Below are 72,089 nucleotides of genomic sequence, written 5' to 3'. Positions count from 1 at the left end.
CTTTTCGTTAGGGTGCCATTTTTGGTTTCATCCTTTGTTATCATCAAAATCATGGAATCTGTTGTAGAACAATTTTTGTTCTTATAATCTCCCCCTTTTTGATGATGACAAAACAAACTTAAATAGCAGATGAAACATAACAAACATCAGATCAGATGCTCCCCCTGAGATGAGCTAGGGAGTTCAGAAGTTCTTACCAGAGCTTTCAAACAATGAAGTTTCTTGATACCTTCTGCAATTTCTTAAGTCCAGTGTTAGATGAATTTATTTTTAAGAAATAATATGTTGCAGAGGCTTAAGGTATTAGGCAATATATTTCATCAGAGCTATATTCGATTTCTCCCCCTTTTTGTCAGAATCAAAAAGACTTAACAAATTAATCAAAAAGATGTTATATTCAGATAAAAGAGCAACAGAGATAATGGCAAGAAAAGTAAATAAACATCAGAAACAAAGAAAGCAAAGCAGCAAGCAAAAAATCCTAAGTGCCTAAGGGTTTGGAGGAGGAGGCATCCTCTGAAGCAGTTGAGCCAGCATGTTCTGAATGTTGTCGTTGACGGAGTCCTGTTTGTCCATTCTGGCTCTAAGTTCCTTCTGGTCTCTCTTAAGTTCTTCAAGAGTCTGGAGAACCATGGGAACTACAGTGGAGGACTCCCCCTGAGTCAGAGCACTCTGTGCTTCAGCAGCGGCCTTCGCTTCAGCTTCAGCAGCAGCTTGTGCTTCAGCTTCAGCGGCAGCAGCAGCATCGGCCAGAGCTTTGGCTTCAGCTTCCTTTGCCCTTTGGATTTCTGCTTGTCGAACTCTTTCTTCTTCTTGTCTTCTTGCTTCTTCTTCAGCTTCTCTGGCAAGTTTTTCCTGTCGTCTTGCCTCAGCATCTCTGATGAAGTCGTTTCTGACTTGCTCAGAGATGTGCTTCAGCTTGAAAGCTTCAGAAGTCATCCAGCCAATGACTCTGTTCCAGTGTGTCCTTACAGAGTCAGGATCATCACTGATGCCAGAGTTAATGGTCAGAGACTTGACCTTTTGTACTGAAGCCCCTGCGAACAACATTATGGCTTCCTCAAGGGTAGGCATGGAATGTTCAGGTTCAGGTTCAGATGTTTGGGGTGGAGAGTTTGGAGGGTTTAAGTTTAATGTTAGAGGTTCAGGTTCAGCGGAAGTGTTTTGGGGGGTGATGTCAGAGGGTTGAGCTTTAGAAGGGTTGTTGGTTGTTTGTTCTGGGGGTGGTGAAGTGACTTCAGGTTCAGGTGGAGGTTGTTGTGGTTGTTGTGAGTTTTGATTTAGAGAATGAAGGTGAGCTAAAGTGGGAGAAGCGGGGTCAGAAGGCTCTGGGTCAGAGGAGAGGATAAGATAGGGAGGTGATTCTGGAGCTGAAGATGAAGAGGTGGTTTGATTGAGTTCTTCAGCTTCAGAGCGTGGTAAAGAGGTATGGGCAAGATTGAATTTTGGTAAAGGCTGTGAGGTTCTGGTTGTAGAAGGTGGGGTTTCAGAGGTGGTGTATATAGGTGCTGGGAGAGGATTAGAGGAAGCCATAGGAGGTTCAGAGGGAATAGAGGAAGCAGACTTACCAGTAGTTACTTGCAGAGGCGCTGGAGATCTTGTTTCAGAAGTTTCTCCTAGCCTTGCTTTCTTTGCCTTTGAAGACTTCTTTTCAGAGGGACCTCTTTTGTACTTGACGAAGTCTTCTTCTGAATCTAGACAATCGTCCAGTCTGAAGTCAGAGATATCAACTCCTTCATCCTTCAGACGCTGCAAGTAGTGAAGGATTGCATCTCTGGGTTCATTCTTGTAGAACCTTGCAAGACTATGTGGCAGCTTCCTCTGATCTTTCAAGGCGTCCCAGGAGGTGTCCAGCGTGGGTTTGACTTGAATCTTCTTCAGAATTCCCATGCTCTTCAGATTTCTGGAGTTAAGAGGCTTTCCAGTATCTATCGCCAGATCTTCCATAAGTTTGTTCTTCTCCAGATGATCTACAAGCCCATTTTCGATCAGAACATCAGACAGAAGTCTTCCCAGAGGGATGTAGGTTCTGGGTTTCATGTTGTTTCTGGTCTCCCGTACAGAGTCTCTGAGATACTTGAAGAGTAGTGCTGGGAGGCAGAGCTTCAAACCCTTGTGAATGCAATAAAAAATGCACTTCTGATCTGTATTGATGTAGTCAGAGGAGTTTGATGCTGGGCGGTGATGAATGGTTCCCAGAATGATCTTGAGCCATACTCTGAGGTTCTGATGAAGTTCTTTGTTCTTTGATGGATTGTCTTCAGTGTTAGGTTTGAAGATGGTGGGATTTATTACTTGAGCAATGTACCTTGATCTAGGGTTGATGTCGTAGATCCTTCTTCCTCCAGTTTTCTCCATGTTCAGTAGAGAAGCAATTGATTTTTCAGTAATCACTATCTTGACCCCCAACACGTAGGAGACGATGAAATGGTCATCAGCGTCAGCAAATCTCCAGAATTCTTTGATGAGGTATGGGTAAACAGGGCTATAAAGCCGTTGAAAGTAGTTTTCCCAACCTTGTTTACGAAGTTCTTCAGTAAGATCTACTCCATTCCTTTTCATGTTGTTGAAGTCTACCAGTGATTCACACAAAACTTCCAGTCCCTCAAAGGGAGGTGCCAAGTTGATATGAGGCTCACGATCAAGAACATGGGGTTCCTTGTATACTAGAGTAATGGATACGCCTGTAACTGTTGGAGTGGAAGTGTTTGTGCTTTGAGCTGTGGTGCTTGATTCCATTTGCTGAGAAAAGTTGAAAACTTGTTGTTGTTGAGCATCCATTGTTGATGAAGATGAGTTGAAGATGAATTGCTTGCAGAAATGCTTCAGAGAATAGGTTTGAGAGTGAGTGAGAGTGAAAAGTGTGTGAAGTGTGAGAGGAGTGTTTAAATACCCTAAACAAAAACACATGCAAAACGACACACAATTCAGCGTTAGCACAAAGACCAAGTTAGCACGCTTGGGGGAAAATGATTATTGCTCATTAATGAATGTCTAATCCCAATAGTATGCACACTGCTCGAGGAGATCTCAAACGTCTGGCCTTTGAATTTCTTCTGGACAGCTGTCTAGAAGTTCCAAGGTTAGACGCTAAGTGCTCCACGTGTTTTGATGTATCTGATCTTCAGGAATACCAAGGGATTGGTTCCTGGAGATTTCTAACTCAGATATCTTCTTAACTTGGTAGAAGTATCAGAGTCAGAGACAGAAGCTCATTTGTTTATGTCAGAGTCTCATTTTTACATCTTCAGAGGCACAATTTATTCAGGGCAATTTTGAATGTTCAGATTTTCTAAGATAAAAAGAAATCTATCTTCAGCCAAAGGCTTAGTAAATATATCTGCCCATTGATGATCTGTATCAATGAACTTCAATGTTACTATCCCTTTCTGAACATAGTCTCTGATAAAATGATGTTTTATTTCAATGTGCTTAGCTCTGGAGTGTAGAATGGGATTCTTACTTAGACAAATGGCAGCAGTATTATCACAGAAGATAGGAATGTTACTCTCAAAGATTTGCAGATCTTCTAACTGATTCTTCATCCAGAGCATCTGAGTTGTGCACAGTGATGCTGAGATGTATTCTGCTTCTGCAGTAGATAGAGCGATAGTTGACTGTCTCTTGCTGGCCCAGGATATCAGATTGTTTCCCAGGAGCTGGCAATTTCCAGATGTGCTTTTTCGTTCTAGTCTATCTCCTGCATAATCTGCATCACAGTAACCCGAAAGTCTATACTCTGATGTTTTCTCATACATCAGGCCCAGGTTAGGAGTTCCTTTCAAATATTTGAGAATTCTCTTAACTGCTGTTAAGTGAGTTTCTCTAGGATCTGATTGGAATCTGGCACAGAGACAGACACTAAAGAGAATATCAGGTCGAGTAGCAGTCAGATAGAGAAGAGAGCCTATCATACCTCGATAGAGCTTTTGACAAACCTTTTTGCTTACTTCTTCCTTTTCAAGAATGCATGTTGGATGCATGGGAGTTTTTGCAGAGTTGCAGTCAGCCATGTCAAATTTCTTCAGAACATCTTTAATGTATTTGCTTTGATGAACGTATGTAACTTCTGAAGTTTGATTAATTTGAATTCCCAGAAAGAACTTTAGTTCTTGCATTAAGCTCATTTCAAATTCTGCCTGCATTAACTCAGAGAATTCTTGACAAACAGAGGCGTTAGCTGAACCAAAAATAATATCATCAACGTATATCTGGCATATCATGAGATCATTGTTAAGGTTCTTACAGAAGAGTGTGGAGTCAACTTTCCCTCTGATAAAATTGTGTTCCAGAAGAAAATTGCTTAAACGTTCATACCAAGCTCTGGGAGCTTGTTTAAGTCCATATAAAGATTTTTTAAGTTTAAAAACATGTTCTGGAAAATTTGGATTTTCAAAACCTGGAGGTTGGTTGACATACACTTCTTCTGATATATAACCATTAAGGAATGCGCTCTTGACATCCATTTGATATAATTTGATAGAGTGGTTTATAGCAAAAGATACAAGAAGACGAATAGATTCTAACCTTGCGACTGGAGCAAAGGTTTCATTATAGTCAATACCTTCTTGTTGACTGTAACCTTGAGCTACCAGTCGAGCTTTGTTTCTGACGACTTCTCCTTTCTCATTCAGCTTGTTTCTGAATACCCATCTGGTTCCAATAACGTGAGTGTCTCTGGGCTTTGGAACAAGATCCCAGACATCATTCTTTGTGAATTGATCTAATTCTTCTTGCATGGCTGACACCCAGTCGTTATCCTGAAGTGCTTCGTCACAGGACGTAGGCTCGATCAGAGAAACTAGTCCCAGAGGAGTCTCTTCAGAGGTCCTGAAGGTAGATCTGGTTCTGACAGGTTCGTCTTTGTTGCCCAGAATCAAATCTTCAGATACGTTGATACGACTTTTAGCTTTCTTTGGGATTTCTGGGGATTTAATTTCCTCAGAGTTCTGAGTGGCAGTTGCTTCTGGAGCTTTATCAGATCCTGCAAGAGTGATTTCTAAATCTGCAAAATTTTCAACTAGCTTTGACTTTTCAGGGTCAAGCTTATCGTCAAATCTGACATGAATTGATTCTTCCACAATTTTGGTTTCTGTGTTGTATACTCTGTAGCCTTTAGAGCGTTCTGAGTATCCTAACATAATACCTTTCTGTGCTTTGGAATCAAACTTGTTCAGATGTTCTTTAGTGTTTAAGATAAAGCAAGAACATCCAAAAGGATGAAAATATGAAATGTTTGGTTTCCTTCCTTTACACAGTTCATAGGGAGTCTTTTCCAGAATAGGTCTTATTGAGATTCTATTCTGAATGTAACATGCTGTATTTACAGCTTCTGCCCAAAAGTGTTTTGCCACATTAGTTTCATTGATCATAGTTCTGGCCATCTCTTGGAGTGTCCTATTCTTCCTCTCGTTTTAGAATTGTCATCTCAAGTTTGCCACATTCTTCAAATTTTGCTTCAAGACAGCCTTTTATACTTTTAAACTTTTGTTTTAATTTCTGATATGAGCTAAGAGTTTCTGACAAGCATGATTCTAGATCAGATCGAGAGAGTTCAGAAAATACCTCTTCAGATTCTTCATCTGAGCTGCTCCTGGATGTGGTAGCCATAAATGCCACATTGGCCTGTTCATCAGAGTCAGATTCTGATGAGCCAGATTCATTATCATCCCAGGTAGCCATTAGTCCTTTCTTTGTCCTGAAGGTATTTTTCTTGGAACTTTCTTTTCTGGAATTGTCATTCTTTAGCTTGGGGCATTCATTCCTGTAGTGACCTGTTTCTTTACATTCATAACAAGTAATGTCTTTGTTAGTTTTACCTTTTGAGGTTGATTCTGATCGATCCCCTCTGGGTCTTGGTCTTCTGAAGTTGTTGTTCCTCTTTTTCCAGAGTTGTTTAACTCTTCTGGTCAGGAGGGACAATTCTTCTTCATCATCAGAATCTTCTGGTTCAGACTCATCAGCATCTTCAGTTTCTGCCTGGAAAGCTTTGGTTCTGTCAGATTTGCGTCTTTCAGATCTGGACTTTAATGCTACAGACTTGTTCTTTTTCTGAGGCTCATCTTCCTCTAGTTCTATCTCATGGCTTCTGAGGGAACTGACAAGCTCTTCAATACTGATATTGTTCAGATCTTTTGACAGCTTCAGAGCAGTGACCATGGGTCTCCACTTCTTTGGCAAACTTCTGACTATCTTTTTGACGTGGTCTGCAGTTGCGTATCCTTTGTCTAGAACCTTGAGACCTGCAATAAGAGTTTGGAATCTAGAGAACATTACTTCTATGGCTTCGTCATCTTCCATTTTGAAAGCTTCATATTTCTGGATAAGCGCTAGAGCCTTTGTCTCTTTGACTTGGGAGTTTCCTTCATGAGTCATCTTCAGAGAGTCAAGTATGTCTTTGGCTGTTTCTCTGTTGGTGATCTTTTCATACTCGTTGTAAGATATAGCATTGAGAAGTATGGTTCTGGCCTTGTGGTGATTTTTGAAGACACACTTCTGATCTTCTGACATCTTACTTCTGGGAACTTCAACTCCATTTTCTGAGACTGGAGGTGTGTATCCATCTGTGACAATGTCCCAGAGGTCAGCATCATAACCCAGAAAGAAACTTTTAATTCTATCTTTCCAGTAGTCGAATTTCTCTCCATCAAAAACAGGAGGCTTAGCATTGTAACTGTCTCTTTCATTTGTGTGGGCCATAGTTTTTCTCGTTCTGGATCTCTCTACACTGTTAAGTGTTTGATTAGAAAATCAATAACAGAGCCGAAGCTCTGATACCAATTGAAGGTGAGAAAAACAAGAAAGGGGGGTTTGAATTGTTTTGGAAAATAAGCGCTTTTTCAAAATAAAGACCACACAAGGAATTTATACTGGTTCGCTTATAACACAAAGCTACTCCAGTCCACCCGGCCAAGGTGATTTCGCCTTCAACAAGGACTTAATCCACTAATCTTGAAAGATTGTTTACAACCAACGTCTAAGAGAAAGATCTCTTAGTCCTCTCAAGTATACAGACTGCGCAGAGTCACTTGAGGAAATAAAACAATAGATAAAGGACTATGTAATCTAGAGTGCTTCTAAGATAAGCAAATATTACAACAATAAGAACAAGAGTGTTTCACGTTCTAAGCAAAAGCTTTGTGAAATATTGAGAGAGAGAGAGAATGTTTCAGTGTATACTTCTTCTTATTCTTCTATATTCTTAATGTTGATTGCTGTCCTTTATATAGGAGTAAAAGAGTCGTTGAATTTGATAGCAGATAATTTGTCTTGAATAAGAATTAATGCCATAACTTATGTTGTTTCTTGCCAAAACAACTTTTTCTCCTCGAAAAACTTCTTTCCAAAAATGGTTCCTTTCCATTTGAATTTGAAGTTAACGTTACTCTTTCTGTATTAGGAAATCCATTTCCACATTGAGTTTGAAGTTAACGTTACTCTTTCTGTATTAGGAGATCCATTACCATAGTCGCGTGACTCTGGGAATCTTGGAATCTTCCTGTGTTGATTCGGAGCTTCTGATGATGTCTTCAGATGACGCTGAGAGCTTCTTGGAATGATATACCGTTGTTCAGAGTCAGAACTTCTAGAGTGCACTTCTTCTTCAGATGCTTCTGATGTTCTGCTGTTTTGCTCAGAGTTAGAACTTCTTGAGCGTGTTTCTACTTCAGATGCTTCTGATGTTCTGCTGATTTGTGTCTGATATGATTCTGTATCTGATGACGTCATCAGATCTCTTCCTTCTTTCCTTAGAACCCTGCACACTTAGAAACTTTTCGTTAGGGTGCCATTTTTGGTTTCATCCTTTGTTATCATCAAAATCATGGAATCTGTTGTAGAACAATTTTTGTTCTTACAACAGGGACTCACAAGACAAACACCAAGTCAAGGAAGGATTGTAGTATTGGAATGCAAGGAGTAATGTATCACTTGCTGGGGAATCAATAATTCAAGATCAAATCAGGATAGTATCTTGGATCCGAGGGAAGGATAGACTCTCAATCAAAGAGCAAGGTAGGCATTTACCAATATGTGGACTAGCAGGTCGCCACTATAAGGTAAAGCCAAAAAGAAAGACTGAATTAAGTGTTTGGTGTTATAGCCCAAACAACTCTCGATTGAAGGGATGGATTGTCATCAGGACGTCCTAAAAGGATAGACAAGGAGTCCAAAGAGAAGTATGACTGATCTCAAAAAGATGATATAGATTGAATGAATGCAGAATGGTTGATTGATAAATAGGGTAGCTCACGAAGAAAATGGGTTCTCCTGCCTACGTACCCTCATAGTGCAATGAGGAAATCAGAGCTTTCGTAGTTCAGCCCACTAGGGCTGAAAACAAATTGATTGGAGGCGAGAAGAAATGGATGATTGCAATTGAAATGATTAGAAATGGAATGATTGAGAATTGAATAGAATGGATATACTTGATAGTTACTGGATGAGAATCACACTAAAGTCTATGGGTAAAGGTGGATACGATAAGCAACGAGTCAAATGTCTCGCACCCAAAGATATCCAGAATGAGTGTAGGAAAGCTCCAGTCTCAGTCCTTCTTTACCACTTAAGGCTCGTGGCGTGTAACTCTCATCTTAAACTTCAAGAGAAGAGAGAAGAGTCTTTGTAGTTGTTTCTCGCATGGAAGATGAAGACCTTATCAATCGTTTGATTCGAATTGCACTAAAGTCTATGAATATAGGCAAATACGATGAGCGTTGGGTCATACGTCTCATACCCAAAGATACTCAAAATGGGGGTAGGAATACTCCAGTCCCACTCCTTCTCCATTACTTAAGGCTCGGATCGTACAAGTTGATTCATGATTGATAAGTTGTTGATTGTTGTCCTTGCTTTTGTTGTATTTTGCTTTTGTAGGGAGAGACTTGTCAATTGTACGGTTATAATTGTGCTAAAGTCTATGAATAGAGGTGAATACGATGAGCGTTGGGTCATACGTCCCATACCCAAAGATATTCAGAATGGGGGTAGGAATACTCCAGTCCCACTCTTTCTCTATTGCTTAAGACTCGTGTCACACTCTTCTAACTTTGATTTAACAAGTGCTGAAGATTCCACCTTTGATGTGCTTGAATAATCCGCTGTTTGGTATGACTGAGGATGCCTTGATTGAAGATCTTGTCTTGAGGCCTTGAGCTCCACAACTTGGAAGAAAAGTCTTATTAAATGATCAAGGGTCTTTTGGTCACTCAATTTAGACTGTGGGATTATACAAGTTCTAAGGATTTAATTAATCAAAATTGTTTTTGATCAATTTAATCATGGATTTTATTTTGTTTTTAGGGAACTAGGTTTAGATCTAATCAAACTTAGTACTTGTTAGAAACTACCCTAAGGGATCATGCATTAGAAATTGATTGAAAATTCTAAGTTAGAAGTCCTAAGGGAGCATGTGCAAATTGGTCAAAATATTGATTAAAATTCTATGTTGAGTCCTAAAATTGCAAGAAAATGATTAAACTCTATGTCACATTTTAATCCTAAAGGGAGCATGCAATTCTAACACAAAAATACCAAAAATAAGCCCATAAGGGCAAAATGGTCATTTACCAAAAATATGTCTAATTGTATTCATGGACTAAAGTTGATTAAATCCTAATATTGATCTTAACCTAATATTTAGAAGCATCATGATTCTAAATTTAGTTAATCCTAATTAAATTCTAATGTCCCAATGACCAAGATTTAAAATCTAAATCTAACAATTATCCTAATTAAACTAATTATACTAATTAACCTAATCAAAATGTAAAACAAAAGAAAATAAAGAAAGCAAATAAATTTGGAAAAGGATGTGTAAATGTCAAATGGGGTGTGTGAGTTGAATTATGGTTAATAGGCTGTAAAGTGAGCCCAGTGTTGTTTTTGTACAGTCAGCGAAATCCAAAAATCGGGGGTGCGTGCAGCGAAATTGGACATGGGCCACTTGAGCCCAACGCTAAATCTAAATGTTCCAAACAAGGGGGTGTATTGGCAGGAACATGGTGAACTAGCGAAATCGCCAATGGGCCTGCCGAAGCCCAATTCCACCTTCTTTTGTAAACTTTGGGGGGTGCACTAGTGAAAACGGGGTATAGTGAGTAAAGTACCATGGGCCTTCTTGATTGAGCCCAAAGCTCACCTTTGTTGACTTGTCCAAGTCAATAGAGTTCAAACTCAAATCAAAAATACGCGTTCAACTATCACTGTCCTCCGTCTTGGTCCATTGCACCGGCGACCGTCGCCGGCGTCAGCTTATAATCCCAACTTCTTCCTCAATCGAAACACCAAGTCATGTTGGACATGAAAATGGATCTGAATTGGAGAAACACTCCTCGTACTGGCCAAATCGCGCATCTAAATGGAAGAATCCTAACATCTACAAGCTAAATTAAATAGCGTATGGCGTAAACCAAACCCATAACCATGGGGCTTCTACTCCTTATTCCAGATACTACCAATTGGTGAGCTCAAAGCAAGAAGACGCAATTGAAACAGAAATTACGTACCAGAGAAGACGATCAGAATAATTCGCCTGTGAGTTTTCTGACCTCGATTCCTTTTTCTTCTCCTCGCTTCGTCTCTTTCTTCTTCTTCTGGCTTAGGACAGTGGAAAGTATGAATGTTGTGGCTTAGCTCAAGCAAAATTGAAGCTTCAATGTGAAGCTTCAATGGCTTTTTGAGAGAGAAATAGAGCTCTGGTGAGGGTGAGTGAAGAGATTGCAGAGAGTGTTTGCACAAAATCACACAAGGTTTTCCTAGCGGTCTGAAACTATGAATGATGAGTTTCTTAAATAGAGCTTAGGTTTGGAAAATGTTAGCTTTGGAATGAGGTTAGGAATTAGTTAAGTGTGGTTAGGAGTTAGTTAAGGATGACTCACTGAGTTGATAGCAAACTCAGTTAGTTAACTCAATTAGTTAAGTTGGTTAATGAATTAATGATATGGGCTTTGACTGGCTACTGCAGGTTAAGATTAGGGTAAGGTGATATTGAAATGGTTTTGGTGACTTGTTGTTCATGTTGCAGGTTAAACTTAAATGACTTTGGTTTGTAATTTGAAATGATGGATGACTTTGGTACATGCTTTGGTTCAATGCTTCATAAGTTTCAATCCCACTGTTTGTATTCAATTTCCTGCTCTTATTTGTTTCTCTTGTTGTAGCATGAACTTGGCATAGCATGTTCAAACCAGGATTTAGCCATGGTGGCTTTTTGATGCAAGCTTGGAAACTGTTTGGTTTATAGCAAGGTAATAAGTGAACTCATATACAACCTGTCATAGATCAAAGTTTCCCTTTGTATATTTGCTTGCGATGTCCATTGTTGTTAGCACTTTTGCATATTGGATTAGTATGTTAGCTTGTTAACTCATGTTAGTATGAACTGTTAGTACCTTCCCTATTATATTGCAATAGTTTAAGTGTGGTGTTTACGTTTGAACTGATTTTGTTCCTGTTGATGCAGGTTTGGACATTAAAATAATTTTGCTAGTAGGGTTTAGTCAAGTGGTCGTGTGCACTGCAGGTTTAGAGGTTGAATTATGGAGCTCATCTAGACTTATCTTGACTTAATCAGGTTTATCATATAGCCAAAGGTTCCAGGTATGTGTAGTATAGCACTATGGTTTGGGTTGCCACCTCCATCTGGCTTGTGCACTGATGTGCAACCTGTCTGAACCCAAAGTTGCCAAGCTCCATCCATGTCTACTGCTTGTGTCCCTAGTTATTAGCATTTATGTGGATTGAATGAGTAGGCTAACTTGTGACTTGTTTTAGGTCGTGTTAATGAGGCCTGTTGTGCATTGCCTGATGCCAAGTTTTTGTGGCTTAGCCTGATGCCAGTCTCATATGCATGAACCAACAATCTCTTGGTAGGGGTTTATGTTAAACTGATGTACACATGTTGTAGTATACAGGTTTATGGCTATGGTTGATACTTTCATGTGCTGTTTGCTGTAGGATTTGTTGGAGTTTCATTCAATGTCCATACTTTTGTCTTTGCAGCCTAGCATTTAGCATTGCAGATGGTATGCTCGATTTTGCACAGTTGGCTCATGGTTTCGAGGAAGTAGGTTGGTATGCCTTATATCTTATGTTGTTCTCAATCATGCCAGCACGTGTGTGTTGTTATTCATGTTTTGTGGTTCAATTTATCTCTGGTGTTGTCATTTGGAACAGGCTTTAATGAACCCTTGTTAGCATATGTGATGCCAAGACCCTTGCTGCCATTGACTGGTGTGTGGATGAATGGAAGTGCAGGATAACTTGCTGTAGTTTGTTGTTTGATTGCAGGTTGGATGATTTGGCAAGGTAATGTGGAGCAACAGTTGGCATTAGGCTCATGTGCCATGAATGGATGTGATTGTGTTGGTTTGTTGCAAGATCACATGGTCTTGCAAGTTGCAAGCATGTGTGCATTGATAAATTGAACTTGCTGCAGAGTTTACTTGGCTCATGGGATAATTTCCTGCAGGTATGGCCTATGGCTCGAGAAAGCTGCAGAATTTCACGCCCTTTACTCCACACCCTTGTTGCAATTTTGGCAAACGACTTGGTTTTGGCTGCATTGTGTGTAATGCATAGATGGTTTAACCTATGGCTTAGAATGCTTCATGGTTGTGTCTTTGCATTTGGTCCTGCTGGTTCATGCTCACATCAGGTTTTGGCTTGGATATTGACAACGAACTCATGGCTCTAGTTCATGGCATGTTAGAAACACTTCATGTCTTGGTTTTATGTTGGTTATGACTTTGGTCTGTGCAGGTTTGGCATTGCAGCAGGTTGGTATAGCAGGGCAAATGCAGCAGGATGGAAGTTAATTGGCAAAGCAAAATCTCCAAGTGTTCAAGGCATGACCAAGCATGTTGGCATTAAAGTGAAGAAATTAAGTTCAAGTGGTTAAACCAAAGATAACATGGACATGGAGGATAGAATGAGAGTTAATACTAGTCATTTAGTGATTAGGGATGACCAAGGATCTAGGGTTGACTTTGGTCAAATTTGACCAAAAAGTCAACCGTTGACCAAGGTCAACAATTTGTCAAATTTCATTTTTTTGGTGTTTTTCTTATAAATGGACAATGGATTGGTGAAAATTTAGGGCATTAGGGTTTTGGGTTGACTTTGGTCAAAGTTGACTAAAAAGTCAGTTGTTGACCAAAGTCAACAATTGGTCAAAAATGTCAAACTTTGTATTTTCTTGAGTAGAATCATATATAATGGTTTAGAATGATGTGAAATGGATTGAAATGGCTTGAAAAATGATTTGAACTTGGTTCAACAACAACAAAAATTATGACTTGAATGCTTGACTATGACAAAGAACATGACTTGACTGACAATATATGTTAACAAGGCCCTAAGATGAGACCAATAGGTTAGGGTTTGATATGACATCCATGAATCAAATGAAATGATTAGCAATGGCTTGTGACACAAGAAGACTGGTGGTTTGGATGACCAAGACCATATGTGTATCAACAATCACATAAGCAATGTCATGGCTTTAGGCCAAGACCCATGCCCATAGAAGACCAAAATAGGGTTAGGCCAAACATATTGATAAAAGGTGAAGATTGAGGGGTCATGTATGCACAGTTAGGCCACCAAGTTTATCTAATTCACCATCTCCCAGGTTAGGGTTTCCCTGAGGTTTACCCCTCAAGCACATCTCTTGAATCAAGCCATAAGTTCCAACTATCACCCTTCCAGTATGTGAACCTGCATTAGGGTTTTGAAGACCAAGATAAGGCCTAAGAAACTCCACGAGATCAGGTCTTGAGGAATTAGGGTTTCATATTGTAGCACCTCAAATTTGCACCTATCATTATGCATACATTTTCATATTAGGTCATAGCATATCATGGTCCACCGCATAGCATTGCATTGCCTCTCTTGCCTCAAGTGCAAGCCAATCAAGGAATTAGGTCAAACTGATCAGGAGATCAGTCAGTCAAGCAAGCAAGCACAATTCTCAAGGAGCCAAGGCCCTAGGGTTTGTCCAACAAGAGTTCATACAAATTGGGACATCATTTGAAGTCAAATTCTCAAGGAATTAGGGTTTGGAAGTCCTCAGTCAATGAGTAGACAGCCAGAAACCCTAAAAGTCAACTGTTGGTCAACTGTCCATTTAATCAGTGATTTGATGATTGGAATTGGTTTGTGAGAGCTCATTCATGTCCAAATAGGCCTCATATATCATGTCAAACACCATGATGGAAGAATTTGAAGCCAGATCAAAAATTTCCAAAAAATGGAAACTGGACCTGTAACTGAAACCTGCCATAAATGGAAAGTCTTGATCCTCAAACTTACATCATGATACAAGCTTCAAATGAATTTTTGCCCAACATGAAAGTTGAAGATCTTGTTCTCCCATTTCCAAAAAGTCCAAGAACTCTTAATTCCCATGTGTGGTTGGCAAGTTATGATCGAATCGATTTCAGAAATTCTTGAACTTCAAAAGGCCATATCTCTCAAACCGTTTGGCCAATTTTGGTGGGGTTTTTTTCTACAAGTCACATTTGATCCCCTCTTTCCAAAATATAAATTTCATGAGCCAAAACTTCACCAATCAAAATGGCATTTTTTGACCTATCTCATTTAAATGCAAGTTTGACCAATGTTTGACTTTTTGAAATAAACATTTTTCTAACATTTGGCCAATTGGAACAACTCAGAAATATCATTTAAAACATGTTTGCCAAGTCAAATTATGCAGTACATGAAGCCATTACTTAGTTGCTTGGAATTTGAAAAAGTACAAGTTTCACTATGCTACTCCATGCTTGCATTTGAACCATGCCTTGTACCACAACCTAGCAGCATTGTGCATCATTTCTCTGTCAGTTTGAAACACATGTTGCAGCTTAAAAAACCAGCAAAACAAAGTCCATACTTACTTGCTTGAAATTGGGAAGAAAGGACCAAAACCATACCATGCCTTGTACTGTCCAGCAGAGTTTTGTTCATCATTTTCTATCATGAGGACATTAGTAGCAGCAGCAGCCCACACTGCAGACAGACTTCACTCATGCACCTTGCTGTTGCATTTTAGAGCCATCAAAAAACACATTACAGGCAGAACTGGACTCATTCATTCATGCTGAAAAAAAAACACTTTGGCCATATTCTTCTAAAACCTGTCAAACTCCAAACCAAGAAACATCCAACAGCAGGAGAACCAAAGCTGGCTTGGCTTGAGGCAATATGTCCCAGCATTTTCTGTCATAGCAGACACACAAACCAACATAACAAACACAAAGTCATGGCTCATTCATCCTAGAAAAAACTGTATTGACTTTGCTTTGGCACTTTTAGAATTTTCTGTCTAAACTTCCAACAAAACCTGATCTTTTGCATTGTGAGAAGTCTGTCCAAAAACCTCAGCAGAACTAAGCTTGGCCATGGATTTGCTTCACTCAAGGCAGCAGATATCATAATCTATTTTCTGTCATGTAAACACACTACTAGTAGCCACCAGCCAAACCAGTAGAGCTTGATTGATTCACACTCACCCTAAAAATCCCTCTCACTTGCAATTACCAAACCAATCCAAACTTCAAAGAACAAAAACCCTGGCCATTGCTTTTCACCCTTTTTTCATCATGCTGAACTATTAACTGCATAACACAAGCCATTTTGACAGCAGACCAAAAAAATCATTCATGCTAAACAAAACTTCTCATTCTTGGCCAAGATCACTTTCTGTCCAAAAAAACTCACAAGTAACCTAACCTGCCTTGCTTAACACAATGTTTCCTCACCATTTTTCTGCTATGAAAAACAGCTAGCCACCATCACACAACAGAACCATTGTGCACTCATTCTCCAAAAACTCACTCCTTTGCACTTTTCAAGAACCAGTCAACAAAACTCATGATGAACTAAACCTTGCCTTGCCTAGACATCATTCAAACAACATCTTGAGTTCATTCCAACCACATTTTCCCACCTGTAAACTCCCTTCCTAACACTGATTTCAAAGAAGCATTAGCCATGGCAGAGTTCATTTGAAGTCATTCCAAGCATCCACAAGCCAAGGCATCTTCATCATACATCAAGGCATAGCTGTGCTGCAACTGTTCCACTTCCAAACAGCCAAACAACATCAAGAACACAACTGTCCTTCAATTTTTGGTATGGATTCGACCTCCCTATTTTGTCAAATTGATACATGATTTTAAAAGGTCTTTCTATGCTGGTTGTCATGATGTTTTTACTTTTTGAAATGGATGCTTATTCATGAAGTTAGGTCATTTTGAAGTTTGATGATGCTTGCTTATTTTGCTCGATTCATGAATGTGTTTGTGTTCTAATGAAAAATGATGATAGACTCTTGTTTGCCATTGCTTGCTGATCATGTTGATGTCCTCAATTGAGATTTTTGGGCAAGTTTGTGAAATCATGATTTTTGAGAGGGATGAACAGTGGAAACCCTAATCCCAATCGTCTGCCCAGAATTTTTCCCCATTCCTCACGTGCATGCCTGGTTTGTTTCCAACAGCCAATCAAAACATTTCATTACCTGGCTAAAACGACCGTGTTTAATTAAGTGAATCATAGAATTACAACTTTGCCATTCTTGCTTCATTTATTCCATTTTAATTTCACATTTTATAACCAATCTTCCAAAAATCATAAATGCTTCAATTTTAATCCAATTTGAATGGGATTTTTTGTGTTGTGTTCATCATGATCTCTACTTCTTTATCATTATTTTTCCAGAATTTTTGGATGAGTGGTTTTTAAATGTTGCTAGGGTTTGTGACATGTGACCAATTTTTGTACACTTTGCCAAAACATTTGTGAAATGATGAGAATGTATCCAATGGCTCCCAAATTTTTTGTGCTCAAACTAGACACATTCATGGTGATTTTGGTGTAGAGTTTGTGAATTTATCATTTGTGGTTTGTGAGTATTGATTTTTTTGAATTAGGGTGTGACAATTTGTGTTACACCATTGATGACCAACTTCATGATTTTCATTACCATGCTTCTTGACCTCAAAATGGATTGAAACTTTGCATGAACCTACTCCTGTATGTCTAGTTTACATGTGAATTTTCTTGGAATTGTTTGAGGCATTTCCTCATTGTTTGAGATTTTCTCCCCTGGTTAGTCATATGTTGACCTTGTGTGACACTTGTTCCCATTTCATTTGTGAAATTCTCATACTTTATTAGATGGACATGAAATTTTACATGAGATAACTAGACATCCTCATCTTTGCCATGGTTTTAGTCCCATTCATTTATCATACACCATTTCTGATTTATGATTTTTCTAAGTTGATGCATGTTTGGTTGACTTCTTTGAGCATGTTCAAAATGGCTTTGACTTTCTGATTTTCATTGACTGCCTTCCACTCGTCCAAATGATATGAAATTTGACATGCTTACCATGCTATGTGTTAGGATTGACCATGATTTATTTGGTGATTTTTGGAAATGTTTTAGTTTGCTTTTGATGCAAGTCTTGCTGTTGACTTCTATGAGCTTCTGTTTGCCATACTTTGACCTAAATGGTTCATGAAATGATGATAGTGATTGATATGAATGTGAACCCAATTGAGTTTGTTTCTTGAATGTTTAAACTTGACTTTGATTGGATATCCCTTGCTGTTTTGACTTTCTCATTCATTTTGGACCCTAGGCTTGCCCTAGTGGTCCTGTTACTCACCTTTGAGTTCATGTTTTCAGGTTGACCATCAAATGGCCATTGAGACCAATTCTTTTGATTGAGCTTGCTTAAATATCATTGTCTAACTTGTTTGTTTTGTAGGTGGCTTGGCTCACATGCCTTAAGCCTTGTGCCTTGCACATCCATTTGCTCCGGATTAACTGGTTGATGTCTGTTTCATTTTGATTTAACTTTGACTTGTATACTAACTGTGCTTGACTGATTTCAGGTACTTTAGTTGCTTTTAGTTCCTTGTGAACTTTGCTTTGCTTTGCTTGTATAAGCAATTTGCATTGAGGTATGTCTCTTTTACTTCATGTAGTCTGGAAGACCTGGCCTGTTACTTGGCCAGGCAACTGTCTGAAGTCCTCCTTAAGAGGCAATGTTTGTGGATGTTTAATTTTGTCCTTGCATAGAGTCAAAGTCCTCCTAAGTGAAGAGGCAATTGGTGGAAGGTAGGGATATGCAATCTATCCCCCACTATTCATGTTGTGTCATCTGCTTTGCTCACACCACTGTGTTGATGCATTGCAGATACAAACCCAAGATCTTGTACAACTGTACAGTTGAGTCAGTTTTAAATGTGTAGAAGGGTTCCCACTTTCTGAACCCACACATTCTTGTCTTGAGCTCTCCCAGGCCAGGGATAAGAGCTGTGAGGTCTCATCCTCACTTCATCCTTTCATCTGCTTCACCTTAGCCCCTCAATGGCAAGGTTAAGAGCAACACTCACCCCATTCCAGAGGTTTGTTTGTTGAGGTTGATATGACCCCTTGACTAAAACCTAACCCTTGTTTGAGCCACTTGTTTGTGTATAGCGTGTGCTATCTGTGCTTGTAGGATTGTTTGACTTGCTTCCTGTGCAAGTTAGGATTGTTTGACTTGCTTCCTGTGCAAGTTAGGATTGTTTGACTTGCTTCCTGTGCAAGTTAGGATTGTTTGACTTGCTTCCTGTGCAAGTTAGGATTAGTTTAGACTTGCTTCCTGTGCAAGTTAGGTTTTGGCTTGGCTTGCTTCCTGTGCAAGTCATGTTTAGGATAGGCTGGCTCCCTGTGCCAGTTAGCTAGAAACCTTAACTTAGGGATGAATTTGCATGATAACATCTAGGCTCGAGTCGTAGTCTCCCTAGTTGTGTCTCCCTCTGTTATCTGGTTAGGCTAGTCCTTTATCCCTGCGTAGGGGAACTACATCGCCCTGATCTTCATACCAGATGAAGTATGTAGGCAGGAGATTGAGCTGATCTCTCCGGGCGCCCTTTTTTCTTTTTGTGTGTGTTGTTTGACAGTTATAGGCTCGAGTCCCCGACTCCCTATTAACTTGTTGTGTTGTTGTGTGCTTGGAAGCTGATGTAAGTCCATCGAGTGGCAGTTAGGTTCCAGTGTGCGTGCGTTTTGGTTCGGATGCTGATGTAAGTCCAGTGATTGGCATTCAGGCTCCACGTTTGCCTTTGCCTGTGTTTGTTTGTGTGCGTGTCAGCCGAGCTACGAATGCTCTGATTCTTCTCTCGTCCGAGAAGATACGTATGCACAGGATGCGATATCCTAGCGAGCATGTGTCGTTTCCCCAGTCCGAACTACTTCGACTCTGATGTCTATGCCTGATAGACTAAGTAGGCCCAGGATGCGACATCCTGCCGAGTCAGTTTCAGTCAGTCTCTTTTGTCTCTTTCAGCCAGTGTGTGTGAGTTTGAGCAGTGTTTAGCAACCAATATTCCTTCCTTTTGTGCGTGGATCCCGTAGAGTACTACGGATGCGTAGGGGTGCTAATACCTTCCCTTCGCATAACCGACTCCCGAACCCATTCTCTTTGGTCGCGAGACCATGTTCTTTCCAGGTTTACTCTGAGCGTTTCCTTTCCCTCTTTTGGGATAAATAACGCACGGTGGCGGCTCTGTTGTTCTTGTTTTCCCGCCGGTTTTTCGCGCGATGCGACAGCTGGCGACTCTGCTGGGGATAAAGAGAAGTTGACCTGTGCTGGTCCATCTTCCCTGAGCGAGTCTCTCCTAGCGCTCTCTAGGTTAGGGCTTTGGTTGCTTTGCACTATTTTATTGCATTCTTTGTATATATTTGCATTTACTGTTTGCATTTATTATTTGCATCAATGTTTGCATTCATTCATATTCATCTGTTCATCTGGCTGTGTTTCTCTGTTTGGGGTGGGAGTTACATGAGGTAAAAGGTCCAATACCCAGACCATGAGTGAAATCTAGGAAACCTAGGAATAGAGTGATTCATGGGAAGCGGGTGGTGTACGCCACTTAGCGGAACATTGATATCACGAGCAGTTCAGACTCTGATGGGGTATTATCGGTGCATACATCGGGTGTGCACAGGATGATATTCTTGAAAGGGTTGTTTATCCTGCGTTTCTCTTGACCTTACCCTGGCCTAGACTACACCCGTGAGTGGGGAAGGGTTCATCATTACAGGTACTGTTGGTGACTTATGGTTCTGTTGGTGACTTTGGGTTCAGACAACAGTATATTCAGTTGACCTTGGGTTTTCAAGTTGGATTTGGGTTCTGAGTTTAGACCGAAGCTTCGACTTTGTGATCAGAGATGCACCGCCAGCCAGTTGTGTCTGCATCATGTGCATCATAGCATATTTATTTTCAAAAAGAAACGCAAAAAAAAAAAAAAGAAAAAAAAAGAAAAAAAAAAAGAAAAAAAAAGGAAAAAAACTAATCCCTGCATGCATATCATTTCTCAGGTACATTCCAGAGCTTGTTCACTGATAGAGATGGCAACAGTCCCAGAGTTGAAGCGGAAGACTTGTATCTACGTTTTTCACCGGGAGCCTTTGACGCCTCTGATTGAGTTGGGCAGTCTTGTGACCAGTGATCGTCTGGGGGGTTTCGTGAATCAGTATGGGGATATCCTGACAGTGTTGAAGACAGTAGTTGACCCGGTGCCGTTGCAGACACTTCTTCAGTTCTATGACCCGGAGCTTAGATGTTTCACGTTCCAAGATTACCAGTTAGCACCTACTCTCGAGGAGTATTCTATACTGTTAAGCATCCCGATTCAGCATCAGGTTCCTTTCTTGGACGTACCAAAGGAGGTTGACTTTAAGGTTGTTGCCAGAGCTCTCCGGTTGAGTGTTAAGGAAGTTTGTGATAATTGGAAGCCCAGTGGGGGAGTTGTGGGTCTGCCGTTGAAGTTTCTTCTGAGAATAGCCAGAGATGAAGCAGAGAAGGGACATTGGGAAGCTTTTCACGCACAGCTTGCCGCCTTGATATATGGAATCATCCTATTTCCCAGTATGCCAAATTTTGTTGACCATGCTGCCATCAGCATTTTCATCAGAGGAAATCCAGTCCCCACCTTGTTAGCTGATACTTACTATGCCATCCACAGTAGGCATGGTAGGGGTGGAGCCATCAGGTGCTGTCTACCTCTCCTGTTTAGATGGTTCATGTCACTCCTGCCTGGTAGTGGACCCTTTGTGGACACTCAGAGCACTCTCAAGTGGACTCAGAGGGTCATGTCGCTCACCTCTTATGACATCAGATGGCAATCTTACCGGATGAATGTGAAGAATGTTATTATGAGCTGTGGAGAATTCCGGAATGTGTCACTCGTGGGGACCAAGGGTTGTATAAATTATAATCCAGTTCTTTCTCTTCGCCAGTTAGGTTTTGTTATGAGTAGAAGACCACTTGAAGCTGAGATAGCTGAGAGTGTGTACTTTGAGAAGAAGGATGACCCTGTTAGGTTGGAGCAGATTGGAAGAGCTTGGAAGTCCATTGGTGTCAGAGATGGATCCGTCCTAGGGAAGAAGTTTGCCATAGCCATGCCTGATTACACTGATTGGGTAAAGAAGAGAGTGGAAACTTTGTTGCTACCCTACGATAGGATGGAACCGTTGCAAGAGCAACCACCCTTGGTTCTTGCTGATAGTGTGCCTGCTGAGCACTATAAGCAAGCCCTGATGGAGAGTCGTCGGTTGAGGGAGAAGGAGCAGGACACCCATATGGAGTTGTACAAAGCTAAAGCTGATAGGTTGCACATGGCCCATCAACTCAGGGAAGTGCAAGGAGAAGATGCTAGCAGAGCAAGGAGCAAGAAGAGATCATATGAGGAGATAGAGTCTATGTTGGATGAGGAGCATAGGGAGCGCTTGAGACTGCAGAGAGCAGAAGCCAACTATCAGAAGAAGATCAGAGACTTGGAGAAGCAACTCAGAGATAAAGATATCCAGTTGAAGAAGGAAGTAGACTTGAGACAGGCATCAGAGAACCACCTTGGAGGAGAAGTCTTGGAGCTGAGAAGACAATTGAAGGAGAAGATTACCCCTCTACCAGAATGCTCAGAATGCTCACTGTTGATAGACCAGTGCCATTACCTGAAGACCCTCATTCTGGAAGACCGTCTGTCTTAGTTTGTATCTCTGATTGTATTTTGTTGAGAATCACCTCCAGGCTTGTTGGATGGGATTCATTTGCGTGTAAGCCATCTCTTGGATCTTTTGTTAAGAATCACCTCCAGGCTTGTTGGATGGGATTCTTTTTCTTTGTACGTTGTTTATTCAGATATTCTGTTGACATTGGTTGTATGCCTTTTTACCCTTATGTATATATAAGGATGTCAGCATTTCCTTGTATCTGTTTTGCTCTCTTGCTGCTGCAGGTTGCCATCTTTTCAGGATGGGTCAGGCTCTTTGAATGCCTGAGAAATGAACATATCATGTGCATCATACGCATCATTAGCATCATACTCATATCATTTTGCATAACAGGTGTTCTTGGTCGTGACTTCTCACTCTTGGTTCCTGTTCAGGCAGGATAGCTGATCAACGTCCGCACCGCTACTCAACAAGACTGAATCAACAGAGAAGTATGGACCAATTTCAAGCTGAGTTGGCCGAGATGAAGGCTAGCATGGCCCAGTTTATGAATATGATGCAAGGGGTTGCACAAGGTCAAGAAGAACTTCGAGCTATGGTTCAGAGACAAGAGGCTGCAAATCCACCGATCAACCATGCTCCGCCAGAGGGAGGCCCGGTCAATGATAACAATGTTGCTGCTGCTGTACCCGTCAACAACTATGCTGTGGGAGATGAGTTGGGGGGTATTCGAATCAACGGTCAACCTATTGTCCCAGATGCCGCTAATGCCAGAGTAGTCCGTGCTCCGGCCCGTAATCCTGCTACGATTGTTGACAGACAAGAGGATATGTTCTCTCTGCTCAGTGAAGACGAAGACGTTCTGGGAAGGGTTAGTGAGAGAGACCGCAAAGTTGAGGCTCTTGCTGAGAAGATCCGTGCTATGGAAAGTCAGAATTCTCTCGGTTTTGATGTTACCAATATGGGGTTGGTTGAAGGTTTGAGAATCCCTCACAAGTTCAAAGCACCGTCCTTCGACAAATACAACGGTACTTCTTGCCCTCGCACCCATGTGCAGGCTTATTATCGAAAGATCTCTGCGTATACCGATGATGAAAAGATGTGGATGTATTTTTTCCAAGATAGTCTATCTGGGGCTTCTTTGGACTGGTACATGGAATTGAAGAGAGATTCGATCCGCTGCTGGAGAGATCTGGGTGAAGCTTTCTTGAGGCAATATAAGCATAACATGGACATGGCACCGAGCCGGACTCAGCTGCAGAGTCTTTGTCAGAAATCCAATGAAAGCTTCAAGGAGTATGCCCAGAGGTGGCGTGAACTAGCTGCTAGAGTTCAACCCCCTATGCTGGAGAGGGAGTTGACAGACATGTTTATCGGTACTCTTCAAGGTGTGTTTATGGACCGGATGGGGAGCTGCCCATTCGGTAGTTTTTCTGATGTTGTCATTTGTGGAGAGAGGACTGAGAGTTTGATTAAAACTGGGAAGATCCAAGATGCTGGTTCCTCTTCCTCTAAGAAGCCGTTTGCTGGGGCACCTCGTCGAAGAGAGGGTGAAACTAATGCTGTTCAACACCGCAGAGATCAGAATAGAAGTGAATACCGTCAAGCTGCTGCAGTAACCATTCCGACACCTCAACCTCGTCAGCAACAACAACAAAGAGTTCAACAACCGCAACAACAACAACAACAACAGCAACGTCCTTTCCAGCCTAGGCAGAAATTACAGGCTGATAGAAGATTTGATCCTCTGCCTATGTCTTACGCAGAGCTACTACCCGAACTATTCCGGTTAGGGTTTGTAGAGTTGCGTACGATGGCCACTCCAACAGTGCTGCCTCCTGGCTATGATGCTAATGTTAGATGTGACTTTCACTCTGGGGCACCAGGGCATCATACTGAGAAGTGTTGGGCTCTCCAGCACAAGGTCCAAGATTTGATCGATGCCAAGGCGATCAACTTCGCTCCAGTGCCTAACGTCGTAAACAACCCTATGCCTCAGCATGGTGGGCATAGAGTGAACAATATTGAGGGGAAGGAAGCTGAAGATCTGGTTGTTAATGTTGATGATGTTCAGACTTCTCTGTTAGTTGTGAAGGGCCGTCTACTGAATGGGGGTGTCTACCCGGGCTGTGATGAGAATTGTTTGGGCTGTGCAGAATCCGAAAATGGTTGTGATCAGTTAAGGGCCGGTATCCAGGGTATGATGGATGAGGGTTGTTTGCAATTCAGTAGGGCTGTAAAAGATCGTGGAACAGTGTCAACTATCACCATTTACTTTAAACCGTCTGAAGAACGTGGACAAAGGGTCGTCAGTGCACCTGCAGCAAATGGTACCCCAGTTACCATTCCCGTGCCTGTAACCATCAGTGTTCCAACTACTATCGTGGCGTCTGAAAGAAGGGCTGTTGAGAATAGTAGAGTTGTGCCGTGGAAGTATGATAATGCTCACCGCAGTTACAGAAGGGCTGAAAGTCAGACAAGACCAGTGAATCAAACTCCAGTGACAATTGGCTTACCGAATAGAGTTCCTGCAACTGTTGGTCCGGCTGTGGATAATGTAGGGGGTCCAGGAGGTTTTACCAGAAGCGGTCGTCTGTTCGCACCGCAGCCTTTGAGGGACAATAATGCTGAGGCTTCTGCCAGAGCAAAGGGTAAGCAAGCTGTGGTTGAGGAAGAACCTGTCCAAAAGGAAGCGCCCGAGGGGTCATTTGAGAAGGACGTGGAGGAGTTTATGAAGATAATCAAGAAGAGTGACTACAAGATTGTGGATCAGTTGAATCAAACTCCGTCCAAGATTTCTATACTTTCACTGTTGTTGTGTTCTGAGGCACACCGTAACGCCTTGCTGAAGATGTTGAACCTAGCTTACGTACCTCAAGAGATTTCTGTCAATCAACTGGAGGGTGTGATGGCCAATGTGAGCACCAGACATGGTGTAGGTTTCACCAACCTGGACTTACCGCCTGAAGGGCGAAACCATAACAAAGCCTTGCACATCACCATGGAGTGCAAGGGGGCAGTGTTGTCTCACGTATTGGTAGATACCGGGTCGTCGCTGAATGTGTTACCTAAGCAGATTCTGAGGAAGATTGATGCGGAAGGGTTTGTGCTTACTCCCAGTGACCTGATCGTTCGTGCTTTCGACGGATCCAAACGTTCTGTGTGTGGGGAAGTTACCTTGCCTGTGAAGATAGGTCCTGAGGTTTTTGATATCATCTTCTATGTTATGGACATCCAGCCCGCCTATAGCTGTCTATTGGGGCGCCCATGGATTCATGCAGCAGGGGCAGTCTCGTCGACTCTCCATCAAAAGCTCAAGTATGTCTGGAACAGTCAGATTGTGACCGTGTGCGGTGAAGAAGAGATTCTGGTGAGTCATCTATCCTCGTTCAAATATGTTGAGGTGGATGGCGAGATCCACGAAACCTTATGCCAGGCGTTTGAGACTGTGGCTCTTGAGAAAGTGGCGTACGCTGAGCAGAGGAAGCCAGGTGCTTCAATCACTTCTTACAAGCAGGCTAAGGAGGTTGTTGATTCTGGCAAAGCTGAAGGCTAGGGCAAGATGGTGGACTTGCCAGTTAAAGAAGACAAATTTGGCGTTGGTTACGAGCCTCTCCAAGCAGAGCAAAATGGTCAAGCGGGTCCGAGTACCTTTACCAGCGCTGGGCTGATGAATCATGGTGACGTCTCCGCAACCGGTATTGAAGACTGTGACAGTGATTGTGATTTGGACAACTGGGTTCGCCCGTGTGCACCAGGGGGGTCTATCGACAACTGGACGGCTGAAGAAGTGGTTCAAGTTACTCTTCTGACAGAGTAATTTTCTGTTGTTTTGTCATTTTGCATGAAAATCCTACGTTCTGCCCAAGGCGTAGTGATTCATTTTTGTAGGGCCTCATCATGTTTTAATGATTATCATTAATGAAGGACATTTTTTTGCAATCAAACTTTGTGATCCCTGTCTTTCTATTTTTGTTTTCATTTTTCTTTTTCAAAAACAATAAAAATGGCAATGTTTTTTTTTTTTTGCGACTTCTTGAACTCTTTTTCTAAAAACAAAGCATTAAACATGCAGAAGCGATCTTATGGCATTCACTATGAACAGTTCTGTTATGGCTCAGTATGATTTCGACAATCCCATCTACCAAGCTGAAGAGGAGAGTGAGGAAGACTGTGAACTCCCTGCAGAATTGGTCAGATTGCTGAAGCAGGAGGAAAGGGTCATCCAACCTCATCAGGAGGAGTTGGAAACTATTAATTTGGGTACTGAGGACGCCAAAAGAGAAATCAAGATTGGGGCTGTTTTAGAGGACTCTGTCAAGAGGAGGCTGATTGAGATGCTGAGAGAATATGTGGAAGTGTTCGCCTGGTCATATCAAGATATGCCTGGTTTGGATACAGACATTGTGGTGCATCGATTACCTCTTAGAGAAGGATGTCCTTCTGTCAAGCAGAAGCTTCGTAGAACGAGTCCTGACATGGCGACTAAGATCAAGGAAGAGGTCCAGAAGCAGTGGGATGCAGGTTTTCTGGCTGTTACAAGTTATCCGCCGTGGGTGGCCAACATCGTTCCTGTGCCGAAGAAGGATGGTAAAGTCAGAATGTGTGTCGATTACCGGGATTTGAATAGAGCGAGTCCGAAAGATGATTTCCCATTACCTCACATTGATGTATTGGTTGATAATACGGCTCAATCCTCGGTATTCTCTTTCATGGATGGTTTCTCCGGATATAATCAGATCAAGATGGCGCCAGAGGACATGGAAAAGACGACATTCATTACACCTTGGGGCACGTTCTGCTATAAGGTGATGCCGTTTGGGCTAAAGAATGCTGGTGCTACCTATCAGAGGGCTATGACGACTCTCTTTCATGACATGATGCACAAAGAAATTGAAGTGTACGTAGATGACATGATTGCGAAGTCGCAGACAGAAGAGGAGCACCTGGTTAATTTGCAGAAGCTGTTTGACCGGTTGAGAAAGTTCAAGCTGAGGTTGAATCCGAACAAGTGTACGTTTGGGGTGAGATCAGGGAAGCTTTTAGGCTTCATTGTCAGTGAGAAAGGGATTGAGGTTGATCCAGCAAAAGTCAAAGCTATTCAAGAGATGCCTGAACCGAAAACGGAGAAGCAAGTCCGTGGGTTTTTAGGGAGATTGAACTACATTGCAAGGTTCATATCTCATCTAACTGCTACGTGTGAACCAATTTTCAAACTGCTCAGAAAGAATCAAGCGATCAAGTGGAATGATGATTGTCAGAAAGCTTTTGACAAAATCAAGGAGTATTTACAGAAACCTCCAATCCTCATACCTCCAGTTCCAGGGAGACCTCTGATAATGTACCTGTCAGTGACTGAGAACTCGATGGGGTGTGTATTGGGACAGCATGACGAGTCTGGTCGAAAAGAGCATGCCATATACTACCTTAGCAAAAAGTTTACCGACTGTGAAACAAGATATTCACTGCTCGAGAAAACTTGCTGTGCTTTGGCCTGGGCTGCTCGCCGACTGAGACAGTATATGTTGAACCATACTACCTTATTGATTTCTAAGATGGATCCAGTAAAGTACATCTTTGAGAAACCGGCTCTCACCGGACGCGTTGCCCGTTGGCAGATGATTCTAACAGAATATGACATTCAGTACACGTCTCAGAAGGCCATCAAGGGTAGTATTCTGTCAGACTACCTCGCCGAGCAACCGATTGAAGATTATCAGCCTATGATGTTTGAATTCCCTGATGAAGACATCATGTATCTGAAGATGAAAGATTGCGAAGAGCCTCTTGTCGAGGAAGGACCGGACCCGGATGACAAATGGACACTGATGTTTGATGGGGCTGTGAACATGAATGGAAACGGTGTTGGGGCAGTATTGATCAATCCTAAAGGTGCTCATATACCTTTTTCTGCCAGATTGACTTTTGACGTCACCAACAACGAAGCTGAGTATGAGGCTTGTATCATGGGGATAGAAGAAGCCATTGATCTGAGGATCAAAACTCTTGATATATTTGGAGATTCCGCTCTAGTGGTCAATCAAGTCAATGGAGATTGGAATACGAACCAGCCGCATCTGATTCCGTATAGAGATTACACCAGAAGAATACTGACGTTCTTCAAGAAAGTGAAGTTGTATCATGTCCCCCGGGATGAGAATCAAATGGCCGATGCCTTGGCTACTTTGTCGTCTATGATCAAAGTTCATTGGTGGAATCATGTGCCACATGTTGCGGTGAATCGACTTGAGAGACCTGCGTATGTGTTTGCAGCCGAGTCTGTTGTGATTGATGAGAAGCCGTGGTATTATGACATCAAGAACTTCCTCAAGACTCAAGAGTATCCTGAAGGTGCGTCTAAGAATGACAAGAAAACCCTGAGGAGGCTAGCTGGAAGCTTCTATTTGAATCAGGATGATGTGTTGTATAAGAGAAACTTTGACATGGTCTTGCTCAGATGCGTGGATAGACCCGAGGCAGACATGTTAATGCAGGAAGTTCATGAAGGTTCCTTCGGTACTCATGCCGGCGGACATGCAATGGCTAAGAAATTGTTGAGAGCGGGTTATTACTGGATGACTATGGAATCCGATTGTTTCAAGTATGCTCGGAAGTGCCATAAGTGTCAAATCTATGCTGATAAGGTGCATGTACCACCAAGCCCTCTGAATGTCATGAATTCGCCTTGGCCGTTTGCCATGTGGGGCATTGATATGATTGGGAAGATTGAGCCTACTGCTTCGAATGGACATCGCTTCATCTTGGTTGCGATTGACTATTTCACCAAATGGGTGGAAGCAGCTTCCTATGCTAATGTTACCAAACAAGTGGTTACCCGGTTCATCAAGAAAGAAATCATATGTCGTTACGGAGTTCCTGAGAGAATCATCACTGACAATGGTTCGAATCTCAACAACAAGATGATGAAAGAGCTTTGTAAAGATTTCAAGATTGAACATCACAACTCTTCTCCTTACAGACCGAAGATGAATGGTGCTGTAGAAGCGGCGAACAAGAATATCAAGAAGATTGTGCAGAAGATGGTCGTTACGTACAAGGATTGGCATGAGATGCTGCCTTTCGCTTTGCATGGGTACCGTACCTCAGTACGTACGTCGACCGGGGCAACCCCTACTCCCTTGTGTATGGTATGGAAGCTGTCCTACCTGTTGAAGTGGAGATTCCTTCTCTGAGAGTTTTATTGGATGTCAAGCTGGACGAAGCCGAGTGGATTCGAACAAGGTTTAACGAGTTGAGCCTTATCGAGGAGAGACGTCTAGCAGCTGTATGTCATGGACAGTTGTATCAGAGAAGGATGAAGCGAGCCTTTGATCAGAAAGTGCGTCCTCGAAGCTATCAGATCGGTGATCTAGTCTTGAAGAGGATCCTCCCTCCCGGTACAGATAACAGGGGCAAGTGGACTCCTAATTATGAAGGTCCGTATGTTGTGAAAAAGGTATTCTCCGGTGGAGCCTTGATGCTGACAACTATGGATGGTGAAGATTTTCCGTCTCCTGTTAACTCAGATGTAGTCAAAAGATACTTCGCATAAATAGACCCGCTGGACAAAAAGAAAAAAGAGTCCAGGAAAAAATGGGCATCCTGGTGAACCAAAAAACAGAAAGAAAAGGTTCGGGCAAAAATTAGGGATAAAATGAAAAGAATTCGTACACCCGGTAAGTCGAAAACCCGCAAGGGCGGCTTAGGCAAAAATGGGTATCCCGGTGGATTGAAAACCCGAAAAGGGCGATCCAGGCAAAAGTTAGGGATTAAAGCGAAGACTACAGTCTGAGTTATCTGTACTTCATCAAGCTTTGTCGTCTGCCATCTCGAAAGATGTGATCCGTCCAGTTATTCTTCTCAGAAAGCAAGGAGTTGGGAGGAAAACTGATGATCTGTGAGTTATAACAGAATGGGGAAATAGTGGATGCCGTGTTCACGTTGCCATTAGGATAGATTTTTCCTTTTGTGCGCAATTACCTCTTTCCAGGAATTGCTTCCCAATGTATTCGCCTTTTCAGGCACATTTTCAATCAATAAAAGTCGTTATTCAGATAAATAGCTTTTTCTGTTTTTATTTTTACTGTTTTGTTTGCAAAATGTCCGAATTTTTGATAAGCATTGCATATAAGAACATGAAGGCTACACAATAACGTGCAGAAAGATAAAACATTTGAAAGTCATTTTGAATGTTGAGGACACTTGAGCGTATCTTGTCCATGTGTCCCCTGGGGGCATTTTGTTGTGTTGTTTTTCAGATTGGCATCTGTGAGGACGTTTCCTCAGCAGATATTTTCCCCAAGCAAGTTCGGAAGCTATCAGAGCTATGTTCCCCTGCAGAGACGTCTGTGGATAGTGCTTCCTATTTCCCAACAGATCTAAGGATTGCCTATCCCCAGCAGGCCTGTATTCGCCGATTTCCTCCCCGAGTGAAGCAGGTTCATTAAATTTATCTCCAACATTTATCCTATCTGTGGACTGAAGGGTATCCCCAGCGGAGTTTACTTTTCCCCAGCAGCAGTGCTATTCTTCAACATGAGTGTGAAGTCGCTTTACCATTCCTCAAGCAGAGTTCCCCGCAGAGTATTTCCCCAAGAGGAATCTCCCCACAGAGTCAGAGTATCTGATCATTTCGGCGCCCTAGCCAGGGTTCATTTGCATTTTGCATGTAGTAATCATTGCATCCTCAAATTGCGTAGCATTCCCATTCAATATGGAGCATTACGCCATAGAAAAATTCAAACATATGCATTCATGTGTTAACTTCACCAGACCGTATCCCCGGCAGAGGCGGATCATTTCTTTCAACATCAGCACAGCAAGTCTGCTACAGTTGCTCTTGACAGCATTCAGGATTGATATCCCCATAGAGATTTATTTCCTCACCCGATGGCGACAGAAAGTTTGTTTCTCCCCAGTGAGACCCCCAGCAAATGATCAGCCTTGCCTTGACATATTTAAGATGTCGTTCTTGTGATACCGGTAAGTGTCATGCCAACACCCGCGTGTGTTTTTATTTGGTGTCGGTAAACACCATTGTTTTGGTGTCTGTAAACATCGGATATTTTATCCAGTCATCAGTAAATGTCTGGTCATTTTATTTGGTGTCGGTAAACACCATTGTTTCGGTGTCTGTAAACATCGGATATTTTATCCAGTCATCAGTAAATGTCTGGTCATTATTTTTGGTGTCGGTAAACACCATTGTTTCGGTGTCTGTAAACATCGAGTATTCTCTCCAGTCATCGGTAAATGTCTGGTCATCATTTTTGGTGTCGGTAAACGCCATTGTTTCGGTGTCGGTAAACATCGAGTTCTCCCCAGTCATCAGTAAATGTCTGGTCATCATTTTTGGTGTCGGTAAACACCATTGTTTCGGTGTCTGTAAACATCGAGTCTCACCCCAGTCATCAGTAAATGTCTGGTCATCATTTTTGGTGTCGGTAAACACCATTGTTTCGGTGTCTGTAAACATCGAGTCTCACCCCAGTCATCGGTAAATGTCTGGTCATTTTTTGATGTCGGTAAACATCGAGTCTCACCCCAGTCATCGGTAAATGTCTGGTCATTTTTTTTGATGTCAGTAAACATCATCTTTCGATGTCGGTAAACATCGAGTCTCATCCCAGTCATCGGTAAATGTCTGGTCATTCTTTTGATGTCGGTAAACATCATCTTTCGATGTCGGTAAACATCGAGTCTCATCCCCAGTCATCGGTAAATGTCTGGTCATTCTTTGGATGTCGGTAAACATCATCTTTCGATGTCGGTAAACATCGAGTCACATCCCAGTCATCGGTAAATGTCTGGTCATGCCTTGTTTCCTTGTTAACAAAATCAAGATCCCCAGAAGTCGTCGGTAAACGTCTTGTCTGATTACACCACAAAGATTTTGTTCCTCCCCAAGTGGAGATGCCATCGGTAAATGGCCCCGTTTTCTTCGATATCGGTAAATATCGGATCCCCAGTTGCAGTAGCCATCGGTAAATGGTCGAGTTGAAGTTGATATCGGTAAATGTCAAGTTTCTTTGAAGCCACCATCGGTAAATGGTCTTGCTTCCTTTTACATCAGATTTGTTTCCCAACAGCCATCGGTAAATGGTTTTGCTGAAGTTGATATCGGTAAATATCAAGTTTCTAGTTCCCAACCATCGGTAAACGGTTTTGTTTTTCTGAAGCTGTCATGCAGTTGTCATCGGTAAATGACGTGGTTCTTTTTGTATCATATCCAGCTGTGCAAATTCTACGGTTCTTTGGTATTCAATCCCTGTTTACCCTGAAAGTCTGACAGCCGTTGCTCTCATCCATTCGGGTTCCCAGCTGATTGAATAGGGGCAGCTGTAGCACCTCAAATTTGCACCTATCATTATGCATACATTTTCATATTAGGTCATAGCATATCATGGTCCACCGCATAGCATTGCATTGCCTCTCTTGCCTCAAGTGCAAGCCAATCAAGGAATTAGGTCAAACTGATCAGGAGATCAGTCAGTCAAGCAAGCAAGCACAATTCTCAAGGAGCCAAGGCCCTAGGGTTTGTCCAACAAGAGTTCATACAACTTGGGACATCATTTGAAGTCAAATTCTCAAGGAATTAGGGTTTGGAAGTCCTCAGTCAATGAGCAGACAGCCAGAAACCCTAAAAGTCAACTGTTGGTCAACTGTCCATTTAATCAGTGATTTGATGATTGGAATTGGTTTGTGAGAGCTCATTCATGTCCAAATAGGCCTCATATATCATGTCAAACACCATGATGGAAGAATTTGAAGCCAGATCAAAAATTTCCAAAAAATGGAAACTGGACCTGTAACTGAAACCTGCCATAAATGGAAAGTCTTGATCCTCAAACTTACATCATGATACAAGCTTCAAATGAATTTTTGCCCAACATGAAAGTTGAAGATCTTGTTCTCCCATTTCCAAAAAGTCCAAGAACTCTTAATTCCCATGTGTGGTTGGCAAGTTATGATCGAATCGATTTCAGAAATTCTTGAACTTCAAAAGGCCATATCTCTCAAACCGTTTGGCCAATTTTGGTGGGGTTTTTTTCTACAAGTCACATTTGATCCCCTCTTTCCAAAAATATAAATTTCATGAGCCAAAACTTCACCAATCAAAATGGCATTTTTTGACCTATCTCATTTAAATGCAAGTTTGACCAATGTTTGACTTTTTGAAATAAACATTTTTCTAACATTTGGCCAATTGGAACAACTCAGAAATATCATTTAAAACATGTTTGCCAAGTCAAATTATGCAGTACATGAAGCCATTACTTAGTTGCTTGGAATTTGAAAAAGTACAAGTTTCACTATGCTACTCCATGCTTGCATTTGAACCATGCCTTGTACCACAACCTAGCAGCATTGTGCATCATTTCTCTGTCAGTTTGAAACACATGTTGCAGCTTAAAAAACCAGCAAAACAAAGTCCATACTTACTTGCTTGAAATTGGGAAGAAAGGACCAAAACCATACCATGCCTTGTACTGTCCAGCAGAGTTTTGTTCATCATTTTCTGTCATGAGGACATTAGTAGCAGCAGCAGCCCACACTGCAGACAGACTTCACTCATGCACCTTGCTGTTGCATTTTAGAGCCATCAAAAAACACATTACAGGCAGAACTGGACTCATTCATTCATGCTGAAAAAAAAACACTTTGGCCATATTCTTCTAAAACCTGTCAAACTCCAAACCAAGAAACATCCAACAGCAGGAGAACCAAAGTTGGCTTGGCTTGAGGCAATATGTCCCAGCATTTTCTGTCATAGCAGACACACAAACCAACATAACAAACACAAAGTCATGGCTCATTCATCCTAGAAAAAACTGTATTGACTTTGCTTTGGCACTTTTAGAATTTTCTGTCTAAACTTCCAACAAAACCTGATCTTTTGCATTGTGAGAAGTCTGTCCAAAAACCTCAGCAGAACTAAGCTTGGCCATGGATTTGCTTCACTCAAGGCAGTAGATATCATAATCTATTTTCTGTCATGTAAACACACTACTAGTAGCCACCAGCCAAACCAGTAGAGCTTGATTGATTCACACTCACCCTAAAAATCCCTCTCACTTGCAATTACCAAACCAATCCAAACTTCAAAGAACAAAAACCCTGGCCATTGCTTTTCACCCTTTTTTCATCATGCTGAACTATTAACTGCATAACACAAGCCATTTTGACAGCAGACCAAAAAAATCATTCATGCTAAACAAAACTTCTCATTCTTGGCCAAGATCACTTTCTGTCCAAAAAAACTCACAAGTAACCTAACCTGCCTTGCTTAACACAATGTTTCCTCACCATTTTTCTGCTATGAAAAACAGCTAGCCACCATCACACAACAGAACCATTGTGCACTCATTCTCCAAAAACTCACTCCTTTGCACTTTTCAAGAACCAGTCAACAAAACTCATGATGAACTAAACCTTGCCTTGCCTAGACATCATTCAAACAACATCTTGAGTTCATTCCAACCACATTTTCCCACCTGTAAACTCCCTTCCTAACACTGATTTCAAAGAAGCATTAGCCATGGCAGAGTTCATTTGAAGTCATTCCAAGCATCCACAAGCCAAGGCATCTTCATCATACATCAAGGCATAGCTGTGCTGCAACTGTTCCACTTCCAAACAGCCAAACAACATCAAGAACACAACTGTCCTTCAATTTTTGGTATGGATTCGACCTCCCTATTTTGTCAAATTGATACATGATTTTAAAAGGTCTTTCTATGCTGGTTGTCATGATGTTTTTACTTTTTGAAATGGATGCTTATTCATGAAGTTAGGTCATTTTGAAGTTTGATGATGCTTGCTTATTTTGCTCGATTCATGAATGTGTTTGTGTTCTAATGAAAAATGATGATAGACTCTTGTTTGCCATTGCTTGCTGATCATGTTGATGTCCTCAATTGAGATTTTTGGGCAAGTTTGTGAAATCATGATTTTTGAGAGGGATGAACAGTGGAAACCCTAATCCCAATCGTCTGCCCAGAATTTTTCCCCATTCCTCACGTGCATGCCTGGTTTGTTTCCAACAGCCAATCAAAACATTTCATTACCTGGCTAAAACGACCGTGTTTAATTAAGTGAATCATAGAATTACAACTTTGCCATTCTTGCTTCATTTATTCCATTTTAATTTCACATTTTATAACCAATCTTCCAAAAATCATAAATGCTTCAATTTTAATCCAATTTGAATGGGATTTTTGTGTTGTGTTCATCATGATCTCTACTTCTTTATCATTATTTTTCCAGAATTTTTGGATGAGTGGTTTTTAAATGTTGCTAGGGTTTGTGACATGTGACCAATTTTTGTACACTTTGCCAAAACATTTGTGAAATGATGAGAATGTATCCAATGGCTCCCAAATTTTTTGTGCTCAAACTAGACACATTCATGGTGATTTTGGTGTAGAGTTTGTGAATTTATCATTTGTGGTTTGTGAGTATTAATTTTTTTGAATTAGGGTGTGACAATTTGTGTTACACCATTGATGACCAACTTCATGATTTTCATTACCATGCTTCTTGACCTCAAAATGGATTGAAATTTTGCATGAACCTACTCCTGTATGTCTAGTTTACATGTGAATTTTCTTGGAATTGTTTGAGGCATTTCCTCATTGTTTGAGATTTTCTCCCCTGGTTAGTCATATGTTGACCTTGTGTGACACTTGTTCCCATTTCATTTGTGAAATTCTCATACTTTATTAGATGGACATGAAATTTTACATGAGATAACTAGACATCCTCATCTTTGCCATGGTTTTAGTCCCATTCATTTATCATACACCATTTCTGATTTATGATTTTTCTAAGTTGATGCATGTTTGGTTGACTTCTTTGAGCATGTTCAAAATGGCTTTGACTTTCTGATTTTCATTGACTGCCTTCCAATCGTCCAAATGAGATGAAATTTGACATGCTTACCATGCTATGTGTTAGGATTGACCATGATTTATTTGGTGAGTTTTGGAAATGTTTTAGTTTGCTTTTGATGCAAGTCTTGCTGTTGACTTCTATGAGCTTCTGTTTGCCATACTTTGACCTAAATGGTTCATGAAATGATGATAGTGATTGATATGAATGTGAACCCAATTGAGTTTGTTTCTTGAATGTTTAAACTTGACTTTGATTGGATATCCCTTGCTTTTTTGACTTTCTCATTCATTTTGGACCCTAGGCTTGCCCTAGTGGTCCTGTTACTCACCTTTGAGTTCATGTTTTCAGGTTGACCATCAAATGGCCATTGAGACCAATTCTTTTGATTGAGCTTGCTTAAATATCATTGTCTAACTTGTTTGTTTTGTAGGTGGCTTGGCTCACATGCCTTAAGCCTTGTGCCTTGCACATCCATTTGCTCCGGATTAACTGGTTGATGTCTGTTTCATTTTGATTTAACTTTGACTTGTATACTAACTGTGCTTGACTGATTTCAGGTACTTTAGTTGCTTTTAGTTCCTTGTGAACTTTGCTTTGCTTTGCTTGTATAAGCAATTTGCATTGAGGTATGTCTCTTTTACTTCATGTAGTCTGGAAGACCTGGCCTGTTACTTGGCCAGGCAACTGTCTGAAGTCCTCCTTAAGAGGCAATGTTTGTGGATGTTTAATTTTGTCCTTGCATAGAGTCAAAGTCCTCCTAAGTGAAGAGGCAATTGGTGGAAGGTAGGGATATGCAATCTATCCCCCACTATTCATGTTGTGTCATCTGCTTTGCTCACACCACTGTGTTGATGCATTGCAGATACAAACCCAAGATCTTGTACAACTGTACAGTTGAGTCAGTTTTAAATGTGTAGAAGGGTTCCCACTTTCTGAACCCACACATTCTTGTCTTGAGCTCTCCCAGGCCAGGGATAAGAGCTGTGAGGTCTCATCCTCACTTCATCCTTTCATCTGCTTCACCTTAGCCCCTCAATGGCAAGGTTAAGAGCAACACTCACCCCATTCCAGAGGTTTGTTTGTTGAGGTTGATATGACCCCTTGACTAAAACCTAACCCTTGTTTGAGCCACTTGTTTGTGTATAGCGTGTGCTATCTGTGCTTGTAGGATTGTTTGACTTGCTTCCTGTGCAAGTTAGGATTGTTTGACTTGCTTCCTGTGCAAGTTAGGATTGTTTGACTTGCTTCCTGTGCAAGTTAGGATTGTTTGACTTGCTTCCTGTGCAAGTTAGGATTAGTTTAGACTTGCTTCCTGTGCAAGTTAGGTTTTGGCTTGGCTTGCTTCCTGTGCAAGTCATGTTTAGGATAGGCTGGCTCCCTGTGCCAGTTAGCTAGAAACCTTAACTTAGGGATGAATTTGCATGATAACATCTAGGCTCGAGTCGTAGTCTCCCTAGTTGTGTCTCCCTCTGTTATCTGGTTAGGCTAGTCCTTTATCCCTACGTAGGGGAACTACATCGCCCTGATCTTCATACCAGATGAAGTATGTAGGCAGGAGATTGAGCTGATCTCTCCGGGCGCCCTTTTTTCTTTTTGTGTGTGTTGTTTGACAGTTATAGGCTCGAGTCCCCGACTCCCTATTAACTTGTTGTGTTGTTGTGTGCTTGGAAGCTGATGTAAGTCCATCGAGTGGCAGTTAGGTTCCAGTGTGCGTGCGTTTTGGTTCGGATGCTGATGTAAGTCCAGTGATTGGCATTCAGGCTCCACGTTTGCCTTTGCCTGTGTTTGTTTGTGTGCGTGTCAGCCGAGCTACGAATGCTCTGATTCTTCTCTCGTCCGAGAAGATACGTATGCATAGGATGCGATATCCTAGCGAGCATGTGTCGTTTCCCCAGTCCGAACTACTTCGACTCTGATGTCTATGCCTGATAGACTAAGTAGGCCCAGGATGCGACATCCTGCCGAGTCAGTTTCAGTCAGTCTCTTTTGTCTCTTTCAGCCAGTGTGTGTGAGTTTGAGCAGTGTTTAGCAACCAATATTCCTTCCTTTTGTGCGTGGATCCCGTAGAGTACTACGGATGCGTAGGGGTGCTAATACCTTCCCTTCGCATAACCGACTCCCGAACCCATTCTCTTTGGTCGCGAGACCATGTTCTTTCCAGGTTTACTCTGAGCGTTTCCTTTCCCTCTTTTGGGATAAATAACGCACGGTGGCGGCTCTGTTGTTCTTGTTTTCCCGCCGGTTTTTCGCGCGATGCGACACATATCCCCCATGTTGGTGACATGGTCCTTGGGCTTTGATATCCATACAAGCCCTAGCTTTATAAGCCCAAGTTCCTTCTGAATCCATGAGGAATGATGCATGTGGGTGAATTATGAATGTATGCAAGTGATCTCCTAATCAAGTGATTGGACTAGTAGGTGAGAAAAGGGAAGGGCAAATTTGGGGTACAACAACTGCCCCTATTTAATCTTATTGAACCTGGATATCAGAATTGCGGGAGCTTTTCGGGTATTCGAGGTGGAAGGGGATTAAATACCAACGTGCCCGAAATTTTCCTGAACAAGTGATTGAAGTTCTACCACCAGTGTAGGGAAGATGTTATATGTGGTGCATGATGTATGCTTATTTTTTATGATGCATGTTTGCTGGCTTATTTGTCATTTGTAGGGATGTGAGTCTTTATTGCGATGGGGACTCCGACTCGTTATCGAAAAATAATTGTCGTGAGGTCAACACTGCTATTAAGGCATCTTTGATTGTTAAGGAACACTGAAGTGCTGGAACCAACATGGCATCCCAACCAATTGAGTGTCACAGGTGTTCAAGTGAAACCCTTTTTTGAGTCACCGATCATCTTTCTGGTTTATCGGGTTTTAACAGTAATGCAAAGTGTTTCTCTTTAGTGTAGCTTTTTATTATTCCCGGAAATTTTAGAGCATTAATATGATCAAGACAAGCCAATTATTTTGCATACAAAATATAGAATAAAGTGTTTGATGGAATGACAAAATTTTATTGATACAGAATCTGTACATATGGTGAGTACAAGGATGCAAATGCCCTTAATGAGGGCGTTGCAAAAATTGAAAAATAATTGAAATGGCAATGGGAAATATTTTTGTATGATTTTCTCCATTGATTACAACATTGACCTCATTCTACCATATAACCTGTATCCCCAAAACCTTGCTTCGATTGATGGTAATTGGATCGGCCCTTAACCCTATGACATCTAGCTTATAGCGTATGGGCTCAAGGATCATAGTCAATGCCTTTATCCCTAACTTTTTCCTGGACCTTTCAATTCTTTTCGTCCACCGGGATGCTCCTTTTTGCCTAAACCGCCCTTTCGGGTTTTCGGCTTAGCGAGCTTCATATGTGTTCCCCAACTTTTGCATGGACAAATCATTTTTTGGTCCACCGGGATAGCCATTTTTGCCTAGATTCTCCTTGTGGAGGTTAATCTAGCGGGATTTCATCATTTCTTTTTAGGCATAATATTTTTTGACTATGTCTGCATTCACTGGCGAAGGCAAATCTTCCCCATCCATTGTTGTGAGGATTAGAGACCCCCATGAGAAGGCATTTTTAACGACGAAAGGTCCCTCATAATTGGGAGTCCATTTGTCTCGCGGATCTGAGTGAATGACATAATACCTCTTGAGCACGAGTTCTCCAACGCGGTACGCGTGAGGAAGAACCTTCTTGTCAAAAGATTGTTTGAGACGTCTTTGGTATAACTGACCATGACAGACGGCCGTCAAACGCTTCTCTTCAATCAGATTCAGCTGGTCATACAGAGATTGAACTCATTCAGCTTCATCAAGATCAGCTTCCATGATAACCCTGAGTGGGGGAATCTCGACTTCAATCGGTAGGACAACCTCTATTCTATAAACCAGAGAGTATGGAGTTGCCCTATTGGATGTGCGGACCGAGGTTCTGTAGCCGTGCATAGCAAAGGGTAACATCTCATGCCAGTCCTTATATGTCTTGACCATCTTCTGGACGATTCTCTTGATATTTTTGTTAGCTGCTTCTACGGTGTCGTTCATCTTGGGCCGGTATGGTGAAGAGTTGTGGTGCTCAATCTTAAATTCTTCGCACAACTCCCTCATCATAGTGTTGTTGAGGTTACTGCGTTGTCAGTGATGATCTTGCTAGGTATTCCATAGAGGCATATTATCTCTTTCTTGATAAACCGGGTAACCACCTGCCGAGTGACGTTGGCATAGGAAGCAGCTTCGACACATTTTGTGAAGTAATCAATAGCGACTAGGATGAATTGATGTCTATTGGAAGCTTTGGGCTCTATCATCCTAATCATATCGATGCCCCACATAGAAAAGGGCCATGGAGAAGTTAGAACATTCAATGGAGTTGGTGGCACGAAGATCTTGTCACCATATATTTGGCACTTATGGCATCTTTTCACAAAATTGTAGCAATCAACCTCCATGGTCGTCTAATAGTACCCATCCCGGAGGATCTTCTTGGCCATAGCAAGACCATTCGCATGTACACCCTCGCAACCCTCGTGTATAGACTTTATGATCGTACTAGCTTCGTGTCTATCCACGTATCTGAGCAATACGGAATCATAATTCCTCTTGTATAGGACATCACTATTTAGGAAGAACTTGGAAGAGAGTCTTCTCAGAGCTTTCTTATCGGTAATGGATATACCCTCGGGCTATTGTTGTTTCTCCATAAATGTTTTTATGTCATAAAACCAAGGCTTATCGTCGGGATCGGCCTCAATTGCTAGACAATGTGTTGGTTCATCTAAGTGGTCAATCTGGATGGATGGTGCTTCATTCTTCCATTTGACTTTGAACATAGATGCCAGCGTGGCTAGAGCATCTGCTAACTGATTTTCTTCCCTAAAGAAATGGTTAAAGGAGATTTCATCAAAATAGGGTATCAATTTTCTGATATGCTCTTTATAAGGTATCAACTTGCTATCCTGAGTCTCCCAATCGCCTTTCACCTGACTGATTACCAGAGCTGAATCACCGAATACCTTAAGAATCTTGATTCTCAAACCAATTGTCGCCTCTAAACCGTAAATACATGCTTCATATTCTGCCATGTTGTTAGTGTAATCAAAACACAATCTAGCAGTAAAGGGCAGGTGGAAACCAGTTGAAGAAGTGATAACAACACCTATGCCATGACCTCGAGCATTGGAAGCACCGTCGAATACAAGCGCCCATCGCGATCCTGGTTCGGGGCCTTCCTCAAGGCTTACCTCGAAGCCTGGGATAGTGAAGTCTCTGATAAACATGATTTCTTCATCTGGAAAGTCAAACCTCAACGGTTGGTAACCTTCGACAGGCAGGTGAGCGAGATAGTCAAACAGAACACTCCATTTTATTGCTTTCTGGGTCACATACTGTATATCGTACTCGGTTAACAACATTTGCCACCGGGAGATTCTACCAGTAATAGCAGGCTTTTCGAATATATACTTTATTGGATCCATCTTGGATATCAATAAAGTAGTGTGGCAAATCATATATTGTCTCAGGCGTCGAGCAGCCCAAGTCAAAGCACAACAAGTCTTCTCTAAAAGTGAGTATCGGGTCTCACATTCAGTGAACTTCTTGCTGAGATAGTAGATATCATGTTCTTTCTTGCCTGTGTCATCGTGTTAACCTAAAATGCAACCCATGGATTCATCCAGTACTGTGAGGTACATAATGAGCGGTCTACTGGGAACCGGTGGTATCAAGATTGGTGGTTCTTGCAAGTACTTTTTTATTTTATCGAATGCCGCTTGGCAATCGTTGTTCCATACAACCGATTGGTTCTTTCTCAACAATTTGAATATCGGTTCACAGGTAGCCGTCAAGTGAGATATGAATCTAGAGATGTAATTAAGTCGCCCAAGGAAGCCTCAGACTTCTTTTTCTGTTCGGGGAGCTGTCATTTCTTGGATGACTCGAACTTTTTCGGGATCAACCTCAATACCCATCTGACTGACTATGAAACCCAAGAGTTTACCGGATTGGACCCCAAAAGTACATTTAGCCGGATTCAGTCGCAGTTTAAACTTTCGAAGTCTGACAAACAACTTTCTCAGGTTAACCAGATGATCTTCCTTAGTTCTGGATTTAGCAATCATGTCGTCCACATAAACCTCAATATCTTCATGAATCATGTCGTGAAAGAGTGTCACCATGGCGTGCTGATATGTTGGCCCTGCGTTCTTCAAGCCGAATGGCATGACTTTGTAGCAGTAAGTTCCCCAAGGCGTGATAAAAGTTGTCTTATCCATATCCTCTGGTGACATCTTTATCTGATTGTACCCGGAGAACCCATCCATGAAAGAAAAGACGGAGAATTGAGCCGTGTTGTCGACCAAAACGTCAATATGAGGCAAAGGGAAGTCATCCTTTGGGAATTCTCTATTGAGGTCTCGATAGTCTACACACATTATGAATTTACCATCCTTCTTCGGAACTGGAACGATATTAGCAACCCACTGCGGATACTCATAAATGGCTAAGAAGCCAATGTCTAGTTGCTTCTTAACCTCTTCCTTGATCTTGAGTGCCATATCGGGTCTGATCCTTATGTGCTTCTGCTTGACTAGAGGACATTCAGGCTTGAGTGGTAAGTGATGTTCAACAATGTTGGTGTCTGACCCTGTCATATCTTGATACGACCAAGCGAAGACGTCAACATATTCATGCAATAGCTCTACCAACTCGGAGTGTACATGCTCGGCAAGGGATGCCCCAACTTTTACTTCTTTTTTGTCAGTTTCAGAACCCAAGTTAATGACATCCACTGGTTCTTTGTATGGCTGGATCTCTTTCTCCTCGTGCTCAAGGAGTCATGCTAGTTCAGCCGGTAATTCACAATCTTCCTCACTATCGTCTTCAACTTGGTTGATCGGAAGTCCAAATTCATAGTTGATTTTAGCCATATCATAATCAATGGTTTTATTTTCTCTGCATATGATGAGCTTATTTTAGTATGATTTTTTTTAGAAAAGTGGAAAAAGGAAAAAAAGAAATCTTTTGTCATTTCATTGTTTTTAGTGAAAAAGGAAAATAACTGAAAGAAAAGGGAACAAAAGTTTTGCATGCAAAAATGGTACTTTTCACTTATTCACATAATACTTTTAAACATGGGGGCCCTTACAATCTATCCTCTCGTCTTGGGCGAGGACGAGGGACTGAGAAAACAAAATGCCTTACGTTTTTTCCGAGTACACCATAGGAATCACGGTGGCTGTCCAGTTGGGAAGCTTGAATCCTGGAGGACATCTACGAACAAGGATGGGTGCCCCTGGCTTGTTACCACTGGACTCTCCAATAACTACCACGGTATGCTCGTTTTGATAGTCGGCGCTGCTGAACTTGACCGGGTTGAATTGCTATTTCTTTGGACTCACGTTGCATGATGCCGGGTGATAACCGATACCAAACCTGTCGCGCTTTTCTGCCACAGTGACGACCTTACCCCAACCAGGAAGCGGGCCTTTCTCCAATGTCTGCTTGGCACTCTTTGCTGAGGATAGGATGGTAGCGGATGACTGATTGTTGTTGGCTGTGGCGGAACTGACATCTTCAAATTCTAGACAGTGGAGTGGAACCTCGACGATCCCCTTATCTGTTTCAACATATCTGAAGGAGGAGAGTTCACTGACCAACAAATCTTCTTCCCCACACACGATTACCAGTTTGTCATCTATCAAGTATTTCAGTCTCTGGTGCAATGTAGAAGTGATTGCCCCAGCGACATGAATCCATGGTCATCCCAACAGACAACTGTAGGTTGGGTTGATATCCATAACTGTGGGGTCCAACACAAATAGGAAAATCGACCTCCCCAATTACCTGCCTTCGGGAACCGTCGAAAGCTCTAACAATTAATGCACCTGTCCTCATTTCGGGCCCCTTGAACTGTAACTGGCTTAATGTAGACTTTAGTAGTACGTTAAGTGAAGATCTAGTATCAACGAAAACTTGGGATAAGAGAGAGTCAGTACATGTGACTGGAATATGTAGTCCTTTGTTGTGGGCATTTCCCTCAGGAGGTAGCTTTGCTTCATTAAATCCCAAATACCTATTGGCGGTGATATTGGCAACCACGTCGTCAAATTGATCGACTATGATATCTTGCATCACGTGAGCGGTATTTAGAACTTTCAGCAATGCTTTGCGATGAGCCTTAGAACTCAACAACAAAGACAAAATTGATATTTTGGAGGGCATTTGGTTCAACTGATCAATAATCTTGAAGTCACTTCTCTTGACTAGTTTGAGGAATTCCTGACTTTCCTCAAAGGTGATACTCTTCTTGTGTCTTCAAACTGTTCTTTCTCAACCATCATCTCTTTACCCTTGGATGCTTCGGCCTTGGCAACTTTATTGTTGTCAGTAACCTTCGTCAACACCGGAGTTGTCGTCACGATTGGAGTGGCGAGTACAGTTGCCCCTGCCTACGGAGTTGGAGTAGGAATGACCTTCTCCTTAGGCGGGATAACTGTGGGTGCTAGAGACACCCTAGGAGTGTATTTAGGAGCGAATACACAGCCGCTTCGAGTCATGCCTCCCGTTCCAGCAATGTTGACGATTTCTGTGTCAGGAATGCATATTTCTTTTCCTCCCAAATACAATATGGTCTCATAATTCCAAGGTACCGCCTTAGTATTTTGATACAGAAACGGAGTTGGAACATGAAAATGAATCGGCTGAACCCTCATGGAGGGAGCTTCAACCTTCTTTTTCCTGTATACTATTGTTATTGGTTCGATTACTGCCACCTCTTCTGCTACTTGAGATTTGGAGAATTGTATTAACCCTTGATCCATCAGTTCTTGCACACACCCTTTCAACTGCTCGCAATCATTCGGATCAGACTCGCACACTGAGCAATCATCATGCGCCCCTTCTAGAAACCCAAACTGTTCAAGCTTTTGTAATACAACGGACATCAGAGTCTTCACCTCTTCAACCCTCAATAGGACTTCGATATTTTCCTCTTCAATCACGGCGTTGACCGCCGCACCGCTATGATTCGGCAAAGGATCTATCTTTACATTCGATTTTTCTTTGGAGAAGGTCAGGATGTCTTGATTGATTAAGTCTTGAATTTTGTATTTAAGCGCCCAACAATTTTCTGTAGAATGCCTTATGAATCCAGCATGATACGCGCACGAAGCATTAGGATCGTGCTTGGCGTGGAATGGAGGAGTGGCCGCGGGCAATTCTTTTGGTACGATCGCCCCTACATGAATCAGATAGGGTACCAACTCGGAGTACGGCACCGAGATCTTGTCAACTTGGGGTCGGTTCCCAAAACTGTTTCTATTGCTCTGACCTCGATTATATCCATTATTATCACGGTTATATTGTTGATTTGGATTTTTCTGAGCGGGCGTTGATTGTTGATTGCCTTTATGCAGTTGATATTGGAAAGGCGGTTGCTGGTATTGAGCTGCAGCGACATATGGATACGGGTAATATGGCATAGGGGCCGTCAGAAATTGATATCGGGGGCGAGTTGTCGCCGTTATAGCGTTTGCTTCCCCCTTCTTCTTTTTAGCGAAGCCCCCGTGTGATATCTTGTTGGTTGTCTATTGTGCGGTCGTGTCAGTGATTTTCCCTGATTTTAGCACACTCTCAACACGTTTCCCAATGGTTACCATGTCAGTAAAATTTGTCGATGAACTGCCAATCATCTTCTCAAAATACAGCCCTTGCAGTGTACCATGAAGATGTCCACTAATTCGTTGTCCGATAGTGCTGGTCGAACCCTAGACGCCATTTCGCGCCAACGTTGAGCATATTCCTTGAAGGTTTCATTAGATCTTTGCAACTGATTCTGTAACTGAAGCCTTGTCGGAGCCATGTCAAGGTTGTACTTATATTGTTTCAAGAATGCCTCAGAGAGATCCCTCTAAGACCGGATCTTCGAACGTTCCAGACTCATGTACCAATCCAAGGAAGCCCCAACCAGGCTATCTTGGAAGCAATGGATCAAGAGGTTGTCATTATCAATGTGTGAGGCCATTTTCCTGTAGTATATGGTGAGGTGACTGCGGGGACAGCTGAGGCCCTTGTACTTTGGAAGGTCCGACACCTTGAATTTCTGAGGTAGCACCACATTCGGGACCAAGCAGAGGTCTCGAGCATCTATACCAAAGGAAGAGAAACCCTCAATGGCCCTTATTCTGTCATCCAGGAGCTGGTAATCCGCAGGTCTGACCAGATCAACAGCGGGAGGAATGATCTGACTGGCCGTTCGAGAAGCTTATAGAGCGATCGGTGCAGGCATGTTCGGGGTGAACCACATTTAAGGCGGGTAGGAGAAACCCGGTGGCACAGTCTGAGAAGCATGAGTAGGTTGAGGATATTGCATTCCAGCCTGAACATTGGGGGCTTGAGGTGCCCCTGTTTGCACGTGCTGGGATGCAGGGTATGTCAACATGGGCATGGAGGTTGCCCCAGGGTAACTAAAAGGAAAAGCGGGGACCTTGCCGGTGCTCGCAGCTTGAGCGGTCTGATTATGATGCTGGAAGTGGAGGTGCGGGCCTCGGTAGTCCTCTTCATCATTGGGGAGGTCGTCAGGAACCTGACCCTAGTTGTTGTCCGGATCAGCAGCATCGACCGGAGTAGTTTGGAGAGTGGGGAGAGCCCACGGGAAACCAGTATTTCCAGCAGTGGCAACGGCGGAGAGAGCTGGGTGAGGGAAGAAAGCTCCCCCACTGGCGAGACTAGCAGCTAGATGTGGGGGCATTCCCCACGGGTAGGCAGTGGCAAGCCTAACAACATCCATGGGGACCGTCTGACGGTTCCCAGGGTTAGGCACAACAGTTTCCGCCGGAGTGTCGATGGTAGTGTCAGCAACAGCATCGGGAATGGTCACCCCAGCAACATGGGTGATGTTGGCAGCAGCAGAGGCAGGGTTCCTCTAATATTGGAGGATTTCAAGGATAGTATCCATGTTCCCCCTGAACAGATTCATTTCACCTTGCACCTGGGCAAGAGATTCGCGGACGGAAGCATTGTCAGCTTCGTATTCGGCCATGATTCTTGACTTTTTGGAACGTGTGTAATACTGATAATGAGTCGTCATTATTGCTGGGGAAAAACGGCGAGTGTAAGCATTTTGTTTTCTAATGGCTTTTGGCAAATAAATGTGTGGATGCATGTATGTATGCAAAAAGATTTGATATGTGCATTTATTATATTTATTCTCTTTTTTTTGGTAAAGAAAAACAATTCTAGGTAATCCGCGAGTTTGTTCATTCAAGACAAGCAAAATACAAAGCAATAAAGAGAGACCGTTTATGAAGCCAATAATCGAGAAAGTCTTTCATTCAATGTTAGGAAACCATGGAATACAAGTACAACAAGGAAATACCCATTGGGCTACAAAAGGGTCACATTAGTCCTATCAGACCTCAACCTAGCGAATTACAAGCGACTAGAAGCAATTGGATAACAACTTTTCATAGTAAGTCTGAGATTTGGGGGACAGGCAGGCACCCCACTTTCCCAACATCGCACTCCCTTCAGGTGGTGGGTTGTGATTTGGCTTGCTCGGAACGCTGTTCACAACTGTCTTCCCTTGATTAGAGAGGTCTTCAGGATGCTTGTTCACTTGTGTGTTGCTGTTTTTCAGGTTCCCATGTGATTGTGCATTCAACTCTCGAATCTCTTCTAGGCTCTGATTCAGCTCGTACTGGTTTTGGCGAAGGGTGACTTCTAGCTGTTTGTTACGGCTTTTCTCATCCTTCAACTCTTTCTTACAAGCTTCTAGCAGGCTTTGGAGTTTCTTCATTTGTTCCATGTGTTCTACTTCCGCTTTGCTGGCTCGGTATTGGGCTTCGGCTAACTGCTTCTTTTTGGTTGTCAGGATGGCGTAAGTCCCTTTGAGGGTGTCATCCACTTTGAGTCTTTTGAAGACCTTTGTCTGTACCTCATCATCTGCTTGGCGAACTCGGTCTCTCTTCTAATTCAAATTGAATTTCAAGGTTTCCTTCTCTAATGAGATCTTAGCAAGCCTAGATTTAAGATCGACATTCTCTTTCTCTAGGGTCTTGATAACCTTCTTCAATTCATCTACTTCAGAATTTAGCTGGTTCTCTGGCTCGGGGGGTTGGAGGCTCATGGATGGTTCGGGCGGGAACGACAACAAAACTTCACTAACTCTGCTCTTGACCCAACTGGTGTAAGCTTCCTTGGCAATACAGTTCTTCTTACCCATCTCTGCTCTTCCTTGAGGATAAATTGATCCCAAAGCCTTGACAATCTTCTTGATCAACTTTGGCTCTTCGACCCCTTCGTATAAGACAAAACCCTATGCACTTTCGAGATCAGGTTTGTCCACCATAGGATATCTAAGTTGTCGCAATGCTAGCCTCGGTTGTAGTTGATTCCTCCTTTTGTACCAAGAAGAGGCACATTAGGAAAATCCCCACAATTGAGGATGAGCTTGACTCCATCGTAAACTTAAGAATACCAAGGAATGTCTTCGGCTTTTAAGGACATGATCCGCTGGGACCACTTCAAGTTATCTTTGTTCTCAACGAAAGGGCCTTTACTGGGTAGATGCGAAATAAACCATCTATGCAGCAAAGGGGTACAACAGACGATAATCCCTTTCTTCTTTTGGGTCCTCACATGGATGGAATAGTAAGTATCAGCAAGAAGAGTGGGAATCAGATTCTGAGTCAAGAAGATGTGAATAGCAGCAAAGTCTACGAACTTCTCCATATTCGGAAACAATACAATCCCATAGATAAGTAAAGCTAGATTGGTGTTGAAGGTCGTCCAACTCCCAGCTTCAGCGAAGGCGATAGCTTTGTCTACGAGAAACTTAGAGGTGAAGTCGTGAATTCCACCCTTTGGCTTCAGGTTCAACTCTATTTCCTTCTTTCCCATATGCAGAGCTTCAGCAAGATCCTGATATTTAGGAAGTTCCTTAGTGCAGATGTAGGGCACTTGGTTCTTAATCCTAATACCCAGAATATGAGAGTACTCCTCCAATGTCGACGCTAGTTGGTAATCTTGGAAAGTAAAGCATCTTAGTGGTGGATCGTAGAATTGCACCAAGGTGTGCACAGCGGTGATGTTGACCTCGGTGTTCAGAATACCCAAAAGGTTACCATAAGCTTCCTTGAAGGTGTCTTTGTGTGTCAGATCTAAACGTGCCCCAAGTTCCCTCAATACGGCCAACTGAGGTTCCACAAACTTGTAATTGTGGATGCTCTTTCTCTCGGGATTCATATTTTGCTTCAAATGCTTGGTAAATAGACTGGACTCTTGGATTCCTGGAAAAGACATGCATATGCAAAAATTTGGCCATGATGAATGATAATGTAATGATGATATGATAATAAGTCACATGGATTCGAAACTCAGGTAAGCTCTGGACAATATGTAAGTGCCACATGTTGCAATTTCAAAGGTTCGACGTAACATGAGTATCAAGGTAGGTGGAGTCTATGGTTTCCTACAATAAAAACCCATATCCCCCTCACAGGTGTGCACTATGCTCCAAGGTGGTCCCTAGAAGGTCTCCTAGAGTCATCGACTCGAAATGGAAATACCCTGCCGTAGTGAATACTCACAGGAAAAAAGTACTTCCAAGTGAATCTATTCTGGGTGTGGTTCTCGTGACACCCAACGCGTGAAACGCAAGTGTACACGACTATCCACGATTCTAACCTATGTGTATACTAAGCTCGGTTACAGAGCTTTCCCCTCTCGTAGTCAAACCCATCCCAACAACAGTGCAATAGATATATTCATAACACAAGGCAAATAAAAATGCGATAAATAAAGCGAGTAAAGCTATAAGGTAAGCACCTAAAGCTAGCGAGGGAACAACCTAAACTAGGCTCGACTCCTTTTAGCGACTAGGAAGCACTCCAAGTAGCGAAGTGTCCCCAGTAGAGTCGCCAGCTGAAGCTAGCAAAAATATACCCGAACATATCGCACGCTCGAACATACAACAGAGTCGCCATCAAACTTTATTTATCCCCAAAGGGAAAGGAAAACATCGATAAAACCCGGGGGAAAGAGATATGCTGGGTAAGGAAGTCGGTTATGCAAGGGGAAGGTATTAGCACCCCAAACATCCATTGTACTCCATGGGAACCGTTTTGATTATTCTCGCTCGAATAGGTGTCATAACTAAAGATTACTCGCAAATGAATGAGGAAAAGGAAAGGAAATAGATAGAGTGCTCGGTGAGGATTGGGGCCCTCATGTCTACGTATCCTCATAGTGCAATGAGGAATTCAGAGCTCCGTAGTTCGAAGAACTAGTGGTGGGAGATGAAAAGAAGTGTGATCGAAGTATGGTCTGAACCAAAGAATTGTGTTTTGAACTCTGAAAAGGGTGAAAATATGAACCCAAGAGTAAGGTGGCTATTACTAATACATGGACTAGGAGGCCGCCACTATAAGATAAAGCCGAAAAGATGAAGAAATAGGTGTTTGGGCACAGTCCCAAACATCTCTTGGTTCACAAGGAGGTATAAGATGGAGCACAAAGGTATAGTGTATTTTGCTCAAAGAATAGGTATATTACATAGAGTGAAAGAAGGTAGTATACAAGTGTATCATGGAGATGGATGGAGTGAAGTGACCTAAGTCACAGAATTGGGTATCTAGTGACAAGTGACTGAAGAAGTATTGTTTGAAATCGAAAGGTGAAAGTGTATTGGAATCCATAAGAGAAATGGGGTTTCTACCATAGAGGGAAACTACGTTAACCGATACGTGGACTAGCAGGCCGCCACTGTAGGGTTTTGGCTAAAAAGGAAGGAATTAAGTGTTTGGGGTTGTTTGCCCAAACAACTCTAGGTAGAAAGACGGACTACACTAGGCACCCTGAAAGGATGGATATGAAATTCCAAAGAAAGTGTACTTCGATGTCAAAGAGACAGCATGTCACTGGGTGAACGATTTATGATTGAAGGTAGATAATGGATAGTGAAAGATATTAATGATGCCCTAAGGCGAAGGAGGAATAATTAGAAGTATGCTCACCAAGGATTCGCATCCTCATGCCTACGTATTCTCATTGTGCAATGAGAAAGTCAGAGCAATCGTTGTTCGGAACTACGAGAATAAAGGGGAGAGATGTTTGTCTAAGCAACAAGGACTCACAAGACAAACACCAAGTCAAGGAAGGATTATAGTATTGGAATGCAAGGAGTAGTGTATCACTTGCTAGGGAATCAACAATTCAAGATCAAATCAGGATAGTATCTTGGATTCGAGGGAAGGATAGACTCTCAATCAAAGAGCAAGGTAGGCATTTACCAATATGTGGACTAGCAGGCCACCACTATAAGGTAAAGCCAAAAAGAAAGACTGAATTAAGTGTTTGGGGTTGTAGCCCAAACAAATCTCGATTGAAGGGATGGAATGTCATCAGGACGTCCTAAAAGGATAGACAAGGAGTCCAAAGAGACGTATGACTGATCTTAAAAAGATGGTATAGATTGAATGAATGTAGAATGGTTGATTGATAAATAGGGTAGCTCACGAAGAAACTGGGTTCTCCTGCCTACGTACCCTCATAGTGCTATGAGGAAATCAGAGCTTTCGTAGTTCAGCCTACTAGGGCTGAAAACAAATTGATTGGAGGCGAGAAGAAATGGATGATTGCAATTGAAATGATTAAAAATGGAATGATTGAGAATTGAATAGAACAGATAGACTTGATAGTTACTGGATGAGAGTCACACTAAAGTCTATGGGTAAAGGTGGATACGATAAGCAACGAGCCAAACGTCTCGCATCCAAAGATATCCAGAATGAGTGTAGGAAAGCTCCAGTCTCATTCCTTCTTTACCACTTAATGCTCGTGGCGTGTAACTCTTGTCTTAAACTTCAAGAGAAGAGAGAAGAGTCTTTGTAGTTGTTTCTCGCATGGAAGATGAAGACCTTATCAATCGTTTGATTCGAATTGCACTAAAGTCTATGAATAGAGGCGAATACGATGAGCGCTGGGTCATATGTCCCATATCCAAAGATACTCAAAATGGGGGTAGGAATACTCCAGTCCCACTCCTTCTCCATTACTTAAGGCTCGTATCGTACAACTTGATTCATGATTGATAAGTTGTTGATTGTTGTCCTTGCTTTTGTTGTATTTTGCTTTTGTAGGGAGAGACTTGTCAATTGTATGGTTATAATTGTTCTAAAGTCTATGAATAGAGGTGAATACAATGAGCGTTGGGTCATACGTCCCATACCCAAAGATATTCAGAATGGGGGTAGGAATACTCCAGTCCCACTCCTTCTCTATTGCTTAAGGCTCGTGTCACACTCTTCTAACTTTGATTTAACAAGTGCTGAATATGCCACCTTTGATGTGCTTGAATAATCCGCTGCTTGGTATGGCTGAGGATGCCTTGATTGAAGATCTTGTCTTGAGGCCTTGAGCTCCACAACTTGGAAGAAAAGTCTTATTAAGTGACCAAGGGTCTTTTGGTCACTCAATTTAGACCGTGGGATTATACAAGTTCCAAGGATTTAATTAATCAAAATTATTTTTGATCAATTTAATCATGGGTTTTATTTTGTTTTTAGGGAACTAGGTTTAGATCTAATCAAAGTTAGTAATTGTTAGAAACTACCCTAAGGGATCATGCATTAGAAATTGATAGAAAATTCTAAGTTAGAAGTCCTAAGGGAGCATGTGCAAATTGGTCAAAATATTGATTAAAATTCTATGTTGAGTCCTAAAATTGCAAGGAAATGATTAAACTCTATGTCACATTTTAATCCTAAAAGGAGCATGCAATTCTAACACAAAAATACCAAAAATAAGCCCATAAGGGCAAAATGGTCATATACCAAAAATATGTCTAATTTTATTCATGGCCTAAAGTTGATTAAATCCTAATATTGATCTTAACCTAATATTGAGAAGCATCATGATTCTAAATTTAGTTAAGCCTAAATTGTTCCTACTTAAAAAGTTCTAGCTAAAACCCTAATTAAATTTCTAATTAAAATTATAGTTAATATCCTAATTAAATTCTAATGTCCTAATGACCAAGATTTAAAATCTAAATCTAACAATTATCTTAATTAAACTAATTATACTAATTAACCTAATCAAAATATAAAACAAAAGAAAATAAAGAAAGCAAATAAAATTGGAAAAGGATGTGTAAATGTCAAATGGGGAGTTTGAGTTGAATTGTGGTTAATGGGCTGTAAAGTGAGCCCACTGTTGTTTTTATACAGCAAGCGAAATCCAAAAACTGGGGGTGCGTGCAGCGAAATTGGACATGGGCCACTTGATCCTAACGCTAAATCTAATTTTTCCAAACGAGAGGGTGTATTGGTAGAAACTTGGTGAACTAGCGAAATCACCAATATGCCTGCCGAAGCCCAATTCCACCTTCTTTTGTACACCTTTGGGGGGTGAACTAGTAAAGATAGGGTATAATGAGTAAAGTACCATGGGCCTTCTTTATTGAGCCCAAACCTCACCTTTGTTGACTTGTCCAAGTCAACAGAGTTCAAACTCAAATCAAAAACACGCGCTCAACTATCACTGTCATCCGCCTTGGTCCATTGCACCAACGACCGTCACTGGCGCCGGTGTCAGCTTATAATCCCAACTTATTCCTCAATCGAAACACCAAGTCATACTGGACATGAAAATGGATGTGAATTGGAGAAACACTCCTCGTACTGGCCAAATCGCGCCTCTAAAGGGAAGAACACTAACATCTACAAGCTAAATTAAATAGCATATGGCGCAAACCAAACCTCACAACCATGGGGCTTCTACTCCCTATTCCATATATTACCAATTGGTAATCTCAAAGCAAGAAGACGCAACTGAAACAAAAATTACATACCGGAGAAGACGATCAGAATAATTCGCCGGTGAGTTTTCTGACCTCGGTTCCTTCTTCTTCTCCTTGCTTCGTATCTTTCTTCTTCTTCTGGCTTAGGACATTGGAAAGTATGAATGTTGTGGCTTAGCTCAAGCAAAATTGAAGCTTCAATGTGAAGCTTCAATGGCTTTTTGAGAGAGAAATAAAGCTCTGGTGAGGGTGAGGGAAGAGATTGCAGAGAGTGTTTGCACAAAATCACACAAGGTTTTCCCAGCGGTCTGAAACTATGAATGATGAGTTTCTAAAATAGAGCTTAGGTTTGGAAAATGTTAGCTTTGGAATGAGGTTAGGAATTAGTTAAGTATGGTTAGGAGTTAGTTAAGCATGACTCACTGAGTTGATAGCAAACTCAGTTAGTTAAGTTGGTTAATGAATGAATGATATTGAAATTCTGGTATCAGATACGAGATGTCGAAGGTAATGTCACGACACTAATATCTGAACAACAACTAAAATATAAATAGGATAAAAGACAAAGAAATAATAGAACAAGTGACACAAGCAATTGTTAACCCAGTTCGGTGCAAACTCACCTACGTCTGGGGGCTACCAAGCCAGGAAGGAAATCCACTAAACAAAATTAGTTCAAAGACTCTCAGTAAACAACTTCAAGTTACAGTCTTTTCACCTAATCTCTACCCGTGTGACTTCTATCTAAGAACTCTTAGATATGAGACCCTACTCACTCCCCCTCAATCACAACAGTGATATAAAAACAAATATTACAAAGAAAGAAGACACTCTTCAAGAACACATACTTGATCTTGCTTAAAAGCTTCAACAAGTAAACACACACTCATGCTTCAAAGCTTAGAGTGGGCAAATTACAACCCAAAAGTCAGTCCAATTCAATCATCAATAGGATGAATGAATGACACACAATACACAAGCTCACACAAGACTAAAACCTTGAAACTCTCTCACTCTTTCGTTCGTTTCTTGTGTATTAAAACCAGGTTTTACATGGCCTTTAAATAGAAGCTTTTGAATGGGCCTGGGCATCATAAAACCCTAAATCTATTTTCCTTGTGTATCTTCTTATTCACGACAGCTAATCATCCCTTATTGGAAAATAAATCAATCTGGTTTTAAATCAAATTACTCCTTGAATAGTGCATTCAATCTCCACATAATCACACACAGATTTGCATGAAAAGCGCAATCTTAAGATACATAACATTTAGACTGAATGTTTTGTATGCACATGTCTTAACATCGGGTCTGACATCTTTGCTAAATCCTGCACAACCATATTTAAACATCTTGTAGGAAACTGATATCACATGTCAAGACAACACGCGTGACAACTTGTGATAACTCTAGGTTTTACCAAAATTGATGCCAACACATAGAACCAACAAACTCCCCCTTTGACAAATTTTGGCTAAAACATACATCAGATCATACGTTTCACAAGAAAATAATCACAGTGTCAGTTCAGTAGCAAAAGTAAATATACACACATTACTAGCAAAAATAACAACTAGTAAACACATAGTAAACACACATGCGCTTGTGCTCAGAACACACCGGATCCTCCTTCAGCTAGCACCAGTCTACTTTACACAGACATAACACTTCCCCATCCAACATCATCTGTAACATAATCTATAACATCATCTATAGCATAGCATAGCATATCTCTACTTCTCCCCCTTTTTAGCCAAAAGAGACCAAAGAGACAAAATAAATGTCTATTCAGTCAAAAACCAGAATGTCAAAAGTTTAGTGTTACAGAACTAAGTACATACACAACTTTAAACAAGCTAAGATACAATCCAACAAGTCAAACCAGAAAATCCAGAAAAATAAACATCAAAGCAGCAGAACATAACAGCCAAAATCCAGAACATCCATCAACACAAAAAAAAAACATCATCACATGAATGGGGGCCAACTTCAAAGGAGTTAATTAGAGGAGCTTGAGCTTGCAGCTTCATCAGCATCAGAAACAGAATTGCCACTTGTCTCATCATTAGTTGCAGACCTCTCACTAGAGGTTTGGGCTTCAGCTTCCTTAGCCTGTTCAATATTCTCACCTTCAGCTCTCTCCAAGCTTGCAATCAGGGCTTCCAACAATTCTTTCCTAGTTGTTGCTACCTGTCATACCCCAAAATTTGCCCGTTAATTTTGCAAGACATTTTTTAAGGCACCCCAGCTTATTTTCCAAGGCATTGACCTTAAAGGAACCAAGACCCAGCTCACAGATGGCCAAATCCAGAAAATGGCCCAAACTGGCATGCTCGCTAGGCGAGCAACTCCTTCGCCTAGCGAATCCTTCGCTACGCCACTCGCCTAGCGAAGCTTGCGAATACCAGAAAATTCTGGGCTTCATTCTGAGCCCATTAGGTCACAACAAACCATTATAAATACCAACATTTCAGTCAGAAAGAGAAACAACAGAAGGAGACGAACCGGAACCCTAGCAATCAAACCTTGGAGGCTAACCAAGAGAATTCAGAGCAACCCTAAAGGAAACCCTGAAGGCCACTCATCTGCATAAAGGTTACCTCCGCCCAACTCAATCCGATACCAAAAGTGATCTGCCAATTCAAGGTTGCAATTCAATTGCAAACAGGTTTGCATTACTATTACCGCTTTATGTTCTTAATTTGCATGTGATATTATAATTGAATTCATAAACATATTTGAGGTTTTGCATGTGAATTTAAGTGTGCCTGAATATCTTGAATGCTGAACCATGTAATTTCTGTATTGGATGCCATAGGGCGTGCAGCATGCTGAGGTCGTACTGTTCTGAAATTCAAAACCCGCAGCCGCTCGCTAGCACATCGCTAAGCGAGCATGTAGCGAGTATTCGCTAAGCCTTCGCTAGGCGAGGCAGAGGCGAACGTGACAGTCGCTAATATTTTGGTTGTTCTGTTCTATGCTTATCTGATCTGTTCTATTTTAATCATGCATTATTTTTCCTGACATTCCTACTGCTGTGTTTCTTTTGCGGTGTAATCCTCGATTGCACCCCCATTTGGTATTCTGACCTGTTTGCTGAATATTGTAAGGACTCACATACTCCCGAAGAGGGTAGCTTGCTAGGTATCCCACTTTATTTGTGGGATACCCTTGTGGAGATTCATCTTAATTACTTAATTGATTTTAATGTGGAGATTCCTCCTAATTACCTAATTGATTATAATGTGGACCTAATTACCTAATTGATTACAACTACCCAATTGATTATAAAATATTGCCTTTGAATATGTGATCTTGGACCTTTCTTTGTTGCCTTGCGATATTACGGTATTACGGTCATGTCCCGCGAATGTGGGGATACACTTAGCAAAGGCCCCTTCGATTAAATCATCATGTCCCTATAAAATAAATCATAGTCCCTCGGATGTTGCCTTCGAATATATGATTTTGTCCCTCGATGATCCTTCGGTGTAGCCTACGGTTAAATGATGATCGTCCCTGCGAATGCTAAGGTATCCTTACAAATGTTGCCTTCAATGACCAATCAATGACCAATCGATGACCCTACGATGACCCTTTTACATCCAAAGGATAAAACTACTTACTTCTCAATAGTAAGGACAGTTTTACCCTCATAAGGATAGGAAATGCCCATAAAGACCTTGGGTAGGTATAACTCTTAATTGCTGACTCACAACCTAAAACATTTTTCATACCTCACACCTTTCAAAACATCTTTTAGAAAATCACCACTTGGTATACATTCGTACTAGAATCATTACCGAGTTATATTTTTCTAAACAACTTTCAAAACTAAACGAGATAACCACTTTGTATACATTCGTACAAGAATCATTACAAAGTTAAACTCTCTTTTCAAAACATTTTTTTAGCAATCCACAAACGCTTTTTCAGACAAACATGAGTGATCAAGCAATTAAGAGCCCATGGATAACCATGGATACAAAGGGTGCTAACACCTTCCCTTTGTATAATGTACCTCCCGAACCCAAAATCTAATTAAGGTCTTTCCTGTTCTTTTCCACCTTTCCTTATTGGATAAAAGAAAAGTCGGTGGCGACTCTTGCTATCCGCGACATTTGCTTTCCAAAGCAAAACACATAAAGTCAGTTCACCGTATGACAGAACTGGCGACTTCACTGGGGATCCTTAAAAAGAGAGGTTACCTTAAAAACAAGATCACTTATTCAAATTGTCTGATTTACTTTTAAGGGATTGCTTGGGTATTTTATGCTTGAGTGAAAGATCCTACACCCGGATCTAGTGTACCTTAGGTAAGTAGCAAAAGATCATCGCGACTATCCGGCGTATACTAGAATGGTCAGAATGATGGCTACGGTTAATGTGACACTTTGGATGTCCTGATGTTCCTCATGTTTACTTGAGGAAAAATTTGGCTTCCGCGTGGTGTCATCAAAGCATTAACCAGACCTTTAGAACCCTAATTGACTCATCCTAGCCATTAGAAAGTAGTGAGATAACTGACTTCGGTTCCGACTGGGGTTGGTTGAGACTCGATACTACACTCTTTGAGATTAGACTTTAGGGAAGCTTCGGTCAACCACTTGGTGTTGCACTGAAGTGGACTTAGAGGAAGGTCAATGATTTGAGATCCTTCTAGAACCCGGTTACTATTCTAGGACAGGTTGAACCAACCAAACTTCAGTGGGGAGGGTACTTACCTATGGAACTCATGCAAGCCTTAAAACCTAAGAATGATTGTTGTGTGACTTGTTTGTGCTTGTTACTTGTTTACCATCATAACATCATAACATCATAACATCATGGCATTGTGCTAACCATTTCAAGGACTTAGGGATTTAACTTTGCTCTGTTTCGTAAGGCTATGGCTCCCAGGAAGACTATCCGGATCAATTTTGTAGCCATCTCTCCTCAACTCAAGGATTTAGTGTCAGAACTTCTCGATCAGGCTCAGTTCACCAAGAAACATGGTCATCTCCTCAATTTGGTTACCACTGATTTCAAAGAAGATATGATGAGAGTTCTGTTCCAGTTCTTCGATCCCAAACATCATTGCTTCACCTTCCCAGATTATCAGTTGGTACCCACATTAGAAGAGTTTTCCAGGCTGCTTGGGATACCTATCCTTGATCAAACACCTTTCAGTGGTTTAGAAAAGATTCCGAAGTCTGAAGAAGTTGCCGCGGCTTTACATATGACAAAGTCCGATATTGAAACCAATTGGGTAACAAGGAGTGGAGTTAAGGGTTTACTTGCCATGTTTCTGATAAATAAAGCCCGAGAATTCTTAAAGGTTATGAATGTCCATGCTTTCGAAGACGTTCTAGCATTACTAATCTATGGTTTGGTGTTATTTCCTAATCCAGACCAATTCGTAGATATGAATGCTATTAAGATATTTCTCACTCATAACCCTGTGCCTACCTTGCTCGGAGACATTTTGCATTCCCTTCACACCCGTACTATGAAAAGGCAAGGGACTCTCATATGCTGCATACCTTTATTGTCTAGGTGGTTTATTTCGCACCTTCCTCAATCAGCCTTGAAGAATAAGCAGAATTTGAAATGGTCTCAAAGGATAATGTCGCTCTCCCATTCAGACATCCGTTGGTGTCCTCATCTCGAAGAAAATGTTATCCTCATCGACCGTTGTGGAGAATTCTCTAACGTACCCCTCCTGGGGATAAGAGGAGGTATTACTTATAACCCAGCTTTAGCCCTACGTCAGTTTGGTTATGCTCGAAGAGATGGTCCACATGAAATAATTATCCAAGGCACGGTATTTGACTATGACAACGATTCCCAAGGTCTCCGTCAAAGATTTGTACGAGCTTGGGGCACGGTGAAAAGAAGCACTTTAGGACCGAAAAACTCTATTCCTATGGAACCTTATCTCAGGTGGGTACGCGCCAGAGCTCGTGAACTTGTCATGCCATACCTTGCAGCCGGACCGCTGATTGTTGAACCAGAAGTTGAAGGAGGTACTCCTCAGATCATTCCTTATCCAGATATGCCTACCGATGTTGAAGAATTAAAGAGATCCTGGATCCAGTTGAGAGAGGAAAGGGATACTTTTGAGACTCAGTTCGTTGCAAAAAGGAAGAAAGTATTAGAGCTCACCAGCCAGCTTAATGAGGAACGAAGACTCAATACATATCTTCGCCCAAAAAGAAGCCGTCCCTGGGAGACTTGAGCTTTCATTGTATTTTATTATTTCCCTTTTGTAATGAACATTGATTAAAGAAATTATTAATAAAAGTTTCCCTCTTTTTGGTGGTTTACGCAAAGTTAAATTCCAAAAGTCCTTGAAAACATTTCATACATTGCATAGCATAACATAACATCGCATAACAGGTATCCTAAAAGATCAATATTCTCACGGTCTTCCTTCTAAACAGAAAAATGGACCTCGAACAAACCGTCAAAGATCTCCAGGCTCAGAATGCTCAATTCCAGGAGATGATCTTGAACTTATCCAAGGGGCAGGAGGAACTGAAGGCTCTCTTGCTCGAGAAGAAGAAAGACAAGAAACCTGTGAGTTACATCAACCCGGGAAGAAGGCTTAAAGGACAGGCTGCAGGAGTCAAGATTAGACTTCCGAAGGATCAAGAAGAGGAGACAGAAAATGATTCAGGAGAGGAGAATGTTGATCTCTTTGACCATGAGGATGACGATGAAGATTATGAGAATGAACAGTACTCTCCAAGAGATGGCAAGTACAAGTTGCTGGAAGAACGTATGCTAGCTATGGAGGGTCAGAAGGCGCCCGGTCTGGATTTCGAAAGCTTGGGACTGGTCTCCGATGTGGTCATTCCTCACAAATTCAAGATCCCCACTTTCACTAAGTACGATGGTGCGTCTTGTCCTCAGATGCATCTGAGAGCTTATGTGAGAAAGATTCAGCCGTATACCACTGATAGGAAGCTATGGATCCATTTCTTCCAAGAGAGTCTATCTGGCACACAGTTGGAATGGTATTATCAGCTCGAAAGCTCTAACATCCGCACCTGGACTGATTTAGCAACAACTTTCTACAAGCAGTACCAGTATAACTCTGAACTAGCACCTACTCGGCTACAGTTGCAGAATATAACTATGGGATCTAAAGAAGGCTTCAAAGAATATGCTCAAAAATGGAGAGATTTGGCTGGCCGAGTCAAACCCCCTATGACTGATCGAGAATTAGTAGACATGTTCATGAGTACATTGACTGGCCCGTTCTACAGCCATCTACTGGGAAGTTCTTCATCAGGTTTCACTGAACTTATATTAACAGGTGAACATGTTGAACGCGGTATTCGAAGTGGAAAGATACAGGCGGCTACCTCTGATCCTCCGGAGACCCCTAATGACATCACTGTCCCTCTGCCTAACCATGACGAGACTGTCAATACTGTGGAAGATGCTGACAACGATTATGACTTGGATAGTTGGATTTTCCCAACAACTGGTGACGGACTTGGCAATTGGAAGGCTGAAGACACTATCCTGATCTCCTTTAGTCAGGAGTAATTGTTATTGCTTATTTTAATGTATTAAATTTTGTTAAAGGTTTTGTCATTTTCATAAGCACATTCATATTCAATAAATCAATGGACCTTTTTTTGCATTCAAATATTGCGCTCTTTATCTTTCCTGTCATTTTTCAAACAAGCTATGTTTTCTTACACACACTCACGTAACGAATTGCAGATCCACACCCATTCTGGATCCTGTTGATAATAGTTCTGCTACCGTTAATTATGACTTCGAAAATCCGATCTACCAAACCGAGGATGGAAGTGAGGAAGATTGTGAAGTACCTGAAGAGCTTGCCAGACTGGTACTGCAAGAAGAAAAGACTATACAGCCGCATGAAGAGTCAATCGAAATTGTAAATCTGGGTACTGAAGTGGACAAGAAAGAAGTCAAAATAGGAGCAGGCTTGGGAGACAGTGTCAAGGAAAGATTGATTCAGATGTTACATGACTATATGGAGATTTTTGCTTGGTCGTATGAAGACATGCCAGGACTGGATACTGATATAGTAGTGCATCGTTTGCCGATGAAGGAAGATTGTCATCCTGTTAAGCAGAAGGTTCGTCGCATGCGTCCTGAGATGTCCGAGAAAATCAAAGCCGAAGTTATGAAACAGTTCAATGCCGGTTTTCTAGCTGTTACTTCTTATCCCCAATGGGTTGCTAATGTGGTACCAGTGCCGAAGAAGGATGGTAAGGTGCGAATGTGCGTAGATTACAGAGATTTGAATAAAGCGAGTCCCAAAGATGACTTTCCACTTCCGCACATCGATGTTCTGGTAGATAACACCGCTCAACACAAAGTATTCTCCTTCATGGATGGATTCTCGGGTTATAACCAGATTAAGATGGCACCTGAAGATAGGGAGAAAACTACGTTTGTGACGCAATGGGGCACTTTCTGTTACAAAGTAATGCCATTCGGTTTAAAGAACGCCGGGGCAACGTACCAGCGTGCTATGGTGGTTTTGTTCCATGATATGATTCATCATGAAATAGAAGTATTTGTGGATGACATGATAGCCAGATCTCATACTGAAGAAGAACATCTCGATCATTTGTACAAATTGTTTGAGAGGTTGAAGAAATACAAGCTGAGATTGAACCCGAACAAATGCACCTTTGGAGTAAGATCCGGTAAACTCTTGGGATTTATTGTCAGTGGTAAAGGAATTGAGGTTGACCCGGCTAAGGTGAGAGCTATTCAAGAAATGCCAGTGCCCCGTACAGATAAGGAAGTCAGAGGTTTCTTGGGACGTTTGAATTACATCGCCCGGTTTATCTCCCATTTAACGGCTACCTGCAAACCCATCTTCAAACTACTGAGGAAGAATCAAGAGATGATATGGAATGACGAATGTCAAGAAGCTTTTGACAAAATCAAGAAGTATCTCCAGGAACCTCCGATCCTGATACCACCAGTTGAAGGAAGACCTCTAATCATGTATTTGACCGTGTTAGAAAATTCAATGGGGTGCGTGTTGGGGCAACATGACGAGTCTGGTCGAAAAGAGCATGGCATATACTACCTTAGAAAAAAGTTTACCGACTGTGAAACAAGATACTCACTGCTCGAGAGAACTTGCTGTGCTTTGGCCTGGGCTGCTCGCCGACTAAGACAGTATATGTTGAATCATACCACTTTGTTGATTTCTAAGATGGATCCCATCAAATACATATTTGAGAAACCTGCCCTCTCCGGAAGAATAGCGAGATGGCAGATGATTTTAATAGAGTATGATATCCAGTATACTACCCAAAAAGCAATCAAAGGAAGCATGTTGGCCGATCATTTGGCTCATCAAGCAGTGGATGATTACCAATCTATGAATTTTGAGTTCCCAGATGAGGATGTCATGCTTGTTACTGATTATGAAGAACCTGGACCGGATGAAGGACCCGAACTGGGATCCCGATGGACTATGGTTTTCGATGGATCTTCTAATGCGTTGGGCAATGGTGTTGGTGTTGTAATTATTTCTCCCAAGGGTGGCCATACGCCTTTCACTTCTAGACTATGTTTCGATTGTACCAACAATATGGCCGAGTATGAAGCATGTATTTTGGGACTCAGAGCTGCTATAGACCTGAGAATCAAGTTTTTGAGGGTGTACGGAGACTCAGCCTTAGTAATCAGCCAGATCAAAGGAGAATGGGACACTAAACATCCGAATCTCATCCCTTATCGAGAGCGGGTGTTGACATTAATCTCATACTTTGAAAAGATTACATTCGAACATATTCCACGAGAAGAGAATCAGTTGGCAGACGCATTGGCTACCATGTCATCTATGTCCAGAGTCAGATGGGACAATGAAGCTCCCATGATCACCATTGAACGACTAGATGAACCAGCATATTGTTATGAACTTAACGCTGCCGAAGTAGAAGAGAAACCTTGGTTCCACGAAGTAAAAAGATATTTAGAAGCTCAGGAATACCCTGAAGGGGCGTCCATCAATGACAGAAAATTCCTGAGGAAGTTCTCCGCTAAATTCTTTTTGAGTAATGGAGTATTATACAAACGTAATCATGATTCGACTTTGCTTCGCTGTGTGGATAAAAAGGAAGCAGAAAAGATTATGGAAGACATGCATGACGGTATTTTTGGGACTCACTCTAGTGGACATACAATGGCCAAGAAGATTCTGAGATCAGGGTATTATTGGTCTACCATGGAAGCTGATTGCCACCATCACTCCAGAACTTGTCACAAGTGCCAGATCTATGCGGACAAAGTACATGTGCCTCCTGCTCCGTTAAACGTGTTGACAACCCCTTGGCCTTTTGCAATGTGGGACATTGATATGATTGGAGAGATTAAACCTACTGCTTCCAACGGACATCGTTTCATCCTTGTGGCTATTGATTACTTTACAAAATGGGTAGAGGCAGCCTCATTTGCTTCTGTCACCAAGAATGTGGTGGCACGGTTCATCAAGAATAGTCTTATTTGTCGGTATGGCATCCCTGAAAGAGTTATCACTGATAATGGTACTAATTTGAACAACAAGATGATTACTGAACTCTGCACGCAGTTCAAAATAAAACACCATAACTCTTCTCCGTACCGGCCAAAGATGAATGGCGCCGTAGAAGCTGCTAATAAGAATATTAAGAAGATCATACAAAAGATGACAGTAACGTACAAAGACTGGCATGAGATGTTACCATTTGCTCTTCATGGTTATCGCACTTCAGTACGCACTTCGACAGGGGCAACTCCTTTCTCTTTAGTCTACGGAATGGAAGCCGTCTTACCGGTGGAAGTTCAGATTCCCTCTCTAAGAATCATGAAAGAGACCGGTTTAGACGAGGATGAATGGATTCAAACTCGACTCGATCAGATAAATTTGATTGATGAAAAGAGACTTGCGGCTGTTTGTCATGGGCAGATATATCAGAAGCGCATGACCCAGGCATTTAACAAAAAGGTCAAGAGACAGGAGTATCAAATTGGCGACTTGGTGATCAAGCGTATCATTCTACCACAAGGTGATCCCAGAGGCAAATGGACCCCCACATACGAAGGGCCATTTGTAGTTAAGAAGGTATTCTCTGGTGGAGCCATGATACTTGCTACGATGGATGGCGAAGACTTCCCACATCCCGTGAACGCAGACATAGTCAAAAAATACTACGCATAAAAGAGACCCGCTAGGTCGACGTACCTAGGCAAAAGTAAGGGCATCCCGGCGAACCAAAAGGGTTCGGGCAAAATTAGGGATAAGCATATAAAATGTACACCCGACGAGTCAAAAACCTGAAAAGGCGGCTTGGGCAAAAAGGGGTATCCGGATTCAAACTCGACTTCAGGATCGAGGATAAGGTCTAACCATGCGTTCCAATGAATCCGGTTGCTAATTCTATTCCCCAGCATAAACCAGCTATTTCCTCGAAGAGGTTGGCATCACCAGACAGACTGGTCACCTCTTCCATCCCCAGCCAGGCTCTATTGAGTGTTTCCACCATCAGACAGAAATCAAGTATCCCCAACTAAGAAAGGGTCATCAATACAAGTATCTCCAACCAGAAGATGGGGATTTATTTTCCCCAGGGAGTCGCCAGGAAAAACTTTTCAGACGCATAATTCATTCATTACATCATTTCACAGCATACGCATGCATACATTGTTCGCATTTATTTTCATAAGCATAAAACATCTCATGCATCACGACATGGCATGAAGCTAACTTTATTTTTCAGGTTACTTATCCTCCTGATACAGTCAAAACAAAGGTCCATTCAGACGGACATCTTTATCAATTACATTCAAGATTCAACTACATCTCTCAGATACAATCCATGAGCATTCACTCTGACAAGCACTCTGATATCCGCCCAATGGTGGCATCTTTAAGCCCACCCCAGATATTCATTGCAAATACAACATATACAAATACTATCAGATATAGCCTAGCGTACGGTTCACTCTGATTCAGCTCAACATATGACTCCTTCAACTCAGATACGATCTAACGTACGATCCATTCTGACCTTCAACTACTCCAATACGGTCTAATGTACAACCCAGTTGGACCTTCAAATCCTCAGATGCTGCCCAGCGTACGGTACATTCCGGGGTGTAGTCTAGCGTACGACTACTTTCTTCTTCAGATACAGCCTAACGTACGGCTCATTCTGCAACTCAGATACGATCTAACGTACGACCCATTTGGATGTTCATCCCCTCGGATACGATCTAACGTATGATCCATTCTGATCTTTATTCCTCCGATACTACCCAGCGTACGGTACATTCTGAAACGTGGTCTAGCGTACGACTACCCTTTCATCCTCAGATACCGCCTGACGGACAACTCATTCTGCAACTCCAATACGGTCTAACGTACGACCCATTTGGATCTTCAACTCAGATACGATCTAGCGTACGATCCATTCTGATTCTACCTTCGTCAGATACAGCCTAACGCACGGCTCGTTCCGCAACTTAGATACGATCTAGCGTATGATCCATTCTGATCTTTCCTCCCCGGCGAAGTCATCCGCCTAATGAACAACTCACTTTGCTATTCAGATACGGTCTAGCGTATGATCCATTCTGATCCCTTATCCCCAGCAGCGTATAACACACTTTGACTCCCCGGCAAAGTCGACAGCCTAATGGATGACTCACTATATGGTCTAGCGTATGACCCGGTATGACACCCATGTTTTCAGATATCATCTAATGTACGACGCACTCTGAAGCTCTCATCATCAAACTTCCTGGATGGCATCTTTAAGCCCATCTTCATCAAGACTAACTATTGATTAACAAGTGAAAATTTTGGGGCATTCTAAGTGTTCAATAATCTTCCACCTCCAGACCACGAATGGCATACATACCATCCTAATTCTCTCGGTTCAAGAAAATTGAACAGGGGCAGCTGTCATACCCCAAAATTTGCCCGTTAATTTTGCAAGACATTTTTTAAGGCACCCCAGCTTATTTTCCAAGGCATTGACCTTAAAGGAACCAAGACCCAGCTCACAGATGGCCAAATCCAGAAAATGGCCCAAACTGGCATGCTCGCTAGGCGAGCAACTCCTTCGCCTAGCGAATCCTTCGCTACGCCACTCGCCTAGCGAAGCTTGCGAATACCAGAAAATTTTGGGCTTCATTCTGAGCCCATTAGGTCACAACAAACCATTATAAATACCAACATTTCAGTCAGAAAGAGAAACAACAGAAGGAGACGAACCGGAACCCTAGCAATCAAACCTTGGAGGCTAACCAAGAGAATTCAGAGCAACCCTAAAGGAAACCCTGAAGGCCACTCATCTGCACAAAGGTTACCTCCGCCCAACTCAATCCGATACCAAAAGTGATCTGCCAATTCAAGGTTGCAATTCAATTGCAAACAGGTTTGCATTACTATTACCGCTTTATGTTCTTAATTTGCATGTGATATTATAATTGAATTCATAAACATATTTGAGGTTTTGCATGTGAATTTAAGTGTGCCTGAATATCTTGAATGCTGAACCATGTAATTTCTGTATTGGATGCCATAGGGCGTGCAGCATGCTGAGGTCGTACTGTTCTGAAATTCAAAACCCGCAGCCGCTCGCTAGCACATCGCTAAGCGAGCATGTAGCGAGTATTCGCTAAGCCTTCGCTAGGCGAGGCAGAGGCGAACGTGACAGTCGCTAATATTTTGGTTGTTCTGTTCTATGCTTATCTGATCTGTTCTATTTTAATCATGCGTTATTTTGCCTGACATTCCTACTGCTGTGTTTCTTTTGCGGTGTAATCCTCGATTGCACCCCCATTTGGTATTCTGACCTGTTTGCTGAATATTGTAAGGACTCACATACTCCCGAAGAGGGTAGCTTGCTAGGTATCCCACTTTATTTGTGGGATACCCTTGTGGAGATTCATCTTAATTACTTAATTGATTTTAATGTGGAGATTCCTCCTAATTACCTAATTGATTATAATGTGGACCTAATTACCTAATTGATTACAACTACCCAATTGATTATAAAATATTGCCTTTGAATATGTGATCTTGGACCTCTCTTTGTTGCCTTGCGATATTACGGTATTACGGTCATGTCCCGCGAATGTGGGGATACACTTAGCAAAGGCCCCTTCGATTAAATCATCATGTCCCTATAAAATAAATCATAGTCCCTCGGATGTTGCCTTCGAATATATGATTTTGTCCCTCGATGATCCTTCGGTGTAGCCTACGGTTAAATGATGATCGTCCCTGCGAATGCTAAGGTATCCTTACAAATGTTGCCTTCAATGACCAATCAATGACCAATCGATGACCCTACGATGACCCTTTTACATCCAAAGGATAAAACTACTTACTTCTCAATAGTAAGGACAGTTTTACCCTCATAAGGATAGGAAATGCCCATAAAGACCTTGGGTAGGTATAACTCTTAATTGCTGACTCACAACCTAAAACATTTTTCATACCTCACACCTTTCAAAACATCTTTTAGAAAATCACCACTTGGTATACATTCGTACTAGAATCATTACCGAGTTATATTTTTCTAAACAACTTTCAAAACTAAACGAGATAACCACTTTGTATACATTCGTACAAGAATCATTACAAAGTTAAACTCTCTTTTCAAAACATTTTTTTAGCAATCCACAAACGCTTTTTCAGACAAACATGAGTGATCAAGCAATTAAGAGCCCATGGATAACCATGGATACAAAGGGTGCTAACACCTTCCCTTTGTATAATGTACCTCCCGAACCCAAAATCTAATTAAGGTCTTTCCTGTTCTTTTCCACCTTTCCTTATTGGATAAAAGAAAAGTCGGTGGCGACTCTTGCTATCCGCGACATTTACTTTCTAAAGCAAAAACACATAAAGTCAGTTCACCGTATGACACTACCCTTATCCCATCACCCAGCTCTTTACATGTTTCCTTCAGCTCAGCAATAAGTCCAACTTTTGAGGCTGACTTTTTCATAGCAGATGTCATGACAATGTCTTCGACATGACTGCCTTCAAACAGTTTATAGTGTACTGACAAAGCAGGTTTTGTTCTACTTGGTAAGTCATTAGTGCTCAGAATCCCAGGTTGTTGACTTAGGATAATCCCACAAATCATAGAGGGAAAGGCTATAGGTAGCTTTACTGCATTAGTAGAAACATGCTTGACAATTTGTTCAAACATAAATCTACCATAGTCAAATTTTAGTTTGGTTTCAACAGCAAAGATAAATCTTCCAAGGGTATTAGAAATTGTGGAAATGTGGTTGGTAGGCACCTAATTTGCAGATCCTATTTTATGCAATATGGCATACTTAACAGTCAGCTTCCCAGCAGGAAGATGCTTTTTAATAGGCCACTCTTTCACCTGCCTTGTTGTAATTTCTGTACAGACCTCATTGTCTGTAGCTTCCAATTCACCTGCACCCTCTATACCTCTTCCCAGAAACTTGCTAATGACAGTGGAAGAAAATGTGATACACTTACCTCTCACAAATACTTTGCAAAATTCCTTGATGTTCTTGTCAGCAATATCTTCAGGAATGTTAACAATGAATTCCTTAACCAATCCCTCATAGCACTGAGATAATCCAGCCACAGTCTTCATTAACCCAACATTCTTTATTAGGTCCATGACCTCTTTGACTTCAACAACATCCTTTCCTAACTCTCTCTCTACAGACACCCTTCTTTGAATCACAAACTTCCATTTGGCAGCTCCATCTTCAAGATGGAAAGAGATTATGTCCAAATGCACAACAACAACTTTCACAAGGGACTTCCTCACAGTGGTCCTCTTCACAGGGGAGATGTCAGAGACATCTTCCTCAACATCTTCGTCAGACTCAGAAACTTCTCTAACCTTCCTTTTCTTCACATCAACTTGTCGCATCCGCGAAAAACAACCGGCGGGAAAAAACAAAACAAACAGAGCCGCCACCGTGCGTTATTTATCCCAAAAGAGGGAAAGGAAACGCTCGAAGTAAACCTGGAAAAGACATGGTCTCGCGACCAAAGAGAGATGGGATCGGGAGTCGGTTATGCGAAGGGAAGGTATTAGCACCCCTACGCATCCGTCGTACTCGACGGGATCCACGCTCAAAAGGATAGAAGAAAGGTTGCTAAACACTGCTCAAAAGAATGCACACACACTGGAATAAAACACAGATGGAAAAAGGGGGAACGGGCTCGCTAGGATATCGCATCCTATGCCTACGTATCTCATCTGGAATGAGAATCAGAGCTACCGTAGTTCGGCTAACGCACGCCGAAACAAAACACACGCACAGACGCTGAGACGTCAAAGCAAACACACCAAATGGAAACAGACTGCCAATAGCTGGTCTTACGTCCGACTCCACACAAATAAACCCAGGAAACCGACTGCCAATCGCTGGACTTACGTCAGACTCCACACACACAACCCACAGGAAACCAACTGCCAATCGCTGGACTTACGTCAGACTCCAAGCAAAAACACATAGGAAACCGACTGCCAATCACTGGACTTACATCAGACTCCAAACAAGCACACGCTAACCGGACGCTGAGTCGTCAAAAGAAACACAAAGGTTGAACAAACAAGCTAACAGGGAGTCTGGTACTCGAGCCTGCTAGCTGTCAAGCAAACACACACAAAAAGAAAAAGGGTGCCCGGAGAGACCTCGCACGATCTCCTGCCTACGTACCTCATCTGGTATGAGGATCAGGGCGACGTAGTTCCCCTAAACAGGGGAGAAACTTCTAACCTAACCAGAGACTGGGAAATGACAAACTAGAAGGGAGCCTGACTCGAGCCTAATAGTTATCATGTAATCCACAATGGTCCTAGGTTGAAGTTTCTATCTATCTTGCACAGGGAGCAAGCTATCCTAAACAGCACAGTCAAACAACACAAGCACAATAAACAATCACACACACTATATGCAATCAATTGGGCTCATACAAGGTTAGGCTGCAAAAGCAAGCCAACTGGAATGGGGTGTGGTTAGCTCTTAACCCTAACATTGAGAGTTAGGGTGAAGCAGATGAAATGGGAAGTGAGGGTAAGACCTCACAGCTCTTATCCCTGTCCTGGGACAGCTTGACTCAAAATAGAAAATGTGGGAGTTCATAATGTAGGAACTCTTCTCCACAGATGACTGACACAACATGATCTTGGGTTATTATCCACAATGCATCAACACAAGGTGTGTGAGCAAAGTGAATGACACACTGAGTAGCAGGAGATGGATTACACATCTCTTTTATCTGCCAATTGCCTCTTAAGAGGTCTTTACCTGCTTGGCACAAAAGTGAACATTCACAAGCATTGCCTCTTAAGGAGGGCTTCAGACAGGTGCCTGCCCACATAACAGGACAGGTCTTCTAGACTACATGAAGTCAGAAGAATTATACCTCAGTGGTTAAGCAACCAAGCAAAGCAAAGTTCACAATGAACTTAAAGCAACTTATGTACCTGTGAAAAATCTAAACTAATCAGTTCAACTGTACAGACAAACATTCAACAAGCAATATCAAACAGACAAACAATGTTCACAATGTGCAAGCCACAAGGCAAACTCAAATGAGCTAACATCAACCTACAAAACACACAAATGTTAGTAATCAAGAGCAAACATCAATGCTCAAATGTGGAAGCATCATCAACTATGGACCTGGAAGTTTAAACCTGAAATCAAAGCCCACATGTAAGCCACAAACCACTAGGTCAAAGCCTAGGGTCAAAGATGAAGAAAAAATTTGAAACAGGAGCTGAAAATTAACATGAATCAACTTTAAACACATCTTGACACATTCCAAAAGGTCTCACATCAATATCATTAACCAAAAGCATTTCATGATCAATTGAAGTTCAAGGCAATTTTAAAGCTCAAATGTGATCAACCAGAATGAAAAATCTCAATTAAATCAGAAATGATTCAAATAATTCCAAGAAAATTCATGCTCATTCACAACATTCATATCATACATCACACAAAAAATCAGGAGCATAGGATATTATTTGGCATGGCAAACACATCATTCAAGTTGAACATCACAAGGTGTGACACAAATTGTCACACCAACTTAGCACATTCATAAAACAGAATTGACAATTGATAAAAATACCAAATCAACACCAAAATGTCAAGCCATGAGTCTAGTTTCATCATGAAAATTTTCAGAATCATTGGATCAAAGACCAGCATTTCACAACATGATAACCAAGGCAAGGTCAAATATGGACATGTACTCAAACATCCTAGCACCAAAAAATATCCAGCCAAGCACAACTTTTAAAATCATGATGATAAAAAAGTAGACAAGTCAAGGATCACAATGCAAAAAACCTGGTAATTTTTGGATAAGTTTT

The 72,089-nt window shown here is 41.7% G+C and overlaps 2 protein-coding genes across 2 annotated transcripts; both read right to left on the bottom strand.

Annotated features, from left to right (window-relative positions):
* Positions 1-40,609: 40,609 nt before the first annotated feature.
* On the bottom strand, positions 40,610-41,401 carry LOC127135768 (uncharacterized). Its single transcript, XM_051062409.1, has one exon. It carries the CDS (start codon positions 41,399-41,401, stop codon positions 40,610-40,612), a length of 792 nt encoding a protein of 263 aa, XP_050918366.1.
* A 6,988-nt stretch (positions 41,402-48,389) lies between these two features.
* On the bottom strand, positions 48,390-49,166 carry LOC127135767 (uncharacterized). The gene has a single exon (XM_051062408.1). It carries the CDS (start codon positions 49,164-49,166, stop codon positions 48,390-48,392), a length of 777 nt encoding a protein of 258 aa, XP_050918365.1.
* Positions 49,167-72,089: the final 22,923 nt, after the last annotated feature.

The sequence above is a fragment of the Lathyrus oleraceus genome, chromosome 4 (assembly GCF_024323335.1).
Source record: "Lathyrus oleraceus cultivar Zhongwan6 chromosome 4, CAAS_Psat_ZW6_1.0, whole genome shotgun sequence".
Lineage (NCBI taxonomy): Eukaryota > Viridiplantae > Streptophyta > Magnoliopsida > Fabales > Fabaceae > Lathyrus > Lathyrus oleraceus.
Note: the sequence above shows the minus strand (reverse complement) of the source record. Positions and strands in the feature narration are given on the sequence as shown.

Excerpts from the sequence above, each read along its gene's own strand:
- LOC127135768 (XM_051062409.1), bottom strand. The coding sequence starts at position 41,401 with ATGGATCCAATAAAGTATATATTCGAAAAGCCTGCTATTACTGGTAGA.
- LOC127135767 (XM_051062408.1), bottom strand. The coding sequence starts at position 49,166 with ATGAATCCCGAGAGAAAGAGCATCCACAATTACAAGTTTGTGGAACCT.